The sequence below is a fragment of the Eretmochelys imbricata genome, chromosome 6, assembly GCF_965152235.1.
Source record: "Eretmochelys imbricata isolate rEreImb1 chromosome 6, rEreImb1.hap1, whole genome shotgun sequence".
NCBI lineage: Eukaryota > Metazoa > Chordata > Testudines > Cheloniidae > Eretmochelys > Eretmochelys imbricata.
The window spans coordinates 48,646,009-48,706,956 of NC_135577.1; the positions used below are offsets into that span (position 1 = coordinate 48,646,009).

Genomic DNA, 60,948 nt, shown 5'->3' on the forward strand with positions numbered 1-60,948 from the left:
CACCACCCCGCCTTACTCATAGCAGAGACCATCCCCTCCTTGCCGACATGCGAAACACCATGTAGCAGGGCGGCTAGACACTGAGAGGGGGGGCTACAAAGGTACCGGTAGGCGATCACCAAAGGGAATCAGAATGCAAAGAGCAACCCAAAGCACTCCAGGAGTCTTTCTCTGTTTCTGGGGCAGAATCCTGGAGCTGAGCGAGATGAGACAGGGATGGTGGCGTTACAGAGACAGAGAGGGGACCAAGAAATGCTTCTGGTGAAGGTTTTATAGTGGCGGCATGTTTTGCAGCAGCATCAGCAAGTGCATTACCTTTTGCCACCTCGGTGTCTGCTGCTGAGTGGCCAGTACTTAACAATTGCCAAGGCAGACGGTAGTAAAACTGCATACAGGAGGGCAGCAATGTAGGGGCCACTCTTGATAGGGGTACCAGTAGAGGTAAGAAAACCTCGAGCCTGCCAGAGGGTGCCAAAGTCATGCACAACCCCAAAGGCATACCGAGAATCAGTAAAAATAGTGGCAGAGAGCCCCTCGGCTAGAAAGCAGGCACGGGTTAGAGCAATCAGTTCAGCCACCTGGGCAGAGGTCACAGAGGGTAAGGGCGCAGCTTCTATGGTCTCAGAGAGAGAGACCACAGCGTACCCTGCAAGAAGGTGGCCTTGGTCATTTCTATAACAGGACCCATCAGTGAATAATACCAGGTCAGAGTTAGGGAGAGGTACATCTGAAAGGTCGGGGTGCAGGACAGTGATAGCGGAGACAGTTGCAAGGCAATCATGGGGTTCACCATCACTAGGTAAAGGAAGGAGGGTAGCAGGGTTTAACCGGGAGCAGCGCTTAATAGTGATATGTGAGGCTGAAAGCAGCAAAAGTTCATACCTAGTGAGGCGAGCAGAGGAGAGGTGAGCAGTGTTGCGTTGCAGAAGGAGAGTTTCCACAGAATGGGGAACCATGAGAGTGAGAGGAGAGCGGAGGACAAGGGACTCAGACATCTCGACCAGGTGTGCTGCAGCAGCTACAGCGCGTAGGCAAGGGGGTAAACCCTGGGCTACAGGGTCCAAGGTTGCAGAAAAATAAGCCACCGGGCGATTTCTGTCACCGTGCTCCTGAGTAAGAACCCCGAGGGCACAAGTAGATTGTTCGTGACAGAAAAGGGTAAAAGGCTTGTCATAGTTAGGTAACCCTAAGGCAGGGGCAGAGGCTAAATTCTGCTTAAGGGAGATGAAAGCAGCATTTGCTTCAAGTGGCCATGGCATGGGGTTAGGTACAGAGGATCGAGTGAGTTCTTAGCCAGAGAAGCATATTGGGGAATCCATTGCCTACAGAACCCTGTCATGCCTAAGAATTTTCTGACCTGGCATGGAGAGCAAGGCTGGGGAAAGCTAAGGATGGCTTGTATCCGGGCTGGATAGAGTGTACGGGAGCCCTGGGAGAGAAGGAAGCCTAGGTATGTGACAGAGGTTTGGCAGAGCTGCAATTTTGTGCGAGAAGCCTTATGACCCTTGTTTGCTAAAGCTGTGAGAAGTGTTAGTGAATCAGTTTCTGAGGCAGACAGAGAGGGGGAGCACAGGAGTAAGTCGTCCACATATTGGATCAGTGTGGATCCTGATGGGAAAACCAGATCAGCGAGATCCCTGGCTAGGGCTTGAGAAAAATAGGATGGACTCTCTGTATACCCCTGGGGAAGGGTAGTCCACGTATATTGCTGACCCTTGTAGGAGAAGGCAAAGAGATACTGGGATTCAGAGTGAACTGGGACAGAGAAGAAAGCGGAGCACAAATCTACAACAGTAAAGTGGGTTGCATTTGGAGGAATAGACGCTAGTATTGTAGCAGGGTTAGGAACCACTGGAAAAGAAGGTATGACAATACGGTTAATAGCTCGAAGGTCTTGAACAAATCGCCACGATTTGCCATCAACCTTTTGAACTGGGAGGATAGGGGTGTTACAGGGGCTGGAACAAGGGACAATAATTCCTTGTTCTTTTAATGCAGATATAACTGGAGCAATCCCAGCCTCTGCCTCAGGATTCAAAGGATACTGAGGCAGGCAAGGCAGAGGTTTGGAATTGTCTACAGTAATCTGAACTGGGTCAGTATTTAATTGGCCCACTTCAGATGGGTGAGATGGCCATAGGGAGGAAGGAACCTGAGAGGTTAGGTGCTCTAGGGACGGAGTTAAGGGACAGCAAGGGACCGGAGCGGAGAGGGAAGTTTCAGACATGAGGGAGGCTACAGAATCACATAAGGAAGACTGAGGGATTTGCAGATAGACACCATCTGGGGAGCAGTAAATAGAACAGCCAAGTTTGCATAGCAAGTCCCGTCCCAGACGGTTTGCAGGGGTGGAATCAGAGAGGAGGAATGCATGCTCCTCAGAGAGGGGACCGACCTGAACAGACAAAGGTTTTGAGAGGGGAAAAGAGGTAGGGATCCCTGTAATGCCAACAGCAGACACAGATTTTCCAGATCGGGGAACCTCAGGCAAGTCAGTGGTGCGGATTGTAGAAAGAGAAGCTCTAGTATCAACAAGGAAAGGGAGAGAGAGATCATTTACAGTCAGGACACATTCTCCAGTAGGGGACAGAGCTAATAAGGGAGCTAAAACTTTGTGAGGTTCCCCAGCATCCCGTCATTGTTGGGGTGAAAAATAGGGTTGGGAATCAGCTGGAGGAACCAGCGGGGGGTTCACTTGATTTCCCATACAATTATTAGGTCGTCTTGGACACTCTTTTTTCCAGTGTCCAGGCCGTTTACAGTAGTTACAAACCCCAGTTAATCCAGCCCCCCACCCCCTTCCACAACCCTGTCCCTGTCCCCGGTGTGGTCTGCTTAGTCCTGAATAATGCTGTATCTGCAGAGCCATTAACTTTTGGGAGGACTGTTTCTCCTTTCCTTTTAAAGTGCGGTGGCAATGCTCTGCTACTGCCAGCAATTTGTCCATGGTTTCAGTTTCCCATCCCATACTTATTCGTTTTAACATGCTGCCTGTGGCAGGACCATCAACAAATGCATGTGCCAAGGCCCCCTGCCCATTTACATTGGGCTCTTGTATTCCTGAATGTTGTAGGAAAATATCAGTTAGCCGGGACCTATAGTCGCCTGGGCTTTCTCCTTGCCCTTGCTTACAGCAACGTATTGCTGTCCAGTTTGTTTTAGGAGACCACACTTTGGGAATGGCTTGGTGCAGGCGCTTCCAAAGAGCCATACACCGGTCTCTGTATGCCGAATCTGGGTCAGTACTTTTTATGGTTGAGTGGCGTGCCTCAGCTGGCCAGTCTGCGGCAGCCAACCATTTTTCATAATAACTGGCAGGAACTAACAATTTACACAGTTGGAGGAGATCTGTCTCAGAGGGTTCATAGGTTTCACAGATTAACAGAAACTCCTCAGCAAATTTGACAGAGTTTTCCTGTGGTTTGGGAAAACTTTTAACTATAGATAAAAGTTCTGTACGAGTCCAGGGCTTATAATCCCATATGGACTCACTTTCTCCCATCTTAAGGACTCGTAAGGGTGCCACAACAGTTTGATCAGAGTCTCTCATTAACCTCCCATCAGGTTCTCTTTTCCAAGAAGAGATGTCAAGAGAATCTTTGCAGACTGCTTTGGATTTCTTCTTCATAATATTTTGCAGAGCTGCGAGGCCAATGAGGGTATCTTCTTCACTTTCATTATCTGTAGTCACTGAAGATTTTTCCTTTTCTGATTTCTTATTTGCGCAGGAGTATGGTGGGGGTCAGGTTTGATCCGGATCATTGCACAGGACTGGGCAAAGGGGAGCGCTCGGACTAGTGGTGGGAGAGACTGCATTCAATTGAACTGTTGGTTTTTTGATAGAATTTTTAAGAGAGGTGAGTTTTGACTCAGTCCATCTACGATTTGCCTCTTCCCACCACTTCATGAAGCAGTCTACTTCTCCTCTCTCCAGTTTGGTTTTTGGGAGGACGAGTTTGCTTTTTAAAGCGTCCACTCGATCCTTGTCCCAAGAACCTAACAGTGGCCACTGTAATTTGGGGTTCTCTAGAGCTAATTTGGACCACTTTTCAAGAAACCTACAAGAGTCCGGACCCCTCCTAAAATACATAAAATAAGCTGGAGTTCTACCTTAGACTTCTGATTACCCATCCAGGAGGACTTCACACAGCACTCACACAAGAAGGAAATTCGGGCTCAGCAGAGCGGTACCCGGTGCAACACACAGAAAGGAGCCCACAGGCTACTGCCTCAACTGCCCTTGCTTTCACACCAGGGGTTATACCCAAGGCGTGGTGCAGCTGCAGCTGTGCAGATTCCACTTATTCAGACCGTGGGGACGGGGACCCCTTGGTCAGCCAGTCTCCGAACAGAGATGGCTCCCAGATTCACACACACACCACGGGGAAGACAGATAGACACAAAGACAAGACAGTCCTCAAACCGGTTAAAGCACAAAAATAATAATTACCTGAGACGTCTGATTCCAGAAGCTGGATCCAAAGACCCCTACCCGAACAGAGTGGGAACCAACAAGTTCAATGGCGTAGACTGCGCTGCTGCTGTGTACCTTTCTGTCTTGTGGAGGATCGCTTGGACTAAGCGTCCAGGCGCCGGCTGCCACGATCGTCCTGCAAGGCAGTCAGGGATCACACAGCCTCAGTGAAGCCGCTTGCCATCTCGGTGGAACCTCCAAATTGTCAAAGTTTGACTCAGACTCCAATTTATCAGACCACTCTGTTTTATTAGCAAAGCTGCTCTGCTAATACATTTAGAAGTGAGCCCCCCGAGTGGGGCTTGTGTCTTTTAATTTATACAGTTTTTTGGAGAACAAGTTACAGAGAAGTTACAGACAAAAGAAGAAAAAGATTTTAGTCACCACCCTTCGAGATCCCTGAGACCAGTCACGTATCTTCAATTACCTGCCACCCTTAACAATCTCCTTTAACAGCTTCCAGTTAACTTAACTAATTGCCTTTCACACCTTCCATTCTGATGCCTGCTTCTTAGACGTGCTGGCTCTATCTTAATTGCTTCTCCATTCAAAAGCTAACTGTCCCTATGTGTGCTCCCTCAGATACTTTGTAACATGTTTTGGCATGCCCTCTCATATACAATATACAGACTTGTAAAGCAGAAGAAACGGGATCAATAATCCTGCGATTAGATTATCTTTTTTTTTTTACTGAATAATGAAGTGGTCATTTCATGACCTGTGGTTTTCTCTGGAGAGCTGCAAAAATAAAATAAATACCAACACCAGTACCCCTGCTCTCTGTGTGATCTCACCTGAAACCTGTCTTCTCTTGCCCGCTTCCTATAAAAACATCTTCCCCATAGGAGCTGTGTGCAGAGGGCAGGTGAATGTAAAGGAATGAGGACGATGCCTACTGAAATGCCTCTAGGTTGGTCATTTAAATGAAGTGTGGGGGTGTGTGTGTGTGTGTAAACGGTGACAAAGAGAGACTGTTGAGCAAGAATGTTATGACTATTGACCTGAGACAGTCTCCTGGAAATAATCTAACAACAGGGAGCAGTGAGTCCTTTTTAAAATCAGTGAAGCAAGAAAATGCTGTTGACCATGCTATTGGGAGACGTTTTTTTTTAAAAAAGGATGAAACTATCCCTTAGCACCAGAGCTAATATTCCTTTTGATTTTTTCCTCAAACATATTTTCAAGGCCATCTCTTTTATGTCTTCTCTACTGTAACTGACTTTATCTCCAAAACAGATGTGCGTTGGGTTTTTTTTGTGTGTGTGGAAGCTGGCTGGCATTCTTCAGCATATCAGCAAGGGCTTTTGTTCACAATGTACTGTGCTAGGCTGCCTTTGATTGTCCCTCCTCCATCAACTTCATAATGGCTTACAGTAGTCCTTAGAACATGGTGACTTCTCTGATCAATGCAATACAGTGCAATGCTGTACTTTGGATGAGTGACCACCTTACCTGTGCACTTATTGGTCTGAGGTTTGGGAATTCTAAGATCTTAATTTATTATTTATTGTGTAAAGCATAGAAGAAAACACAGTCCCTGCCCCAAGGATGTTACAATCCAAGCCCCCTCTTGTCTTACTCATGTGAGTAGCCCCAGGAAGCCAGGATCAGGCCCTTATACCCAGACAGTACAGTCTATATATAGGCTCCCAACTAATGCAAATCCCAAGTATCCAGCCATGTACTAGGTATCTCTGAAGAGTGGCACATAGATGTAAGTCCTTTCCCCAAGGCCAGAGACTGACTGTGGAACTGCTTCACAGGAACTACTGGAGTCCTGAGGCTTCAGTAGCCCATGTGACCCTAATCTGCAAGAGCGAAGGAGTTGAAGACCTGTGCAGCAGTGAATCCTCTAGCCCCATCCCTCCCCTGACTGCCTCTGCATGCCTGTTGTGTGCAGTCTGGGTGATGAACTCTCTGGGGGTTTTCTCATCCCCTGTGCAGTTACCTCAGATCCCCAACACCAGTTCCACTCCTGTGGAGGAGGCAGCAGAGATGTGCACAAGTCAAACACTGAATCTTCCCACATTCTGTGGATGTCTTCTCCCTTCAAAACTTGAATCTCACATGACCAGGAACTACTTTGCTACATTGTTGGGCCTGCACCCAACACAGCCATAGTTTTACTAATCGCATATGTGATTTTTTTTTTTTAGTCACTGCTGCTTAGTCCTTCAGATAACTTCAGAGCGAGCAAAAAGAATCAGGCCTGGTGTTCCTACTGGAATTTGCCACTTGCAGGGTTGCTATTTTCTTCTGTTCTTTTTGCTAATCTTCCATTCTCTTTCTGCACACACACACAATTTTCTGAATTAAATGCAGAAAAATCCTTCTGTTAACGAAACGCTCGGTGCTGCCATTTTTATACACAAAGTCAGCATGCTGAAAGTTGTGATTCTCACAGCCCCATGGCATATAAGGTCATGGAGCACTTTGTGTTTGATGGTGGGCCTGAGCCTGCAATTCCTCCACAGGTGGAACTCCCTCGGACCTCACTGAGAGTTCTTGGGAGGAAGGTTTGCTGGATCAGGCCTCATATGCTGTTAGTGCCTTGATGCAGAGAGCAATAATACTTTGGTATTCTGTAGCTCTTTTCTTTGGAGATTTAAACTGCTTCACAAACATTAATTGGTTATCCTCACAACAACCCTGTGTAAATATCATCATCCCCATTTTATAGATAAGTAAACTGAGGCAGAAAGAGGTTATGTCACTCATTCAACATCACCATTTGTCAGTGATAAACCTAGGAGTCCTGGCACCTGGTCCTGTGCTCTAGCTACTAGACACCCATTTCCTCCACCTCACATGAACATTTTCCTATGATATGGAGCCTGGAGCAAGGCCCGTCTCATCACTTAAGCTCTTCGCTAGAACTGCATAATGGCTACAAGAAGGCCTGGAGGTTCTTTTGCAGTGCTGCATACCACTGAAGGGTCTTTGCATTAGCCCTGCATAGGATGCTGCAGAGAACAACACTATGGGCAGATCAGTGGAGGGGCCAAAAGATCAATGTTTATAAGGGACCAGGATAGAGGTGGTCTGGCCTAGCAGTCACAGCTGGATAGTAGTTGGTAAACCGGGATCACAGGATCGCTAGAGCCAGGTTCAGTAAGCAAGAGTCAGGCCAGGGCTAGAGGTAGTACCAAGCTGGAGGCAAGCGTCAGAGACCAGATATCAGAAGCCAAGGTGACAGCTGGAGTCACAGCAAGACAACTTCCTGCGACACCAGCCAGGGTTAAATAGTGAGTTTGGCTAATCAGAGGGCTGCAGGGTACTGCCACTCTGGGTCCTTTAGGTGGTACTTCCTGCAGTACCTACTTTCCACAGTGCTCCCTGGATACAGTTCTCTGTGTCCTCCTGGTGGCTCTGTGGGAACATCAGCCATTCATACTACTCCACAGCTCTTTACACAATAGTCCTAACATCATTGCATGAAAACAGCACCAGAGGACCTGCAAATGCTAATCCAGATCTTGGGCTAGAGCAGTAGCCATGGAAGTGGCAAGGATGCAGTGCAATGCATGGGTTTTTCCTCCCCAACTCAATTAGCTCTCTCACATGGAGTCCAATTACTCATGTTTATATGAGCAAAGTGGATTATATTGTATAGGTGCAACAGGGCAGAGCAAACTGCAGTTGTGTGTGAACTCTAACTTTTAGTTACTTGACTGTTATATGCTTAAATTTTTAACAACATTGTTGCAATACTGGAATTTTTTGCATTTCGTTTTCTTTGTTTATTTATTTCAAAAAGTAAATAAACAACATACAACAGGCTAGTTTTCAGGGCTTATAATGATTATTTACAAATGAAATTTCTCCCAGCTTTTGTGGGGCTAATTGAAGATCAGGCCATAGCCTGTCATTTGTGAGCTATCCAAATGCAAGCAACAAAACAAAGCAAACAAACAAATCCCCTACACATCTGAAAAGTTTGTGAAATAAGGAAGAAATACACTTCTCTCCACCTCATGTTTAGAGACCTGAAGAAATAGCCAAAGAAAATGTTATACAAGTTAATCAGAAACCACCACAACACACCTTTGCAATGAAAACAGGCATGAGAAATGGGAACTCAAAGGGTAATATATTCAGAAAGCTATAAGTGCCTGAAAATAAGGGCTTAGAAAGAAAGTGCCTCCTCAACCATAACTAAAGTGTCACTAACGTAAAGCTATAATCCTTTTTTTCCCCTGTGTTCTGACTATTATCTGAGCACCAAGTGTCAGCTGGGAAGATGTAAGAGAGCAGGACTTTTCAATGAGCTGCAAATCAGTTTCATCATCCTGGTTTCTCATATGTAGAAATGTTAAAAACAAACTTCTATTTTTGTCACCGACTTTAACTGCTCCTGGGCTTATTGCTGCTGCGACAGCCTTTTAAGGAGATGGACTGTGAAATGAAGTGGTGCTTTGACACTGTGCACTGAAAGTGTCCTTTCCACTAGAAATGTCAGTTTCAGTGCTAGCACTGGGAAGGTTAGAACCTTCCCAGGTTTAGGTTACGAGAAAGAAGCAGATTAGTCAGAAAGCAGGAACTGAAGCCGGTTGATGTTTCAGCTATTTTTTGTGGTTTTAGTTAATGTGCTGGGATATAAAATGTAACTTTCTGGAGCTGAGGAGCTTTCTTGTTTACCAATATTGATTTTAGAACATCATAAATATATTGTGTTTTTTATCTGGGGATTTCAAAGTGCTTTACATATGGTGGTGTCTATTTTACAGATGAAGAAACTCAAGCACCATGAAGTAACTCACCCCAGAGGTCCCTTTAAGCCAGATTCTGCCAGTCTGTTATTGTACAGGTCCTTACTCTTTGAGAGTCTCACTGATATTAGCAGGAATGGTCAAAGAATAACATACTGTTCAAAGTAAATAAGAATAGGTAGAATATATGGTCCATAGTAAATTGGCAGCTGAGCATGAGCTCTGAATTCTTAGCCATTGGCAGCTTGATTCACATCTGGATATGCATAAGGGTTTGGCACATAACATTTGACTATGGATCTGAGTAATGATTTTGAAAATTATAAAGTTCAGGGCATTTAGATCCAGAGTTTTGGTATGCTCCATTAATCAGAAAAAGGTCATCTATGTGTGTTTGGTATGGATTCTAATTTTTTTAATTCTTCTTGTAAGTGCAGGAACTATTGGTTCGAACTGAGGAGTACCTCTTGTTTTCTTTATATCACTGTAGTGAGGCAAGACTCACACGGCAGCACCTCCTGCTGGTTGACTAGGGAATTAGCTGTTCTCCAGCTCTGGAGCACCCTCTGCTGGCTGGGGTCTCGCTTGCCTCTGGCCCCCATGTCCCTCCCCTGGACCCTGGTGCCCCTATACCTGGGGTGCTGCCCACTGGCAGTGCTCCCACACTCTGGGTTTCCCCTCCCTGGGGAACCCCCAATGCTCTATCCCCACCTTGCCTCAGTCTATGGCTACTGCCAGTTAGCAACAAGCTCCCGTTCCCTGGGGCAGACTGTAGTGTAAAAGCCTCTCATCATAGGCAAGAGGGGTTTGGACTTGTAGCCTTTACCTAACCTTGGGCTGCACCTCTGCAACCCCAGTATCTTTCTCGGCCTTTAACAAAGCCTGCAGTTTGTGCAGGCTGGAGGTCCCCAACCCTGCTCCACTCAGGCACCCTGCTCAGCTCTCAGACAGCCAGGTCATTCTCTCTCTACCACTAGAGAGAAACTGACCTAGCTCCTGCCTAGCAGCCCTTTTATAGGGCCAGCTGTGGCCTGATTGGGGCGTGGCCCCAGCTGTGGCTGCTTCCTCAATCAGCCTAGCGTATTGGCTCCCTGAGGCAGCCCTTTCCCAGGGCTGTTTTAACCCCTTCAGGGCCAGAGCGGGGGAGGACCCCGCTAAAATCACCCTTACATCATATTTAAATAAATAAATAAAAGGAGGAATATGTATTGAATTGAAGCTACAAATACCAGCTTGGGTTAGCCACCATTGCCAAATAGTGTAAACAGTTTTACCAAGCAGAACAAATAAGATACTCAAGATTAGCCACGCAATACACAAAATGGTGCTGATATGACGATTTGTAGATCAAGCAGACTACAGCATGTTCTGCTCAAATTGGTAAGTCATAAATTAAATTTGTTTGTGTCTTTCTATGTTGATTTATATCCCAGGTCCTGCAGTCATGGACTAAGATGTTCTGTAAATAGATTTCACGCACATTAGTGTAGCCTGCAGATTTCTGATATATTTCTTTTGATTATAAACATTTAATAGCTGATTACAAGTAATTGATCATCTGTAGTTCCAGCAAAGGTGAAAGCTGAAAAGTACTCATTCCACTGTCCGTCTCAAGCAAATAATCCCAAACAGGAAAAGTCTCCAAGAAGTTATCCTTTTTCTGATGCAGGGCAAATTAATTATTATTAGCCCATTTCCATATTATGGGTGATTCTGTGCACCTGTAGACCTACATCTAAACAGCTATAGCTAATAGGATTCTAGCGTGGTTGCCTTGATACCATGGACAATGTTTTTTATTTGCCAGAATCATGTTAAAAATTATATCTGAGGCCCAATCCTGTGCACAATGAAGTCAATGGCTAAACCTCCATTGCCCCAATTCTCTACTACGTTCACTCTGCTTGGACATAGTGGAGAGGTGCAGCTGCAAGGAGCTGGTGGCTGTTCCCTGGTTCAAAGCCATCCAGCCCTGCTACAAGTTAAGGTTGCCCTGGAGCAGCCCTAACACTAGCTGAGATCTACCATGTCCCCTCCTGTCCCCAATGCTGTGGGCGGGGAGCTGGCTGGTAAAGAAAGCATCTCTACCCCTCTGTCAGCTTTACACCAACAGAGAGTTCTCCTGGAAAGGGGGAATTCTCCAATGACCTTCTCTAATCACGGTGCAAATTAGCCTGGAGAATCCACCCCTGGTAAATGCCAGAATGTGAAGCACTCACATACTATGGTGATGGGGGCCATATAAATACCTTAGGGTATGTCTACACTATGAGCTGAAGGTATAAATTCCAGCTTGCGCAGACACACTCATGCTAGCTCTGATCAAGCTATTGTGCGAAAAATGGCATGTAGCTGCAGCAACACGAGCTGTGGGAGGGGCTAGCCACCCTGAGTACAGACCCGTTTGAGACAGAAGGCACGTTCTTGGGAAGCTGTGCCTGTTGCTTCTTGCACTGCCATGGCTACACTCTATTTTTGATGCACTAGCTCCATCAGACTGGTATGTCTGATCAAGCTGAAATTTGCATCTCCTGCTCGAAGTGTAGGCATACCTTAAGATACATAGATTTATTCATAGGATGCTTCTTGGAAGATATTCCTATCTGTTCTGCTTTGATTCTTATACTCTGCCCATCACCATGATATTTGAGAGTCTGGAAAATCATGCTAGACTTCTGCTAGAAATAGCCATTTAAACAGATGTGGCTAGCACAGTTTCAGCTGCAGTGTGGACAGGGCCAGACTTATTCATTGCACTGATTGACAGTCTTACACAGAATTTTTTTGCAGACAAATAAAATAAAAAAGAAGCCTGATTCCTTACCTGTTTTCATACCAAAACATTTTTGTACTGTCCATTTCCAGCGCTTCTTGGGCAAACACAAAAATTCCAGAGCATCAGCACAACAGTGATACAAAACAGCTGTGCTTCCAGACAAACTGTGGAAGTAGTGGATGACTTCATCTATCTAGGCAATAAACTGTCATCAAACAGGCACAGAGAACTGGTTTAGCAGCCTCAACCATGAAGGAGCTGCATAGGGTCTGAAGCCAAAAGAAAGTGAAACTATATACAAAAGTACAGATTTGTCAAACCTGCATACTTCCAATCCTTTTATATGGACCAGAAACATGACGCTGCTTAAACAAGACATCAGGAGACTGAAGGCATTTTGTATGCATTGCCAGCGGGGACTACAGTGAATAAGATGGCTTGATTTTATCAGTAATAGGGATGTACCATTGAGAATTGGCCTTGAGAGGACTGAAGTCATTATTGGACACTGCTGGCTGGCCCTTTTTGGTCATGTTGCCCACCTCGGAGACAAAGTCCCCACACATCGAGCCCTGAGGATCAGACTTGAGGTCAGGAGAGGACACTGCCTGGTCATGGACTGGCAGCAGTCACATGATAGCAGGATTAACCTGGCTACACCAGATCAGTAATAACCCTGTGGAGCTCTTAGACACCTGCAATAAAGCCATACAGTGTGGTCATGAACACTCGGCCATATGGACCTCTGGTGTCTAAGTGTATCGTTGTTGTTATTCCCAGTGTTAACTAAGCAATAAAATGCTTCGCTTGCCTACAAGTACTCAAACTGCAGTCATGCATCTGTGCATTATGGTATTGTCTTCAGGCTACTCAATTTCACACTTTGTTAAAAGCATGTGATTTTAGCAGGTGCATTGAACTAAATACTTACCAACACAAATGAGCCTAAGACACAGCATTGAGATCCCAGCCCGTGCCACACAGTCACTATCCTTCACAATTTTCCAAAGCCGTGTTTGCCTTGGACACCTCCTGACTCTATAGAAATTCCAAAAGATAAAAAATATACAATAATGTCTTTTATGAATATAGCACTTTATACATTCCAAGAAGTGTCATAAATCTATATATAGAGGAGCCACTACATCATTTATTATGAAGCTCACAGGTATGATAAGCATTTCACAGAGAATAAAAGAACACAACAAACAAACCAAAAGGTCCCTGTCCTAGGAAGCTTACAATCAAACAATGAAATGCAGCCACTACTAGTGTAGCAAGTCACAACAACATTGCACAATTTAAAACACCATCCAAGTCTATATGTATTATTCATACACATAGGTTAGATATTAGTTTACAATGCCTACACACACAGATGGATTCATTTCTCCTTCACATCTGTGTAAATCCTGAGTAACTCCATTGGCTTCAATGGAATCACTGTGGTGTTATTAATTCACTTTTCAGCCCATCAATTCAAAGATCATCATCTCCGTTCCCTTAGGTATTAAGGAGGTGGGAATCAACCCAAAGGATCATCTAAGGAAGTGTAGTTCTGTGTACTTGTGCTGCAGTGACCCATCAGTCTTACAGCAGCAGTTAATTGGTATGGACTTCAGCCCTGTAGCCATTTCTGACTTGAATACAGGCAGTTACAATCTGAGATGAACCACTTCTCCATTTCACCCAAGAGGGACACAGACTTTGACCAGAAGATCTCAGACCCAGTGCTTGCTTTCTGCTTAGTTAATGCTCAGGCTAAAAATTACCTATCTCCGGGTTATTTTTCCTCCCACCTCTTGGTCCAAGAAAACAATGTAATGTTGAAAAATGTTGTCTACCGCCGGAGTTCACTCCACATTTTCTATAATTATCCCTGCTGAGAAACTCATTTTAGAGGAGGATTTTTTTTCCAATAGAGAAGGGAAAACAGATTAATTCCTTAGCAACAAAATTCTAATTAATCAAAAAAGTGGTCTTATTCATTCGTACTTCCTCATCACAGTAAAACATCAGATGTTTATTCCTGAAATTATAGGATTGATTCAGTATAAAATCAGGTGGCTCTTAAAATGTAATTATAAAAATTAGAATTAGATTTATTAACTTTGAACGAATGTTTATCTTGCTTTGTGATTCACAGATTACTGGAATAAATGATTTAGGAAGAGAGGCAGGACTTTCTGTAAACACTGTAGAAACATGTTTATCTCCAAACTGATAGGCTGCCAATCATCCCACTAAACAATTCCTATTTTAGCAATGGATATTTGCCTTCGCTTTGTTCCTCCTCAGACTCATTAAAGGAAGACTTCCATTGTGAGAGGAAATAAAACTTTTTAATTTATCAGATTTACATATAAATCCATTCAATCCAATCCCAGTCTCACTAAAGTCAATGTCAAGACTCTCAATGATTTCTGCAGGAGCAAGCTCTCATTGTGTAGGTCTGATAATTACCACAGGTGTCTGAGCTAAATTTAGTTCTTTTGTGAGACTTCATTGACTCCGGGGACGAAACCTCCTTCCTATTGAAGTCAATGGCAAAATTCCCAGGATTGGGTGCATAATGTTTAAACAAGCACATGCTCCTTCCTATTTAAATGGGCCTGATCCTGAATTCCTAAAGCATACAGATCTCCCATTAAAATTCAAACTAAACTCTGTTTTCAATTAATTTACTTTTAAAAATTGGCTAAAACATGCCTATCGGTATTAGATATTTTATACTTTTTTTTTTAAAGAAAACCTAAGTATCGGACCTAGCCTAGCTGGCAGTATCTCTTTAATCAAGTTTGCATGTGAAACCTGTCCTTAAGGAGTCTGAAATTAGAAACACAAGTAGTGCATGGCTTTTCCCCTCTCCCTCACCCTCTCAAATTTGGAGGGTTGGATGAAATAGGAGACTAGTCCAAACTCAGTCTGGTTTTTGGTTTTGCAAGACAAAAGCCACCCATGGTTTTGCCTCATTTCAAGATAAAGATAATAATTTGAAAAGACTCAGAAAGTGATGGCCATGCTAACTAAATGCATTAGTGGGACATGTTCTTGGATTTCCCCGGGGTTTATGAGACAGCAGGAAGCTCAGCAATTAACATGTTATTTCAAGTCATTTCATGCTCATACAATTTGTTGGGCAATTTTTGTAAAATGTAATGAGTTATTCATAGAGATGGGTCTGAGCCAAAACCTAGCTCCTAACATCTCAGGAAGCTTAGATCTAAATTCAGATCCAGAATCTAAAATGGCTTAACCTGGAATTGTGCTCCACAGGTGGAATCCAAAAAGGTACCTAAGTCTTCTGTTTAGGCACCTAAGTCCCACTTTTGGCTTCATTGTGATCTACAAAATTCCCACCAAACTTGTAGGCATCTAATCTCACTTGGCCCCTAAATTTTCTGTGGGAAAGTTCCCTTGGCACCTATATTTCTGTTTCTGCAGAGGCGGTGCTTGCCCACTGGAGGCCTTACACAGGCATATTTCCGCTTCCGCCCCCAATAACACATGCTCAAGGTCCTAAGCAATTGCTTAGTCTGCTTATGCCTAGTGCTGGCGGTGCTTCTCTCCTGCCTAAGCCTCAGAGCAAATCATGTTTGGCCACTTATCTCCCATGTAGGACCCGATCCGGCAGGTGGCTTCTGAGCATGCCCACCAGATCTGGCTGCAGAAGAAGCCAGTAGCATCCACATTACAACTTTTAGCCCAGTGGTTACCAAACTCACCTGGGATGTGGGAGACTCAGGTTCTCTTGATTCCCCCTTTACAGTCAGGGAAGAAAGGAACTGAACAAGGGCCACCTACCTTTCAGGAATGTGCTCTAACCACTGAGCTATGAGATATTCTGATGTAGGGCTCCCTCAGTCTCTCTTGTTGAGCTATTTCCACTGTGACTAAATAATGAAAGACTGATTGGAGCAGGGAGACTGGACTGGGAGTCTCCCCCGTGAGTGCTCTAACCACTTGGCTACAGAGTCATTCCCACTCCTTTTCCCATTCTCTCTCTAGCCTAAGTATTTAATGATTTATCCATATCAACAGAAGAGACTGAGGGAGCCCCACATCAGAATATCCCATAGCTCAGGCTAGAGAACTCTCCTGAAAGGGTGGGAGAACCTGTTCAAATCTGTGCCCTCCCTCTGGCAGACATACAAGAATTGAACCTGGGTCTCCCACATCCCCTGCAAGTGCTCTAACTACTGAGCTAAAAGTTATAAAGTGAGTGTGCGTGGCAGCAGCACCTCCTCCTTCAACTGAGTTTTGTGGAGCAAGGCACACACCTAATTCATTCCTGCAAGAAACTACTTAGACACCTAAGCCGCCTGACAACTATGTGGTTGGTTCCCATTTGTGGATTGCCAAACAGAGCTAGGTGCCTATCTCTGAGAGAGGGGGGCAGGGCTTAGCATACATGCGTCTAGTCAGCATCTCCCATTGGCTAACTTAGAAACCTCCCTGCCTAGTGTGCTGGCTTTTGTGGATCACATTCTTAGGTGCCTATCTCTCCCCATTCATTGTACAGGCAGCCTAAGCACTCCACTCAGCTTAGTGGATCACAGTGTTAATACTGTGATTTTTCTAGGCACCTAAAAATGAGGTGCCAGGACACTCAGCATTCCAGCACTTAAGTCTCTTCATGCCTGGACTTAGCACCAGACTCTGTGGGTGTTGTGCAGCCTCAACTTTGCTGACATTAGTGGAAGGTCAGGAGGCCCAGGTGAGGATATTCCAGCACTTGCTCAACACCTTTCAGGATCTGACGTGTGATAAGTACCCCAGGAGTTATTTAGGAAAGTCCTCTGTGCAGCGTCCGCTTGGTGAATCCCAGTGTGAGAGGAAAGTTTTCTTGCAAATGAAAACACTCTTTGATGCTAAAAGAAAAGGAGGACTTGTGGCACCTTAGAGACTAACAAATTTATTTGCGCATAAGCTTTCGTGAGCTACAGCTCACTTTAGCGGATGCTGAAACGCTGATCCACAAAAAGAAAAACACAAACATTGCTGGAAAAGGAAGGGAGGGTATAACTTAATATTCCTGTACAGACAGCTGTAAGAGTGTCTTTTAACATTTTAAACCTGAATAACTGTTTTCCCCTCACTTCTTCTGCTCCCTCCAAGATCAATGGACTAAAATGCATTTCAAAGTGACATGTATATTGTCAACGAAGATCATATCCATGATCCTTAGTCACATTGATTGACAGCCCTATTAATCATGAACAAGGGCTGAAATGAACAACTTGCAGGAGTGTGTATAGCCTGGTAACTATTCTCTCCTGCTACAGCTGTTAATTGTGGTTGGTATCCTCATTAAATGTGGTGGAAATCAGATAAATTAGTCAGTCTCTGTGTAGTAAAAAAAATTAGCTAGCGGCATGTAGCCAAAACGTATAAGCCCATCTTTAATCAGATTATTTTACCATGGACAGAAAGCCTGTGTTATATTTTCTCCATGCCTGAGAAATTCATTATATTTGGTTTTAGCTAGCAGAAAGCAGACTTCCCTGTATGTGGATAATTTATTTGATTGAATAATTAATCCATGTAATGGCTGGAAGCTGCTTCTGTATATGCAAGTACAATTTTCCACACAATTTAGGTATGTATGCTTTCAGATTAATATTGATGATGCACAAATAGCGTTAGGAGACTTTTTAATTGCATGACTCCAAATAAGGATTCTAGGCTTTTATATAGCTTGAACATATAAAGCTGTCACATTTCCTCTCAACGTGAGGCCAAATGCACAGATTCGACTGGCAATCAGTTTGAAAGTAGCCCTTCTCTACACTAGGACTTTTTGTACTCTTTGTCTACCATAGGAACAGTTACATCAGAGTTACAAAAGGCGGACGAGCTTGCGTACACTGTAAGGAACTGTTTTCACCCCTCTGTCATGTTACCATCGGAGAAGGATTGGATGAAAAGTGGTGAAAACAGCTATAATACCATTTCCACCATTGGAGCAGTGCACAATAACTTGGGAGATCTAGGTTCTATGCCTAGTACTTCTCCTGATGTGCTGTCTGGCCTTGGGCAAGTTACTTCACTGTGCCTCTGTTTCCCTTTGTCTATTTAGATTGTAAGCTTATCAGGTCAGGGACTTGCTAACTATCCTATGTACTGGTATGGTCCACCTTAACGTAGTAATTGAGCATCTCATAATCTTTAATGTATTTAGCCTCACAACACCCTGGGAGGGAGGGTTATCCCATTTCACAGATGGGGAACAGAAGCACAGAGAGACTAAGGCTCAGATCCTCAAAATATTTAGGCTCCAAACTTCACCTGATATTTTCAGGATCTCGGCCTAAGTGACTTGGCCATGGTCACACAGCAAATGTGTGGCGAAGCAGAGGATTAAACCACAATCCAAAAGTACCAGCTAAGAAACAGAACCACTTGACCATCCTTCTTTACTTAGTAGTAGTAGTAGTACTACTAACAATAATAATAATAATAGACAAATAGGTGCAAAAAGGCAAGGTTGATGGGTGAAATTCTGCCCCTTTCTGCAGCCACTGTAGTCCTTAAATGCAGCAAAATTGCTAGATCTGCAGCAGCCCTGAGGCAGGCTGCAGAGCGGCCTTGCAGGGTTGCTGCACATCCCCTGCATTCCATGAACCAGAATCCTGCAGCAGCTTTCTATGTACAACATGGAAGGGACTTAGAGATGGGCCTGTGGATCCAGAGGTACATGCAACACCCACTGATCATGAGATAGGAGACACTAATGCTTCTAAAGCATCAAGCAGTTCCAATGGTGTTTTGTGGCTGTGCAGGGGGGAGAATACTGTCTTTCCAATCCTATTGGTGAACCCCTGCACATAGCTTGACTATTTCGGCTTTGTGCAGTGGTCCAGAATGTGACCTTGTCATTTAGACATACAACTGAACATCGTTCATATTAAAAGGGAGGATTTTCCTTTATTTGAAACAACAATGAAAAGGTGTTTCTTACTTGAAAGGACATAGTGAGCTCCCCTCAATTAAAATGGAGCTTGAAAAAGGTGCAGGCATGGCTGTTAACAGTCTATTATACTTCATATCGTGAGTGCAGCATGCTGTGTGTCTTCCCAGCCCCCTGTCATTTTAATGGACAACTCTCCGTTGTGACTAAATACTGCGTTGGTCCCTTCAGGGTGAAATGGAGCAGACTCTACAGAATTGTGTTTACCTGACTGACAGGCTGGGATCTGGAGGAAAGCCAGACATGCATTCACAGTGAAAACCTAGAGTTAATCATAATCTTCAATGGATGCAAAATTTCACTGTGCCAGGATTATGCAGGAAAAAATAAGGTTCTTGTGAAAAGACTGTGCTTTTCCGTGCATTTTCCCCTGGAAAAAAAACAAGAAAAATGGCAGAAAAATGACTATTCAAAAACATTTTAGTTTTTTTTCTTTCAATCTGAGTATGAAAATTTTCTTAGAGATCTATTGTTTCTATGAAAAACTGATGAGATTGCCAAACAAAACACACTGGGTTTTATTCTGATGGACACACATATGTTTTTGTGGGTATTATCATCCTTTGTGCCTTTTTTGGTGTATGGACTATCACAGTGTTTTGGGTATATAAGAATCCTGTAAATTGTAGATCATCTTGCTTAAGGTACTTGTAATGCAGAGATGGGGTCCTAAATGGATGTGCCTAATTACTAGTCTTTCATTAAATATTCTCTATGAACAGGAAACTGGGGAAATGTCACCATTTGGGGTGGGGAAGCATTTTATTTAATCAATACTAAAGAAATTCAAATTTTCTTACTATATTATGCTGATGATTTTAAGATTTTTTTTCCTAGTGGGTTCCAGGTTTATTCACATTTGACCCAATTAAATAGCTCAGTATTAGAGCTGGTCAAATTTTTTCCAAGGAAATCTTTTGAGGAATGGCCTTTATTTTTTTTTAAAAAGTTGCTTTTGAAAAAATTGTTACAATTATCAACAATTTTCATTTCTTTCTAAATTTTCTTTTATATTTTTAGTTGAAATCTATCATTAAATGATTCAGTAAATGAAACGTTATCATTGTTTTAGTTCTGATTTAAATAAAAGTTGATAGATAACATGAAACAAAACTAAATTTAAATAATAAATAAAAATAAATTTAAAAATAAATTGCAACTATATTTTTTTAAAATATTTTTTTGGCTAGATGTGCCTGGTATGTTTTGCCTGCAACTTACTCTGCAGTTATAGTCTAGAAACTGAAATATAGAGGGTTCAGTAGGCCACTGCAGTGGATGGGTGTGGGGTTTTAGTATATCTCTTTGAACAGCAGATTGTCCATGTTTATAACAAGAGTGATCTTGGTCATCTCTCTTTCTTTGCTGGTTTAGGGTCCCACCCTGTCTTCTGTGGGAGTCGGGAGCACTATGTGTCTCCTAGGATATACTTATTCTCTTGCACGTTCAGACTTTTAGTGGGTTGGAAGAACTGCCTTTTGATGGTTCCGAGATAGCAACAGTATTAAGTTTATGAGATTCCAAATGGGAAATATGCTTAGATAGCATCTTAGTTAGGAGACAGTGGAATAACATTTGGGATTGAAAACTATGGACCATCTTCTGTTGGCAAGAGTGGACACACTTATCTGCATCTGTCGTGCTTGCAAATAATACCTTGATAGATTTATTCAGCAAGAGATTTAGTGAGAAAGTTAAAATGAACCTTAGAGCATATTTCAGACAGAACAACTGTCAGAGAATGAGGGAAAGATAATTACTGTTGACATGTTTGATCCCTTTGTGGCAGATAAAGATAATTCATCCTGGTTAAGGAAATATATACAGTATATAGAAAAGTGTTTCAGTAGAGATGGCATTTGGAATAGAATATGACAGGTACAAGTAAAGTTTATTTCAGATCTTGTTGGCTTTGTGGGGGATTTGCTACACTAAAGTTTATCTATGTGATACTGAATAACCCCTGTTATGTACAGAAGATGTGGGGAAACTAGCTAATAGAAAGAAAAGTCTGGTTTAAAATAATCAGAACAGTATTTTATATTTACCTCTACATAGTACCTTACATGTAAGGATCTCAAAATCTTTTATTATTGTTATGTGATAATTCACATCACCTCTAAGGGACAGATTAAGTATTATTAGTCCTATTTTACCATATGCAGCATAGAAAAATTAATGGCTTGTGGTATTGAGACTATTGGCTAAGTTTAATTTCAGTAGGAATTGATATTCAGCACCTTCGAAAGTCAAGCTATCCATGACTTGCACAAATGTATACAGCAGGTAATCATTAAAATGGGGAATAGAACCCAGAAATCCTGGTACCCACTCTAGTACACTGACCACTAGATCATGAACCTAGAGCTGAGTATTATACATATTCTAGCCAGGTTTTTATTCTGTGCACATAACTATGGTCTCTGAGAGCCTGTAAGAAGGAAAGCATATTTCCTGTGGACTTGATCTATCTAAGAACAAGCTTAAAAGAAGAATCAGTGTGAAACAAATGAATTGTCAAAAGTTAGAGGAACAGAACCTATAGGGGAAGCAGATTCTGAAGATGAAAGGATGGTTGAAGCTATAAAGGAAAATACATCCAAAAAATTAAAATAAGAGATGTGAAGAACAAAGTCTAAAACTTGAAGAAGACAGCTTTCAAAATTAATGTGGTAAGAAAGCAAGAATCCAGGGAAAAGAAGAACTAGGAAGAATTTTAATACTGTACACAAAGAAAGGAGAAAGCATTTCAAGCAGAAGATATTTTGGTATTGAAAATAAAAATGTGAACATTTCATGGGCTAAATTCATTCCTGATGTAACTCCATTGAAGTTATCCCAGAGGAGATTTTGGTCCTCTATATGGAAAAAACTAAGTGACATTACTGTAATAAGATGGATGAATCCAGACTGGAATCTAGTCACATATGTTGTTAAAAAGTTTATTTGAACCAGAAGAATTAAGGGTGTCTGTGCTTTGTCACTACGGATACTTGTTTTTATTAATCCTACCATATGAAATGTGCTACATTTATTCATAGCACCACAGAAATGTAGGGCTGGAAGGGACCTTGAGAAGTCAAGTCCAGCCCCCTGCAGTGAGGCTGGACCAAGTAAACCTAGACCATCATTGACAGGTGTTTGTCCAGCCTATTTTTAAAAACCTCCAATGATGGAAATTCCACATCCTCCTTTGGAAGCCTATTCTAGAGCTTAACTACCAGTCTAGTTAGAAAGTTTTTCCTAATGTCTAACCTAAAATCTCCCTTGCTGCAGATTAAGCCCATTACTTCTTGTCCTACCTTCAGTGGACATGGAGAACAATTGATCCCAGTCCTCTTTAGAACAGCCCTTACCATATTTGAAGACTGTTACCAGGTCCCCTCTCAGGCTTCTTTTCTCAAGAGTAAACATGGCCAGTTTTTTAAAACTTTCCTCATAGGTCAGGTTTTCTAAACCTTTTATCATTTTTGTTGCTCTCCTCTCAACTCTCTCCAATTTCTCCACATCGTTCCTAAAATGTGGCCCCCAGAATTTGACACAGAACTCCTGCTGAGCCACACTGGTGCTGAGTAGTACAGGACAATTACCTCCCATGTCTTTCATATGACACTTCTGTTAATATAGCCTTTTTCACAGCTGCATTACATTGTTGACTCATATTCATTGTGATCCCCAGATCCTTTTCAGCAGAACTGCTGCTTAGCCAGTTACTTCCCATTTTGTAGTTGTGCATTTGATTTTTCCTTCCAAAGTGAAGTACTTTGCATTTGTCTTTATTGAATTTAATCTTGTTGATTTTAGACCAATTCTCCAATTTATAAAGGTTGTTTTGAATTCTAATCCTGTTCTACAAAGTGCTTGCAGCCTCTCCAAGCTTGATATCATCCGCAAATTTTATAAGCATACTCTCTATTCTATTATCCACGTCTTTATGAAAATATTGAATAGCACCGGAGCCAGAACTGACTCCTGCAGGAAACCACTAGAAACACTCTCACAGTCTGACAGTGAGCCATTGAGTAACTATTCTTTGAGTCTTACAACAAGTTGTGCATGTGCCTTATAGTAATTTCATCTAGACCACATTTCCCAAGTTTGCTTAAGAGAATGTCATATGGGACTGTGTCAAACCCCTTACTAAAATCAAGATATATATCACATCTGCTGCTTCCCCACTATCCACTAGACCAGTAACCCTGTCAAGGAAGGAATTAAATTGGTCTGGCATGATCAGTTCTTGACAAATCCATGCTGGCTATTCCTCATAACCCTATTATCCTCCAGCTGCATACAAATTAATTGTTCCAGTATCTTTCAGGGTACCAAACTTAGATTGACTGGTGTATAATTCCCCAGGTCCTCTTTGTTTCCCTTTTAAAAGAATGGTACTATGCTATTCTCCAGTCTTCTGGGAAATCACCTGTCCTCCATCTGTTCTCAAAGATAATTGATAATGGTTCTGACATTACTTCAGCTAGTTCCTTAAGTATAGAATGAATTTCATCAGGCCCCGCTGACTTGAATTCATCTTACTTATCTAAATATTCTTCAACCTGTTCTTCCCCTATTTTGGCTTTCTTTCCTTCCCTGGTGTTGTTAATATAATTTGTGTTGGGTGTCTTGGCATCATTAGCTTTTTTAGTGAAGACTGAAGCAAAATAGGCATTAAATACCTCAGCTTTCTTGATGTCATCAGTTATTAGTTCTCCTTCCCTGTTAAGTAGGGGATCTACACTTTCCTTTGTCTTTCTCTTGCTCCTGATGCATACGTGCTAGAACTAGGAGTGCGGGAGCAGGGGGTGCTGTAGCACCCCCTGGCTGGAAGTGGCTTCCATTATGTACAGGATTTACAGTTTTTTTAATGGCTCTCAGCATCCCAACTATAAAATTGTTCCAGCAACCTGACCTAATGTTTTTCAAGAATCCTTTCTTATTGCTTTTTATGTCACTTGCTAGGTGTACCTCATTTTGTGCCTTAGACTTTTTGATTTTGTCCCTACATACTTGTGCTGTTCTTTTGTATTTTTCCTTAGCAAATTTGTCCACTCTTTCACTTTTTGTAGGATTCCTTTTTGATTTTCATGTCATTAAAGATTTTCTGGACATTAGTGTGCTGTATAATGTTAATGTGACACTGCTCAGACCAAAATATTAGACCAAGGTGGAGGTGTCTATGAAAAACTTTCTTGTATTTGGGGTGATTATTAACATTTGGATAGAGAACATGTGTCTCATCCTGCAGAAAGAGGGCCCAGACACTCCTTGCTGCAAGGCTTCATTCTTGATTAAGTCATAGACAAGCTGTTTGATATCCTACTTGTAAGACTCCAGACTACATTTCACTTCAGACTTGTGGCAGAGGAAGTACAAGGTTTATGTACAACCACTTTTGTTAGACCTATCACTCAGGACCCAAAGGTCATCCAAATAACAGAATAGCCCCCTAACAAGAACAGTCAAGCGGACACTTACTCAAAAGCACATACTGTATTTTGGTGGACGAATGGCTTTTACTATATTTAATGACACTGGAAACAATTCCCAATCTTTTTTTGTTGGAGCAGCAATGTTTTGTCACCTTGTCATGTCAGTGTATGGGTACGATCTGTAGACAACAGCCAAACCTAAGAATAATTCTTAGAGAGAGACCGAGGCAGATAGAGTCAGGCAAGAAACCAGAATGTTATTGGTTATAAGCTCAACTTCTAAAAAAGAAGTGCATCACCATTTCTTCCAAGATCTACTGCCTAAGCATTAATTTAAACAGAACTTGTAACATTACCTATAATAATGCTCTCTGATGGCTCCCAATATTACAACCCTTTTTGCAATAGATTAAAATAGACTGCAACCACACACACCCCTTTCCCACAACCCCTTCCTCCATACCCTTGCACAATTGTAACTCTCTCTCTCGTGTTTGGCTATTTTTCTCTTTCCTGTTCTTTTCTGTTTCTCTCTCTCTCTCTTTCCATTCTAATCTTGTTCTGTTTTTTTCTCTGTCTTTTTTCTTCTTCTGTTCCCCTCCGTCATCAGTAAACGACAAGCTCCTCAGCAGGGGGGCAGTACTATGAGAACAGAGAAAATTAAAGCAGCTTTGGCCAGTGGACTATGCAGCTTGCATCTGCGCCCCTTTAACCCTGGTGGACCAGTAGGCCCTCTCTGTATAAGTGACAGGCTGTGGTTTGTGTCACAGCTGCAATCGTCTCTTCTCAGAATAGCTTGAAATGGTTTGGGCCTTTGGTCTCTTATCTAGCTTGAAGATCAACTTCCTTAAATCTGTTGCCCTCTAGATCCATACTCTTTTATTCCATCCTTGCCTGATCCCTGAACTTTTCTGTTTTCATTTAGTCTAGAGGAGGCTGTACAGTATACTGCTCTCCCTTAACATAATGTGTGTACTCACAGTACACATGTTAAACAGGCCCTTGTCCCACAACACACTTTTCACTGGAAATAATAAATTACACCTAACTGGGATTGATTTTCAGGCTGCTATTACAGTTTGTCTCGTGTGATGAAAGATTTTGCTGCATGCTTCACGGTGGTCTGTAAAAATCTCCATCCTTTTTCAAAACCTCATTCCTTCAAATGGCCATAAACCATACAAGCTTGACTTTTGGGGAAGATGACCACTTTAGTCTCCCGGGTTCTCACTATAGCACTTCACACAAAATGCCTTGAAATAATTTTAGATCCTTCTAAAAAACAATCCATGAAACAAACCACCAGCAACAGAAATGGAAAACACCTGAAGGAGAAACACACCATATGCCCTGTGGTGTTGAGGAACAATAAGGCACACAAGGAAAGCAGTTAAGAACGTGCCCTTTCATGCCTTGATGTTAGAAGGCAAATGGTACATTTTCTCCTTAAACCCATCTGGTGCTGGGCATACATGCACATTCCTGTGCTATTACTTTAATTCTCTGTCCACTCAAATCAACAGAACACCAGACTATACCTGCAGCAGTGAAGCTGTTAATGCTGCATTTCCTTGTTTGTGCCACCTCCTTAGCATTCTTCCAGCATAGTTTCTGGTGTATGAATTAAGTTTTCATTAACATTTCCTGAGAGAAGCAAGGATCCTATTATTAACCACTGGAGGTGTTAATTTACATAGGAATCTGAATTTCTATAAGGTATTTCCCTCTGCATCAGGAGGCTCTGACACAAATTGGTTTAATTTGATCACTTTTAAAAGATCATGTAACAATTAAAGACAAATAAATGACATTAAAATAAAATTGAATCCACCCTTTCAGTAATATGACTTCTGATTTAATTTTACCCAGTCTAATGAATAAAAAATGAGGTGTCCCTCCTCCCACACCGCATCCCATGCTTGTGTGAAACATGCCAGCATGTGGCTCTGACAGTGCCACCTGCTGGCTAATGGCCGCCCCTAGCTTTATCTATCTGCTTTTAGATTGCTACTTTGGGGATTTTAATAATTATGTATTACTATTATAAAACTGCTTAAAAATGTGCAAGTGCTGGATATGTAAAAAAGACATGGGGTAAAGTCTTCAAAAGCATCTAAATGACATAGGAGCCTATGTCCCATTTTCAAAAGCAGGCTAGGCACCTTGGAGTCTAAGTATCACTGGAAATTGAGTTTCTTGATTCTTAAGTGCCTAAACCACTCTTGAAAATGGGACTTAGTCTCCTAAATCATGTAGATGCTTTGAAAATTTTAACCATGGCCTCTGCAATGAAGAGTTTATAATTGATTTTAGGTCCAACATAATGAATGGAAGCAAACAACAGAGAAAGGATGGGGCAAAGAAAGGACAAGGGTTATAGCATTAAGTTCTTGTTATTCAGAAGAGGTAAGTCTTAAGGAAGGATTTGAAAGAGGTAGAAACTTAGGTAAATTCTGACTATTTAATTTTATTTATTTAGGATCTAATTTTGCAACCTGTACTCATGTTGAATAGTACAGTCTTATGTGTAACACTACTGAAATCAGTGGGATGACTAGCATGAATAAGCACTGCTTACTGTGAATAAAAGTCCATGACCTTGTTTGTGTCTTGATTTATAAAGGACCTGTAAAAACTCAGTGCACTGATACAAAGAGTAAAGCATATGCCCTGGTATAATATGCTTCCAGAGTTCCACCAAAGCAATCATCCACAGACTATACTATCTTATGTGTCTGAATGGTCTTAAAGTGCTGCCCTATTGGCTCCAGTTACACTCTCACACTGAGGAACCCAGGTTTAAAAATGTCAAAGCTGTGAGAACAGCAGATACTTCAACAACATCTCATATTAACCCATGTTGGAGACAATTGTCTTTTTCTTTCACTTTTTTTTTCATAGTGACAGTGTATTAAGCACTTAGCTGCCATTATTGCCACCACCAGCAGATGTGATCTTAAGAAGGTAGGGTGAGTTTCAAAAACCATGCTCTCTACAGAAAGGCGAGGCAGCCTACATTTCAGTGAGACAGTTCCCGTTTTCCAGACTTAATGCCATTCTTTAAAGGTAGCCTAAACATATTTTTTTAAACATTGGGCTATTGCCCATTCTCCCTCCCCCCTTATGATGTATATAGAAAATGAAAGGTTTTTCCTCTATACTCTATCCTGCTTGTTATGTATCTTAGAACTATGAGGAATGTCAAGTCTGATATTCCCTAGTTTTGCTGAAGGACCTTCTGGGTGTTTTTGAGCATATTTATCATGAGCTCTCACACTGTAATTGAGTCAGGTATTGAATCTTTAACAAAGACTCTCTTGCTCCAATGTGTCCATTAGGCATTAGAATTAAAATGTGACAGAAGTTAAAAAGAGGAAAACTCAGCAAATAGCAGCCAGTTGCAAAGTGTCTGCAGGTGAATGTCTCTGCCAGATTTAAAGTGCCAGGCCCAGAAAGACATGTTGGGAAAAAGTTGCTATAAGAAACTGTAGAAACCATAGGTTATTTTTTCTTTAGTGTAGACAAGACTTGAGTTTCCATTGTAAAAAACAAGCAGGGGCCCAGGGAAGGTGCGGGGGAGAGAGACAAAAACCTTTTCAGGCCCTTGATTTCCCCTCATTTATGTAAAAAAGGGCACAAGCCCAATTCCCTTCCACTTTTTGTTTCATCTTTGAAGGTTACATTTAACTGCTATTTTGTCTTGTTTTTAAATGAAAAGATTATGGGCATCATTTGATTTGTTGTATTTTTCCTGGCAGTGATGGATTTATAGTAACTGCATCTAATGTATGGAATTTCCTGATTAGAATGATCTTGGAGAAATTCCTTAAACATATTGTGTTCATTTATCTTTATGGGAACCATTAATTACAACTTAGTTTGACAAGTGCAGCACCATAATCATAAGCAAAATCCTTAAACACAAAAATTTGATCTGATTAAACTAAAAAAAATTATATAGTTGACAACATACGTTGATCTGAAAAGTATGGCTCTTCGAAGAGAGCATGCAAAAGTTGTCCAAATTAGATAAACAAAGGCTAATATTATTCTGGGATGTATTAACAGGAATGTTGTATGTAAGGCATGGGCGTAACTGTCCCACGCCACTTATTATGAGTGAGGCCTCAACTGGAGTACTGCATCCATTTCTGGGCATCACACTTTAGAAAAGATGTAGACCGGGCCACTGGAACAGCAGGGGCCAAGGGCCCATCACTTTTAAAAGGGAGGGCTATGCCATCTCACTTTTTACTGGCTGTAAGGGCGAGCAACAGAGAGCAATGAGTGGGGGGCACAGTCTTGGTGGGAAGAGGAAGCGTGGGAGTAGGCCTTGGGGGAAGAGGCAGCATGGGGGAGGGGCCTTGGGGGAAGGGGCAGTGCAAGGGCAGGGGATTGGGGAGAAGGGGTAGTGCAGGAACTGGACCTCACGGGGTATGGGTGTCAGGACCATGGTTCAGGCACCAGTGCCCTCCCCCCCGCTACGTTTAGGGAGCTTCCATTGCTCCTGATATAGACAAATTGGAGGGAGTTTAAAGGAGAGCAACAAAAATGATAAACCTGAGCTATGAGGAAGGGTTAAAAACTAGGTATGTTTAGTCCTGAGAAAAGAAGCCGGGGGGGGGGAGGGGGAAGAGAGAGAGAGAGAGAAGAGGACCCTGGTAATAGTCTTCAAATATGGTAAGGGCTGTTCTAAAGAGGACTGGGATCAATTGTTCTCCATGTCCACTGAAGGTAGGACAAGAAGTAATGGGCTTAATCTGCAGCAAGGGAGATTTTTAGGTTAGACATTAGGAAAAACTTTCTAACTAGACTGGAAGTTAAGCTCTAGAATAGGCTTCCAAAGGAGGATGTGGAATTTCCATCATTGGAGATTTTTAAGAACAGGCTGGACAAACTCCTGTCACTGATGGTCTAGGCTTACCTGGTCCTGCCTCAGTGCAGGGGGCTGGACTTGACAGCTCAAGGTCCCTTCCAGCCCTACATTTCTGTGGTTCTAAGACTGTTCAAGTGATGAAAAAAGGAAAGGTGGTACATATAAAGAAAATACAGTAACATGGTTGAAAATATTTTAATCTGCTAAACATACTAATTAAAATGTTATATTGGAGAAATCTGTACTTGTCACTGCTTGGTCATTCACTTGCACATTGTATATTTATGACTGCTAAATCCCAAATGTAGGATGCAATATGTAACAAGGACCTAAAAAGAGGGATATACAAAAGTTATTTGAGCAGGAAAATTAGAATGCTGTGAGATTCATTCCTTTAAAATTAACAATTCTTCCTGTAATCTCAGTGTCACGATTCATTTCTGACAATTTTCTGCAGTTAAAGTGAGGGGATGCCAAGCCTATGTGAAACACAGGTGACTTTGGGATTAAAATAAGCGATGTCCCTCAGAATGAAGGACACATGAGAGGTATGGTTGTATATATGTTTGTGTAAGGATCATAGGGTTACACAGAGAATAGATTCCAAAGCTCAGTGTAAATGAAAACAGCTCTGGATGAGCTTTAATTTGAAAGCCTGAATTGTTTCAGCTTTGTTTGATTCTTGAACACAAGAGCGTGTTGGCTATGAATTTAGATTACTTTGGATAATTCCATCATTCCTGGCATCACTCTCATCACAATTACCTTGTTAAAAAGCCCACCATTTCTTAAATGTTAGAATACTATTTATGTATGTTACGCATCACATCATTCAAGCAATAACCTTGTCTAGTAAAGCATGTAGGAACTGTGTCTTGCAGATCACCTTTTACCGCAAAAGCAAATATATCAGAATTATAGTCCTATATTTGTTGGCTAGAGACAAATCAAGTTAATCCTACCACAGGGATCGGGGAGGGGGCGATTCTTTGAACCCCACTGGTCCCAATTTATATCACTTCAACTTTCAGTCACTGATGTGAAGATATGCATTGAATGAGGATAGGATTATCTCTTGGCTTGGGTTATGTGGATTGCAATACTCCACAGAGTTAGTTGTTTGGGTGATCTTCACTTTGAATTTCTAGGCTTTCAAATGACTTTTTTTTAATTTAGTTTGAGCAAACATTAAAGATTTTTAAAAATCTTTAAATAATTAATGTTCACAACCCTAGCTCCAGTTTAATGAAGCATTTTGTCTGGGATATAACTTTTAAACAGAAATATCAATCAATACAGCTTGCAAACTGAAAATAATGCTGTAAGGCCTGCATTCTCAATAGTACATAATATAGTCAATCTGGATACCAGACAGACAACTCTTGCATCCTTATCTCAAGTAGCTTGAAAGAAGTCCCTTTTCCACAAAGTAAATAATTAGTAATTCATTTCCACAATAAATAGCGTAATCAGTGAGTTATTAAATTCTTTCTGTAAATGCTTTTGCTGGCAGTGGCAGCTAGAGAACCAGCTAAATAGGGCACATAAAGGAAAAAATCCCTCTTGTCTGAATCCATTTTCAAAAACAGGTTCAGCTAATACCAGTTAATCAGGTTTCTCTTGGGCAATGTTTTCTGCATTTTTTTTTTTTTTTTTTTGGGGCACGATGGATCATGATAAGCACGTCTAACCCCTATAAACTAAGTTTTGAGAAGATTTAAATTTCTCTAACTTTTTTCCTAATGTAAAGTTGGTGCCTAGAGACTGCAAGAGATCAAGGCCCTGCAAATAGATTTAGATGTTAAGATTTATAGCACAAAGAGAATAGGAAAGATGATAAATGGCATTAAAAATGTAGTTTAAAAGCTTAATCCTGCAAACCCTGTTCACAAGGAATTTAAATCAATGCAAAACCTGCATGTGGAAGAATTACAGGAGTCAGAAGCAGGCCCTGAAAGAGGAAAAATAGTCACTCAGATCCAACCAAAAACAGTGTGGAACAGTGATGTACTAGAATTGACCAGGGGAAAAGAGCAATGAAATTATTGGTAGGTAATTTAAAATAAAAAACCCAGAGAATACAGGAACTCAAACAAATGAATATAATAAACCTGCATAGACCCCAACATCCAGGTGCTACAGAATGTCACTGGCACTCAGAAAAGGAAAAACTCCACTAAAGCAAGTGCTGAGCCCTTTGCAGGTTTACCACATTAATACTCTTTTGTAGTATTCAAATCTTTGTATCCTATTGCATGTTTAAATGTTCTTCTTCTGGAAGGAAGAAAGGTAGGACAATATGAAGTAGGACCAGGTAAATTGAAAATACATATTGTCTTGCAAAACAGTATCACATGAATGAACCAGTAACATCCGCCCACACATCCAAGGGAACCGAGCTAATAAGCACAATTCGCACAAACACAAAGGAGGATTCCCATTTAAACACTCATTTAAACTTCTCCATTTACACACGCGAGGGGAGATTTTCTTCATTAGTACACCCCTTCCGTGTCCACACATAGCTGGGGTGAAAGGCAGGACTCCCCCTACATTTACACGGATACCCAGATTGGGGGAAGACATTCCCTTATTTGCACTAGCACTTAAGAGAAGAGGCTCCCACCGACTTGCACACATATTGGGGGTGTGGACGGAAGAGAAACAGGTGTTCCCCCATGATTTTCAAGCACACACACACACCCCATTTGTTGCACAGCCGCCCACTTCCCGCGCCCCACACCCGCCAAACTTCAGGTTAAGAAACTTTCCCCAGTTCGGCGGTCAGGCGTGGGCGTGGCAGAGAGGGCCGCGAGCTGTGATTGGCTGGGCGGGCAGCGGCCGAGCTGTGATTGGCTGGGCTCTGTCCCCCGCCCCCGCCTCAGGAAAGTGGGGAGCGTTCGCTGGGTAAGCAAGCGACGAAGCGTCTCTCTTACAGCGGGTTAAATTCAAATCGGCAGCGAGCGGCACCGGCAGCTAGAGCGGGGCTCGCCCTACAGCCTCCGCACGGGTAGGTGCGGACCTCGCCTCCGGTTAGGCGGTCCCTGCGAGATCCTAGCTGGGCCTCGCTCCGGAGCAGGTGGGGCGCAGCCCATCTGGACCTAGCGGGGCTGGCTCCTGGGGGCGCGGGGCGAGTGGCGCCAAACGTTTAAACCGGATCCCGGAACAGTCTCGCCCATTCCCCACCAGCCAATCAGCGCGGCGCCCTGCTGGCGGCTGCTGTGTGATTGGTGCGCGGCCGGGCGGGGGCCCGAGGTGGGGCCGGGGGAGCAGTTGGGGCTCGCAGGGCGCGGGTTAGCGGGGCGGCGGCGGGCCAAGCTGCGTGAGGCGATCCCGGAGCCCGTCCCCTCCACCGCGCGGGGCTCGCTGTGCCGGTGACGCGGGGCTCTGCCGGGGGGGCCTTGGCAGGTGCCGGGCGCCCCGCGCCGACGGGCACGTCCCGAATCTCCTGTCGGGCCGGGCTGCGCTCGGTTCTTACCGGCGGCAGGTCTCCGCCCAGCGTCGTGCCCGCGCCTGCCCGCCTCACCCGCTGGTGCGTCCTCCTCGCCAGGGCTTGTCCGTGCTGAAATGCCATCGCCGCTGCCCGGAGCCCCGCGCCTTCGATGACTTTGCGCAGCCCGGCTGGCCCAGGAGCGGTGAGCGGACCCCGAGAGCCCGAGGATGAAATGGGGACCGAAGAGAAGGTACTTCGCGAGTCTGACACCGCGCTGGCATAGCTACAGTACAAAATTAGGGTGACCTCAGTTAGGTGGGCATCCAGCTGCCACAGCCATTACATCACTTGTGTGTGTCCTCTCAAGGCTCCTGGGGCGGGTGGTGTGCGTCCCCACCAGGCGTGGTTGTACTGTCAGCGTGGGGCTGGTGGGACGGCTTCTGAAAGCCAGTAACAGGGGGTGTAAGTAAGCTAGCCCTGTCGACCTAACTACATTGACTCTAGGAGCTTGTCTGCCCTACCGGCTGGATCCGCAGGCAGCAACTGATCCAGCGGAGGTCGATTTATCGCATGTAGTATATTGACCGCTGAGCACTCTCCCGTCGACTCCGATACTCACCGAGAAGCATAAGCTGAGTCGATGGGAGACTGTACGCTGTCAACCTGATGCAGTGAAGACACCACGGTAAGTAGATCTAAGTAGGTCGACTTCAGCTACACTATTCACGTAGCTGTAGTAGTGTCTCTTAGAGTGACCCCATGTGATAGTGTAGACAAGCCCTATGCTTCTCCTGGAGGTGGAATTATTAAGTCAGGGTAGTTACTTTGGCAGGAGTGAAATTTTAGTGTAGACACTCACATACTTAGGTTGATGTAAGCTGCCTTTCCTCGACTGACTCTATAGTATAGACCAGGCCTTAGTCATGTATTAATCCTGCCAGATGTGACTGTTTAACTGCTGGGGCTCTGTTGTAAAACCCACTGTCCTAGAACGGACCTGCCCCACCTTAGTTAGTCAGGCTGACAGCGAGCCTCAATGGGGAGAGCAAACATGATTGTTCTGCTTGTGCTGAAGTTTTCCCTGGTATGATTCTACAGGTGACAAGAAAAATCCTGCAATTATGAATAAAACCTTTTTAAATCACAGATCCCAGCAAAGTGCAATAGGTGCATTGAACCCACTTTAGTTACTGTCCTTTTTTGCTAAGATTTTGCTACTGCAACTAAGTAATTGAATTTATATTGAATGTAGTCCAAGCTGTGTGTGTTAAACACCATTTAAAGTGGGTAAAACTTCACTGAATGGAGGGTTTACAGGGCTAGGCCCAAAATGGATTGTGTTGTGGGATTTTTTTTAACCAATTCCATATAGTCATGTGTTGTAAAGTAACAGCTGTCTGAATAACTTTATTTTAAAGTGTCTGGAAGAAAAGGGAAAATTGATGGCAGGTGTGATAGGTCTTTAACGTTTATAGTATTGTAGTGACAAAAAGGCCCAGTTAAAATGGAGCCCCATTTTCCGAGGTATATCAAATGCACATAGAAGAAACAATACACAGCTTGAAATGTACAGATGGAGCTATATGCATGTTACATATTATTTGCAGTTATACAAAAGTGATAAGTAAATGTCTCAAGCATTAATCCAAGAGAAACTTTCATTGGACGTCAGAGTTAGTATTTGATTTTTTTGTTTTTTGCCTGATACGAGGCATTCCATCCTGCAGCAAGAGTCAGCTCACAGTGGTGCAACAGATTTTAAATTTGCCATATGTCTCATTTCTCATAGCAAGAAGATCGGCCCTGTGCTGGAAACTCACTAGCTTTATTTATCAAAAAAGGAGGCAGCTCTTTCCTATGAAATGTTGAACATCTAAACAAGCATGCCCATTCCTTAGCATGGCCTGCTATAAGCAAAAGCAATACAAGTCACTATGTCAGTAATTCATGGCCCTTATTTTTTGTCTTTTCCTTTTACTGGTAGTTACACCCACCCTACCCCTCTTCAGTGAAAGGGATAACCGGCAGCTTGATGGGGGGCCTCAGACATTGTTCATCAACGGTAGTATTTAACATTTATCAGACAATCCTTGGCATTATTTCCCCCCAAAATGGGTAAACTAGCATTTTTGCATTGGATTCAGTCAGTCTGAGTTTTATTTTAAGTTCTTTTATTTTTTTTTGTTTTTTACTTGATGCAAGCAGGAAAAGGCTATATTGCGTGCTATAAACCCAGGGTCAACTTAGCAGACTTTATTCAGCCAAGACTTCATTGGCTTAATAGAAGTCTTAACTTCAGTAAAGACTTCAAAATTTGTCCATAGGCCTCTCTAGAGAATAAACAGATCGGTAATTGACTAGAATAAAGAACAGTATTGGAGTGTAGTCTTATATATGACATTATTCTGATTTTATGAGATACAATTTTATTTATTTATTTTACTTTCTGTGCAGGAAAATCACTCTTCTGAGCCACAAAAAAGGATACTGAAAACCCCTCTGAAACAGTCAGCTACCTCATATTCAGTATTAACGGAAATTCAGCCTGATTCTGGACCTCTGACAACACCCCCTAAATCTAAGGAAGTTCCTCATGGAGATCCATGGACACCGACTGCTAACCTTAAAATACTGATCAGCGCGGCTAGTCCTGAGATTAGAAACAGAGAACAAAAAAAGGGACTTTTTGACAGAAGTGAAATCGTAGAAGCAAAACACTGTTTACATGTATGTTGTAAAGATTTTTGTAAATTAAATTGGGGGTTGCCTATTGTCTTGATGCAAGTCTAGATTTTTTTTTTCTTTTTTAAAAGATATACTTTAATTCAAAAGGAATTATTTTGGGGAAGTTCTATGTTATACTGGAAGTCAGACTAGATGATCACAATGGTATCTTCTGGCCGAGGAATCTGTATTTGTTCAGTATTGAAAACTTTAACATATACCACGACCTTTGTTTAGATTTTAATTCTGGAATATTAGCTATTTATGATACCATTTTAATTGTTAGACCTAGCAAACACTGATAGTTTTATTATTTTGAGGCTCACCAGCTGTTGAGGATAAGGCACTTGGTATTGTTCATCAGTCCCAGATGCTGGCAGTAAATCTGTCAAACTTAACATTTTTATGTAAAACATTAAATTCCGGTTTCCTTGTTTCTGTGCAGGAGCATTTATCAGGAGATGAATATGAGAAATCTCAACCAAGCCGTAAAGAGAAAAGTCTAGGATTATTATGTCACAAATTTTTAGCTCGATATCCTAATTACCCCAGCACTGCAGAGAATAGTGATATTTGTCTTGATGAAGTAGCAGAAGAGCTTAGTAAGTCTGTTCGTGTACTAGTGTTTATGATTGGGAATATGTACTGACCTGTTCCTATGAATATGCTGGTAAAGCCAGCATCTCATTTTTGGTTTGTATTTTCACAGTTAAATGATGAAAACTTTTCAGAATGCAAACTCAAACTAATTTTAGTTTGTTTTTGGTTTTTTTTTTTTAAGAAAAGAAAGAAATCCTTCATTTTTATAACAATCCTTTTCTAAGTTTGAAATAGAAATCTGTTTCTTTAACAAAATTGTTATTCCTCTGTACATACTGTCTTATTTCAGAACATTTTAAGAAAAAGAACTTTAAATTATATATTATATAGAACATATAAATAATTACCACAACTACTGGAAATAACTTGAGTCCAATTTTTGGTTCTCCAAATTATGAGTATGATCAGTGATTGGGATGGGTGTGAAATGGGGTGGTTCTCTAGCTGCACCCACAAGTTAAGCTTGCCCAAGTGTGACATCAAAATAAGATATGATTTGGTGTAGACTATATAGATTAACAGAATATGATAGTTCCTTAAATCACCATGCTGGGTAAACCAATTTAAAGAAACATATGCTAAGAACAATACTACATGATCCAAATTTTAAGATTAATGTGTTAATATTCCTCCTCCTTATAGATGTTGAACGTAGACGCATATATGATATTGTGAACGTGCTAGAGAGCCTGCATATGGTGAGTCGCCTTGCCAAAAACAGATATGCTTGGTACGGGCGTCATAATCTCAACAGAACACTGCAGACTTTGAAAAAAGTTGGCGAAGAGAACAAATACACACAACAAATTGAGATGATCAAGAAGAGAGAGTATGAGTTTGAGTTAGATGGTGACAAAAATGAGGAGATGGCGACAAAACCTGTTGGCCCAAATGAGCATTCAGAAATGTGTTTTGTTGAACTCCCAGGGATGGAATTTCGGGCAGGTAATGATTTTTTATTAATGCCAGGAAGAGAATACATCTGTAATTAAAAATATCCAAACACAGGGAAACAAATCTCTTAAATCCTAAAGCCTGAAATGCACCAAAAGTTATGCAAAAGTGTCATTCTTTTTCAGCTCTTTTAATTAAGACCAAGATCCTTGTTGACAAACATTTTTGTTACTTAATTTCTGAAATATTTTTCAGAACTTTCATTTCAGATGGCATGTCACTTGATACATTTTAATCCTGTCTCCTTTCCGTATAGCTTCAGTAAACAGCAGGAAAGACAAGTCTTTACGAGTGATGAGTCAGAAATTTGTGATGCTGTTTCTTGTATCAACTCCTCAAATAGTGAGCCTTGAAGTTGCTGCTAAAATTTTGATTGGAGAGGACCATATAGAAGATTTAGATAAAAGCAAGTTTAAAAGTAAGTAAAATGCTGCTGGAGCTGTCTCAGTTGAGTCTGTATTTACGCAAGTTTTGTCTCTGATAATCTGTTTTTGATTTTGCTTAAATGGAATATTTCATCTGATTTACTATTACAGCTGTTGTTTCTGGGGATTCTTGCACACTGTAATCCTTAAACACAATGTTGCATATTGTGAAATGTAATGAGAATCTCTCTCTTCCAATAATATATTTCTAATTAAGTTATACAGGAACTAATTATAGCTTTAACACTAGGTGTCCCCAGGATCTATTTGTAGAGGGGCAACCAAAAGGGGGTGTGTGTGTGTGTGTGTGTGTGTGTGTGTGTGTATATATATATACATATATATATATATATATACACACACGAAGACTTGAACAAAGCCCTACCAAATTCACGGTCCACATTGGTCAATTTCACAGCCGGGGGTTTTAAATTGGTCACTTTCACATTTTCAGATGTTTACATCTGAAATTTCATGGTGTATCATGGGGGTCCTGAGCCAAAAGGAGGGTGCGGGGGGATTGCAAGGCTATTGTAGGGGAACATGGGATTGCCACCCTTACTTCTGCCCTGCTGCTGGCAGGGGTGCTGCCTTCAGAGCTGGGCAGCCAGAGAGGAAGGCAGCTGGCTGGGTCCCCAGCTGTAAATCCGCCGCCAGCCGAAGCACAGAAGTGAAGGTCGTAGGGTATGGGTTACCATATGTCCGGTTTTCTTGCAGTCTCCCTGTCAAGGTTCCTTCCCCACTCTGAACTCTAGGGTACAGGTGTGGGGACCTGCATGAAAGACCCCCCTAAACTTATTCTTACCAGTTTAGGTTAAAAACTTCCCCAACGTACAAACTTTGCCTTGTCCTTGAACCCTGTGCTGCCACCACAAAGCGTGTTAAACAAAGAACAGGGAAAGAGCCCCCTTGGAGACGTCTTCCCCCAAAATATCCTCCCAAGCCCTACATCCCCTTTCCTGGGGAAGGCTTGATAAAAATCCTCACCAATTTGTACAGGTGAACACAGACCCAAACCCTTGGATCTTAAGTACAATGACAAATCAATCAGGTTCTTAAAAGAAGAATTTTAATTAAAGAAAAGGTAAAAGAATCACCTCTGTAAAATCAGGATGGTAAATACCTTACAGGGTAATCAGATTCAAAACATAGAGAATCCCTCTAGGCAAAACCTTAAGTTACAAAAAGACACAAAAACAGGAATATACATTCCATTCAGCACAGCGTATTTTACCAGCCATTAAAGAAAAGGAAATCTAATGCATTTCTAGCTAGATTACTTACTAACTAACAGGAGTTGTAAGGCTGCATTCCTGATCAGTTCCCGGCAAAAGCATCACACAGACAGACAGGCCCTTTGTTCCCCCCCTCCTGATTTTGAAAGTGTCTTGTCTCCTCATTGGTTATTTTGGTCACATGCCAGTGAGGTTATCTTAGCTTCTTTTAACCCTTTACAGGTGAAAGGGTTTTGCCTCTGGCCAGGAGGGATTTTATAGCACTGTATACAGAAAGGTGGTTACCCTTCCCTTTATTTTTATTACACTCCTGCTGGAGTTGGGGGGCGGGGTGAGACAGCGGGAGCCACAGCCTCTCTGTGCAGGGAGGCAACAGTTGAAACTGCGGACCTTTCTGCAGCTGGGGGAGATCCTGGAGGTGGGTCTGACCTACCCTGGGAGCATCCCTGCAGGGGAAGAGAAAGTCTCATCCCTCCCATCCCCACCTGGGACTAGCAGCTGGAGCCCTCCGCAGAGGAAGAGCCCCTAGCTGCGCACCAGATTTCATGGGGAGATCAGAGGACTGTGAAGGTCCATGATGCATTTTTTCACAGCTGTGAATTTGGTAGGGCCCTAATTATGAAGTGACATCATCATGTTGCTTATTGGTAACTGTCTTTTTCATGATGAAACTTTTTTTATTTTTTGTTTCCCCCACCATCTGCCACAAAGATTTGAGTGTCCCTGCACTAGACAAGTCTTCATTTTGGTCATGTAGCTCTGTTGGTTGAAATCTAGAGAGATTTCTAGAAGTTCAGGCAGTCGTTAATCTCATTGGAGGAAGTGGAACTTAAAATGTTTTCTCTGTCAACTCTAAGTCTGTGTATACACTAATAGTTCATATCTCCTTAATTGTGATTTTATTTGTAAACCCTCCATCCTGCTATTGATTCACAGACAAAACTCGCATTGGCTTTTGTGCGAATTCTGTATGTGGAGTAATGACAGGATCAGGTCTCAGTAGTTTCAATTAGTAGTTTCCTTTCCACTGCATCATGTTAAAATTATTAGGATCTGTGTGTTTTTTCTTTCTCCCCCAGGAACTGGTGTGTCTGACAAAAAGCATTCCAAGGGCCTTGGTTATATTCAGGGAGATAGTATCTTTTTGTAAACGTAACTAATGTATTACCACACTCTTGATTAACAAGGATAGCCCTGAATTTTGTGGATGATTTGCCAGGTTTTGTATTTTTTTTTTTTTTCAGTGGGAGAAACTTGGCCTGAACGAGTTCTGGTTGAAGTCAAGCTCTTTTGTGGTAGTTCAATTGGCTTTTAAAACTTGCAGCTAGTGGTGGTATCTGAAATTATTAATCAGGATATGGTGGTGTATCGAAAGATTCTTCAGGTGAATGATGAATCCTGTGTATTTTAGGATATTTCTTTTCCTCCTCCCACCTATTTCTAGTTGCTGGCTTTCAGTGTAAGGTTTCTCCACGTCTCCACAATATAGAGGCCCAGGTATTAAAAAAAGCTTGGTTGAAGACTAAATTGTTCTTAAAGAATCCAAAACAGAGTTTCTCGTATGAGTGACTGCAGTCTGGCTCCAATAACCTCAGCCGTTGCTTTGGATTGTGTAACATAAATACAAGAGCATGTTCGGGGTTTGGGAAACATCTTTAGCCTAATGTGAAATAAGTATGACTTAAAGTGTGCTTCTATTGAACCCAGAAATGCTATACAGAATTCATTAACATATTTGTTTTATTTCAGCCAAAATTAGGAGACTGTATGACATAGCTAATGTTCTCAGTAGTCTCGAACTTATCAAGAAGGTTCATGTTACAGAAGAGAGAGGCAGAAAGCCAGCATTCAAATGGACAGGACCAGAGGTTTTACCAGGCATTCAGGGTAGGTGTACTACTTAGCTTTCTTTTTGCTGTCCCGATTGGCATGAATTGCGTTTTTTACCCTTGAAAAGCTTAGACCAAAAGACAGTTTAATTTTTCTCTAAAGGGTCTTTTTTCCAGTTTTTCAAATAATTCCTGCACTGTAATCACCAAACAAATATTAAAAGAACTGTTTTATTGTTCAGGTTATATATGATATTATTTTACATTTTCTGTTTTAGATACAAAACCTGTAACTACTACCACTTCCTTGATTCCATCTAATTCTGCAAAATCTAAATCTCCCAAAGAGCAGTGTTCAAAAAATCTCTTCCCTTTAAGAGGCAAGCAGAGCTTCACTCGGCATCCATCTCTAATAAAGCTAGTAAAAACTATAGAAAGTGACCGGAGGAAGATCCATTCTGCTCCAAGCAGCCCCAGCAAGACAAGCACAAGTATGTAGTTGAAAAGCAAACTATTGTCTCTTACTCTGGATAGGCTATTAGACAGACAAGGTGGGTGAGAGAGAGAGTTCAGATAGTTCAATCTTAGTTCTGCCATGAGTGTAGGGGAAGAGACTAGATGACCTCTTGAGGTCCCTTCCAGGCTTATGATATTGTATTTAACGTGCCTCTCTGAGTACCTTCCTCAGGTCTGGGAAAGAGCTCTGTGTAGCTCGAAAGCTTGTCTCTCTCACCAAAAGAAGTTGGTCCAATAGAAAATATTACCTCACCTACCTTGTTTTTCTAATATCCTGAGACTAACACAGCTACAACAACAGTGCATACAACAATGGATATGCTATTAACATATTGTATAGGATCTCTTGTTAAATAGATATTGATATTTAACCTCTTCAGGCATGCTTGAAATACAAACACAAGTTCTGGTTGACTGATACAGTCAAAAACAGGCATAATGGGGGCTAACAGAGAAGTTTGGCACTTAGTAATATATGTACAGTGCTTTACATCTGAGGTCTGAGAAGATGGATAATGAGGACAGATTCCAAGTGCTTTGTCTTCTGAAGTTAATCCATATAACAAAATATAGGAAGCCGTTCACTCTTTGATGGATCAAATCTTGACCTGGTGTCAGTAGGTGTAACAATAGAGTTGCAGGCATTTTATTCCAGGTCCAAATTTGGCTCACAATTTGTAATTGCCTGCTTCTGTTACTAGGAGTTACATAGCTTGTGTGCTTTCACAAGTATTTTTTTATTAAAGAAGAAAATGAATTAATTTTTTCATGTTTCATTTTGACTTTTTATAGTGTTGTGTTTAATAGCCTTAAGTATTCTGTTAGGAATATGTTCTATGAATATACATACTAGACCTTTCTCTGCACTGTGGCTAGGTTTGGCATAATTAGATTTTTATACTTTTATAACTTCAACTGATAATATTGATCATTTTTAAGCAGCCTTAAAACACATATTGTCAACATCACGTGCCAAAATATACAAAGTAAATGTCCTTAAATCAAATTCTAAGTTCTCAAGTGGCATTTTTCTTTCTTTGCCTATCTGTACATTTCAATTATGGATGGAAATATTTTTTGTCAGCGAAACTAACGTTTCTTGACATTTACTGATAAAAATCCAATCCTGTCAAGCCTAACTATGGTGCAGCCCTTCTGAAAGGGCCACATTTAAAGTTGAGATGACCATTTATTCTTCATGTAAATGCAGTTCTTGGGCTCAGAGTCTGCCAGCCAAAGTATTAATTAGTGCCTCATGTTGTCTTTTGTGGATTGTTCTCTACAAAGAACTGAACTGAGGCCGCCAACTTAAGCCACTATCCAACTGACATATCCAGCCTGAACTGTAACTGAATGGCAACATGGAGATGAAAGGTCCTGTTACTAAACACTTAAACCATGCAAACTGTATAAATAGGTATTCTTAAAAGTGAATCCAACTTCTATTTATGGCTTTTTTTTCCCCCCGAAGCAGATAATGATCAAAATTCATCATCCTTGCCGAGTAAAATGGCTCAGCTTGCAGCAATTTGTAAACAGCAGTTAGAAGGACAATCAAGGTATGTTCACACTAGTGTTATAGCGGGAAGCTTATTTCATCATTGGGCCAACAAGCTTGAAGTGTATTTAGTCAGCTATTGTGAACTAGAGTCAGCCAGTCGGTAACTGTTAAACTCAATAATTTTCAGTAGCATCATTTTCACTTTATTTAATGGATGGAGTAGTGAAAATTGCATCGAGTTACTCCTATTATTCTGTGTCATGACATATAATGATGAGGGCACTTCTGAATGTATTTAAGTGTGTATTTCTTGTTTTTTCCTTTTTAGAGAATTAAAGATGAAATTGACAAGATCTACCTTAGAATGTAAATTGACCTCTAGTGATGAATCTCTTCTAAAATGTGAACCTAATACTACATCATCCTGTCAAACTCCATCTCTTGTTCAGCCATTGGGGGTCCTGCCTCTTATCCACAATGCAGTTTCTCCTCTAATGCTACCTCAAACCCATTCTGGTATTTCATATGCAATATATTTACATCCTTCCCAAGCCCAGACTGTGACTACCTACAGCCCAAGTTTTACATTACAGTCTGTACCCTGTACCAATGTGACTGGAACTAAAAGTGTTTTCAATGCTAATTCAAAAATACTACTTAATCAAATGACCACTGAAGAGGGCGACAGTAATACAGGTGAAGGTGATGCTGGGAACCTGATGGCTAAAGAGAGACAAGTTACAAAAATTGAGTTTATACCAGAGAAGTGCCTTAAAAGATCTCAAGCATTACAGGAGAACAGTTCCATTAAAAAATGTAGAAGTGATGAGAAAAGTCTTGAAGATGTTTATACAGTAAGTAATATAAGAAAAGGTATAGTTTTTTATTTTAATATTGTAGTGTGTACAAAGTGCTTGGGATCCTAGTAGAAGCCATAAATAAATTCATTGTATAGAACATGGTTTCAGGAGCAATCATGGAAACTCTTAATCCTTTGATTGAGTTTTGTACAAATGTTCTTAAACCTTGATGGAAGTACATTGTTCTACAGGCCCATCAGTGGTTGGCTGCACAAAGGGATATCATACCAGTCTTACTGAGTGAGTGCTGCTTCTTGTTTGAAGGTGGTGGGGAGAGAGATAGGTGGAAAGATTGAACTGAGTTAAGGGGCTGCTCAAATTCATGTAATTCCGATTTATGCAAATGTTAAGTGTTTGTAATAATTGTGAATAGACTTGCACTTAAGGGTGAATCTTGAACTTGCCTTTTTTGAGAGTGAATGTCCATCAGTCCTTTGCTCATAGTTTGCCTGGTGCTTGGAATACATTCAGATATAATATATAGTTCTATCAATCAAAGCATATCTTTGCAAGGCTGAACCTTGAATCAGGTTGTCTCTTTAAAAAATAAAGTTTGATTCAGAAAAATAAGAACCTACCTAGAAGTGTTTACAGAGCATTTTAAAAGCATAACCAAAAACTAAATCTGGTAACTTGATTTGCTGTCTGCCAGGGGATGTGATTCAGTCTTTCGGGAGTAGTTTAAGCACTTCTCAGCTCACATAGTGGCAGGCATTCAGTGCTGGCTTTATGGATGATGAGAGGGAAAGTGGGGATATAAAATTTTATCTCTTGCAGGGGTAGACAAACTACGGCCCGCGGGCCACATCTGACCCGTCAGACCTTTTAATCCGGCCCTTGATCTTCTGCCGGGAAGCAGGGCGCCGCATGGCTCCCTGGAAGCAGCCAACATGTCCTCCCTCCGGCTCCTATGCGTTGGCGCAGTCAGGCACACTGCCCCAAGCCCCGCCCACTGTGGCCAATGGGAGCTGTGGGGGCGGCATTTGTGGATGAGGCAGCACGCAGAACCGCCTGGCTGCACCTCCGCATAGGAGCCAGAGTGGGGGACATGGCGCTGCTTCCAGGAGCTGCTAGAGGTAAGCGCCACCCAGAGCCTGTATGCCTGAGCCCCCCCGCACCCCAACCCCCTGCCCCAGCCCTGATTCCCCTCCTGCCCTCCAAACCCCTTGATCCCAGACCAGAGCCCGCTCCTGTACCCCAAACCCCTCATCCACGGCCCCACACCAGAGGCCATATTATCAGCCGGAGGGGCACCCCAACTCACTGCCCTAGCCTGGAGCCCCCCCCACACACTCTGAACTCCTCATTTCTGGCCCTACCCCAGAGCCCACAACCCCAGTTGGAGCCCTCACCCCCTGTCTCACCCCTACGCCCAATTTCATGAACATTCATGGTCCATCATTCAATTTCCATACCCAGATGTGGCCCTCGGGCCAAAAAGTTTACTCACCCCTTATCTAGTGTTCTTAATTCCCAACACCCTATATAATGGGCTATGGCTATACCATGAACCAAAATATTAAGAGAATAAGAAGCTGAAACTTCTTGTGCCAGATCTCTAGGTATATGTGAGCTGCGCTGGTGCTCTTGGGGACTGGGGACATGGATGTCTTTCTGACCCTTGTTTCTCAATCCTGGAGACCAGTTGATGACCAGTTTGGCCTCCTAATGCACATTAGCAGTCCTTAGGCTGTTCTCTAAGTTGTGCTTGCTAGAACAGATCTAGATCATCAGTGCAATGTGTTCTGATCATGCCCCTTCCCAACCATGGAACATCTAGTATGCTGGTGGGGGCAAAAGTGGGTAATGTAGAGCCTGCTGTGCTGGTACTTTAGGTTCCTGCAGTGCAGAGTGATAGGGTGGGGTTTGATGCTATGGCTTCTTAATAGGGGGCTTTTTCCAGTAGTATCCACAAAAGATTAATGAATGAAATCAGTTTTTGAGACATAAAATTAAAATACCTAATATAATGAAAGTAAATACGTTATTAAAAATATATACTTCTTAATTACACCTACTGTAGATATCTAAAACCCATCTTTAAAATGTCTTTGTTTTTTTGTCTGTATGTACTACATAATTTTTCAGGGAGATTCTCTTAAGGGTGAAAGACCATCTTCTAGAGCTGTGCACTTGGAGCCTGAAATAAATAATTTCCAAGAGGGAAGCCAGAACAAATCTGAGAAACTAGATCAAAATGTGGAATGTTGCTTTGATCATGAAAGGAGAGAAGGTCTTTCAGAAGATAAAAGCAGAGCCAGTACTACACAAGAGATGCCTGTTGCATTTGCTGTTCCTGCTCATGAGGTATATTTTCCACTGATTGGAGAAGTACAACTTCCCAAAGATTTATTACTTTCAGAAGCAGAAATCTATCAGTCAAAGCATACATACAGGAAACCTCTGTGATGCATTTGGTTTTCAGTCTACTCTTAAGCTCTTGTTTCTCATAGGACTCTACTGTATTAGGCAGACAAACAGGGGAGGTAGAAAAGACTCATCAGCAATATTTGTAATGGAGGTGGCTTATGAGGAAAGGTAAATAGAAAGGAGCATAAATACTGTCAAATTAAATGTAAAAATGTAATATGAAAAGCCAAAAAGGAGTTTGAAGAACAGCTAAGCAAAAGCTCAGAAGGTAATAACAAAATATTTTTTAAGTAAATCGGAAGCAGGAAGCCTGTTAAACAATCAGTGGGGCCCCTGGACGATCGAGATATAAAAGGAGCACTTAAAGATGATAAAGTCATCGCAGAGAAACTGAATGAATTCTTTGCTTCAGTCTTCACGGCTGAGGATGTTAGGGAGATTCCCAAACCTGAGCCATATTTGTAGGTGACAAATCTGAGGAATTGTCAAAGATTGAAGTATCACTAGAGGAGGTTTTGGAATTAATTGAGAAACTTGACAGTAACAAGTCACCGGGACCAGATGGCATTCACCCAAGAGTTCTGAAAGAACTCAAATGTGAAATTGTGAAACTATTAACTATGGTTTGTAACCTGTCCTTTAAATCAGCTACTGTACCCAATGACTGGAAGATAGATAATGTAACGCCAATATTTAAGAAGGGCTCTAGAGGTGGTCCTGGCAATTAAGTCTAACGTTAGTACCGGGCAAATTAGTTGAAACAATAGTAAAGAATAAAATTGTCAGACACGTAGAAGAACATAAATTGTTGCACAAAAGTCAACATGGTTTCTGTAAAGGGAAATCATGTCTTACTAATCTATTAGAATTCTTTGAAGCGGTCAACAAACATGTGGACGAGGGGGATCCAGTGGACATAGTGTACTTAGATTTCCAGAAAGACTTTGACAGGGTTCCTCACCCAAGGCTCTTATGTAAATTAAGTTGTCATGGGATAAGAGGGAAGATCCTTTCATGGATTGAGAACTGGTTAAAAGACAGGGAACGAAGGATAGGAATAAATAGTAAATTTTCAGAATGGAGAGGGGTAATGAGTGGTGTTCCCCAAGGGTCAGTCCTAGGACCAGTCCTATTCAACTTATTCATAAATGATCTGGAGAAAGGGGTAAACAGTGAGGTGGCAAAGTTTGCAGATAATACTAAACTGCTCGAGATAGTTAAGACCAAAGCAGACTGTGTGATTGGACAACAAAATGGCAAATGAAATTTAATGTGGAGTAATGCACATTGGAAAAAATAACCCCAACTACACATACAATAACATGGAGGCTAATTTAGCTACAACTAATCAGGAGAAAGATCTTGGAGTCATCATGGATAGTTCTCTGAAGATGTCCACGCAGTGTGCAGCGGCAGTCAAAAAAGCAAACGGGATGTTAGGAATCATTAAAAAAGGGATAGAGAATAAGATGGAGAATATCTTATTGCCCTTATATAAATCCATGGTATGCCCACATCTTGAATACTGCGTACAGTTGTGGTCCCCTCATCTCAAAAAAGATATACTGGCATTGGAAAAGGTTCAGAAAAGGGCAACTAAAATAATTCGGGGTTTGGAATGGGTCCCATATGAGGAGAGATTAAAGAGGCTAGGACTTTTCAGCTTGGAAAAGAGGAGACTAAGGGGGGTTATGATAGAGGTATATAAAATCATGAGTGGTATGGAGAAAGTGAATGAGGAAAAGGTATTTACTTGTTCCCATAATATAAGAACATGGGGCCACCAAATGAAATTAATGGGCAGCAGGTTTAAAACAAATAGAAGGAAGTTCTTCTTCACTCAGCGCACAATCAAGCTGTGGAACTCCTTGCCTGAGGAGGTTGTGAAGGCTAGGACTATAACAGGGTTTTAAAAGAGAACTGGATAAATTCATGGAGGTTAAGTCCATTAATGGCTATTAGCCAGGATGGATAAGGAATGGTGTCCCTAGCCTCTGTTTGTCAGAGGGTGGAGATTGATGGCAGGAGAGAGATCACTTGATCATTACCTGTTAGGTTCACTCCCTCTGAGGCACCTGGCATTGGCCACTGTTGGAAGACAGGATACTGGGCTGGATGGACCTTTGGTCTGACCCAGAATGGCCATTCTTATGTTCTAATGTTCTTATCTGATAAGTTGACTTCATTAGAAATTCTGCTGGAGAGTGTCTTTAATTTTCCTCTTGTACTTAATTTCAAAGGTTTATTTGGTTTAGAGTAAAAGCATGTGAATTCTCACATGACTAATCCAACAACTTCTTATAGTTCTTAACTTGTAAAATTTTTGATCAGCATAGGACAATGTTCAAATTTAATGGCATTGCCATATAGTGAGATCTTGTAATTCTAAAACCTGGTTCCTTTTTTAAAAACAGTTATATATATTTCTTAATAGAATATGAAATATCTATAAACCCCCTGTCAAAATAAATGAGCAATCTACTTTTGTTTGTTTGCTTTTTCCAGCACTCCACAGTGGGTCTCATCATTAATGTGTCTGTCTGTGTCTGGATGAGATGTGAGTTCTCTTGGCACAAACAGATTTTTATATCAAAAAGGTATTTTACTCATGTTGGACTCTTGCATCAAAAGTCTCATCTGACTTGAGAATGGAATGATGTTGCCATCTGAGTCCAGACTTTGGTTTGTCAAATTGTGCATTCAAAAAAATGGTCAAAGTTTGCTTTAAAAACATGTCTGGCCTAATAGGAGGTTAACAAAAATGCAGCACACTCTCTACTTCTTGAGGAAAGGGGGGCTTTGAATGACATAATGGAGACTGCCACCAACTAAAGATCAAGGTCTTGTCCAAGCCTCTGGCAGAAGTCAATCAACAGAAAAGGATGCAGCATAGGACCTAGAGAGAATGAAAAATAAGGACTTCCTCAGGAATAAAAATTATCCCTGCAGAAATACATCATGAATATGTTTCTTATTGCACCTGTACGAAAAGATTATCCTTTCTTTCTCAGACCTTGTTTCCTTCAGGGTATATTATTCCTCTTGCTCAGTGCGCGCAACATGGCAACGAGGCCATTTTTTCTAATGAGGAAAAGTCTGGGATATGTTCGCTGCCACACGTGACCTACAGTTCACCCATTGCAGGTGTGTATATCTACAATATATAATTATTTATATACATTTAAGTTCTCTGGTTTTGAGCATTGTGGACCAATTTCACACAACAGAAGTCAGTGAAACTATACCAGGGATGGATTTCACCCTATAGGAGTTTCAGGGTGTATCTACAGTGCAATAAAAAACCCACAGCAGTGAGTCTCAGTGCCCAGGTCAACTGATTCAGTCTTGCAGGGCCCAGGCTGCCAGGCAAAAAAACTAGCAGTGTAGACAGTTGGGCTTGGGCCTCTGAAACCCTCCCTCCTCATAGGGTTTTGGAGCCTGGGCTACAGCTCAAGCTGGGATGTCTACACTGCTATTTTTAGCCCCCCCAGCCTGAATCAATTGACCTGGACTCTGAGACTCGTTGCCATGGGTCTTTTACTGCAGTGAAGACAAACCTTCATCTGTTAAAGGTTGATTTTTGATTTCCACCTCCATTTTTCTTTTATAGGTGTCATTCCAGTGACTGCTTCTGAATTTACAGCAGTTAATATTCCTGCTTTTCATGTCACACCCTTGAAGTTAATGGTATCACCGTCTTCTATAGCAGCTGCACCTGTAGTAAACAGCTCATATCTTAATTCAAGCCATAGTAATCCTGTCCAAAACCCAAGCTCTTCAGTTCTGAACTTTACACTACAACACTTAGGACTCATACCTGCTGGTGTGCAAGTTTCTTCAAATCCTATGCTTCAGCCAGTGCCAATCTCTCCAAAACTGGAGCATGTTAGTCCTGTTTCACAGAATGTGAGCTTGCAACAAGAAAAAGTGTTTAAAAATGAATCACAGATAACTGGGTGTGACTTAAATGGAAAATCAGTTGCAGTAATTCCTTTACAGCAGGTAAGATAACTATCAAATACAAGTTTTCCATCTTATTTTAAGTGTTAGATATTATTTATAGTATAGTAGTGCCCAAAAGAATCACGGAAAATTTGAGTAATGCACAATACAGATTGGTATTATTGCTAGCAGGGTGGATTGGTTTAAATCAAAGCAATTTAAATCACCTGTTTTAATCATGGCTTAAATCAGCAATCAGGAAAGTTTTACTTAAATAATAGATTTTAATCTTATTTTGCATTTGTTGCAAGATTGATTCTCATTAGTTAAAACTTGTTGATTTGCAACTAAATATAGCCTTTACATGAAGTTTGGTGTTTGTTTTTTTGCTACCCATCAGGATACACAATATCTATACATATTAAAGCTATATTATATAGCTTAACTTACCTTTATTCAGACTCTTAATTTTTACATTTTATTTGTTAAGAAATGGGGAATGAGGTATTTCTTATTTACTAGGTCATTCATTTTTGTAATTGCGATTAGTGTCAAACTATTGGAAATTTTAGAAGTAAATTAAAAAGCACAAAAGAGCACTTTAAGTTGTTTTAAGGTAGTTTTATTTAACCAACAACAATGTGTTGGAAACATAAGTAAAAAAAGTTTATCAAAGTTTATTAAAACATGTTTTGCTATTTAAAACTAACTGATCCATTAAACAAAGTATCTGTAGTTAGAGAATTGAACTGATTTTCTAATTAGTAGATCTCATCCTCTTATATCTAATATTTATTCATAGATTGACGAAACGGGCTTTTCTGCTTTTTCAACTCCTAATTGGTTTCTTAATTTTGAATGAGCCAATCATTGAACTAATTTAGTTCAGTAAACTGAAATGAAGAAAATGTTCTCTCTGCACCTACAAAAGCTGGCATAGCGTTTCAATAAACTCTAGGTCCACGTGCTTAGGGGTGACTTCCAGCAGTTGAGTGGTTTGACTTCCTTTGAAACTTGGAAGCATACATAACTTTTTAAATTAATTTAAATGATTTTAATATATGATTTATTTTTAAAAATAATTAAATTTGTATTATAACTTTAATAAAAAGAATCCTATTTAAATAAACTGTTTTTAATTTTTAATAGACTTTTATCCTCCCCGATTGCTAGAATAGATGGAGGGGTTAACTCGATACCTTGGTAGGTAGGGTGGGACTAAGCCATGAGGAGTCTTCAAGGGACAGACAAGGAACTTGTTGTAGAGAACAGGGAGCCAGTTGGGGGAATGTAAAGAGTGAGGTTTAGCAAGGATCCAAGACATCTTAGCAATAGCATTTTTGAATGAACTTGAGAGGACAAGATGGCATTTATCAAGGCCAAAAGAAGGAAATTTTCTATTTTACTTTCTATTTCTTTCTCCTTGAACTCTTATTCCGCTCATGTTATTGTTTATGTACTTAATGTTAAGTGTCAGCTCCTGGTTCTACCTCAGATATGCACTAATCCAGGGGTCAGCAACCTTTCAGAAGTGGTGTGCCGAGTCTTCATTTATTCACTCTAATTTAAGGTTTTGAATGCCAGTAATACATTTTAATGTTTTTAGAAGGTATCTTTCTATAAGTCCATAATATATAACTAAACTATTATTGTATGTAAAGTAAATAAGGTTTTTGAACTGTTTAAGAAACTTCTTTTAAAATTAAATTAAAATGCAGAGCCCCCTGGACCGGTGGCCAGGACCCAGGCAGTGTGTGTGCCGCTGAAAATCAGTTTGTGTGCTGCCTCCGGCACGCGTGCCATAGGTTGCCTACTCCTGATTAATCCATGGAGTAGGATATTATGCATAGTTAATCTGAGGGCAGAATTAGTCTGCATGTTTTGCAGGACGTCGTGTTGCCTAAGGGATGTTCATAAATCTTTGCTCTATAAATAATACATGGGATTAGAAGGGACAAATGACAGTCATAAAACAGGTATAAATACACGCTTTCCAATATACCGAGAGTGTCAGAATAGACTAGTCAGATTCTTTTTATAAAGTCTTAACAAGGTTTTTGAAAATTCTAGCTTTAAGTTTCTATCTAGTTTTAAGTGTCTCTAATGAAACAAATGTTCTTTTCCTTTCCAATCAGACTACTATTCCAGTGAAACCTGAAGAGCAACAGGCAGTGACTGAAAATTTTTTCCATACGCCTGGAGGGCCAAATGCAATTTCTAGTTTTGCTTCGTCTCCTGCAGCTTCAGATGGTGCTGATAGAATTTCACGAGGAAACTTGTTTGCCCCACAAAGAAAACTTGAAGTGTCAGGGGACCAACTTTGACTGGGATGTCTGGCTGTTAAACTTGTTTTGTGGATATATTCGCCAGTACAACATGTTGCATGCATCTTAGCATTATGATTTGGAGGATGTATACCCTGGAAATGAATTGTAAATGCATTAAGAAGTCCTCAATACTGGAAAACCCTTATTTAGTGCTTAGGAGTAAAATTGGCTGTTTTTTATAAAAGCAAACTAATGTCCATTAATTTCTGCAAATGACTTGTTTAAAGCATTACAACCAACTATGTACCTATTGTCTGTTTTACTCTGAATAACAGTACAGAGCAAAGTAAGCTCTTGGTTATAATTTGTTGTGTACAGAAACTGAGTAAATACAAAACCTCACAGTATCAGTACATGTTTTGCACAATGAAAGTACTGTGAGCATGTAATATATTGTATTTTTAAATAGAAAAGGCTATAGTTAAATATTTTCTACTTCTTTTTACTCCTACGTTCTTTCAATAATGATCTTGTAAAGTTAGTAAAAAAAAAAAAAGTAATCAAGTATGTAAATTAAGAATTATTTATAATGTATTTTTAATCAATTTGTTCACATTAAATTTAAGGCTAAACTTTCCAATTTTAAGTGATAAGGGTATTGTTTAATCGAATGAAATAACCACAGTAACTTACACATTGTATGTCAAGTAAGATCTTTTTTATGTTGTTCTGTGGTAAGAGCTTCTCGCTATAATTTGCATTATCGGAAGAGGAAAATAGTATCTTTAGCAGAAGGCTGATATCTTATAGATATGAGACAGACTTTTTGAAATTGCCCTCATCGTTTTGCATCTGCAAATAACTAGGTGTAAATAACGGTGCCCTTTTAAGTTTTGAATTCACATTAACTATTGAACTCAAAGGAAAACAGTCAAAACTGTAGAGTTTTGTATGGTTTCAGGTTCAAGCTAGGTAAACCCCTCACTAGAGCTGGTTGAAAATTTTTCATTGGGATGAATTTTCCAACAAAACACAGCTATTTTGCAAAACTGAAATTTTATGAGAGAATTTTGGTTTTGCTAACAATTTTTTATTCGAATTTTCCAGATGGTGTGTGGAGAAAAAAAGACAGTTCCCTGGCTCTTAGAGCTGGAGTGTGTTAGTGGAGAGGCAGAACTCCTGGGCTCTCTGCCTCTCTAGGAGGATGGGGCTCTTGTCATTGAAATTTCACAAGTGGAAAAGAAGCTGGGAAGCCAAAAAAACAAAACACCTTTTCTGTAATACCCTGGGGAGAGAATAAATACAAATTTGAGGTTTTGACACCTCATCCTGCTTCAGGACAGAACCCTCTTCCGCGTGAACCTGAAGAACTTTTTGTGGACCAAACTGAAACTCTGTGGCCAACAACCTACTTTCTTCCTCCACTGACCTCTGAGAAGTTTGCGACTGGAGCCAAACTACAAACGGGCAATCTCCAAATTCCATAATCCACTATAAATCAGCATATCTTCTCTTGCTATTGCGCAGATTTGAGAACCTGGCACAACTTTCACATAATCTGGCCTGCATTTTGTGTGTGTAACGATCCAAAATTTATTTTTTATAATACAGTGCTGTGTCTATAGCTACTGTAGCTTCTTTCACCATAGCAAATGTTTTCTTAAACACTGGGTTATAGAAACGTTGAGAGTCAAATTCTGCCTTGATTTACAGCCCACGGAGTTCCCGTTGACGTCTGTGTAAAGGAAGAATGTGGCCCTAAATAAATGATCCACAAGAACCAAAATTCAGATCCAAATCTGAACTCTTCCAAAACATAAGGATGCCTGCATCAGTTTTCTGTTTTAGCCCATCAGACAGCTCAGCTGGATCGGAAAGTAGATGGCATTTGGGCCCATCTCTCTCAAAAATAACTTTAACCCTTATTGATGTGAAATGAAAAATCTTACACGATGGAAGTTTACTGGTGGTGTGGACCTGTTTGAAAGTTTTCTCTTGAAACATATTTGTACGGTAAAGGAACTGCCCCCCGTTTAAAAATATACCTTGCTTAAATTCCCTTAGGATTCTGTTCACTGATACCAAAATTATTTCCCCTCCCTCACTTTGACATAGAATTTCTAGGAGAAGGCTTTAGGTCAAAACATTCCTAACTCATTTTCTGTTTTCAGCATCTTTTGAATTAATATTTAAAATTTTCAATTTAAGCAAATCTACCCCCTATATGTGCAGCCCCCCTTGCACCTGTTTGTATTATTTCAGAGCAAGTAACCTTTCTCCATATTTAAGAACCCACTGAGGCAGGAAATAAAGAGCTTAAGCTGAATCCTCTGGTTTGGAGGAGAGGGGGGAGTTTTTGTGTGGTTTCCCTCCCCCCACCACTTCTGCTTTAAGAATTATAAAGAAGGAAAGGATTCTTTCCTGCCTGTTTTTTATATGAGAAATTCAGGTCTGGTCTAACTTGGAAGAACAGGATAATGAGAATACTGAAATGGTAACATCACAAGATGCAAGAGAGTGAAAGCTGAGCGTAGGGATGTAAATAGTGTTTTTAAAAAGTAAATGTTTATTAAAATTGTATCGGTTAAACATTTAACCATTAGGCTGCATTGCCGCCCCGTGTGCCCGGGATCCCAGCTGCTGGCTGCGCGCTTGGATACTCTGCTCCTTGCCAGCCATGCCTGCACCTGGGGTCCCGGCTGCCGGCAACTGGGACCCCATGGCATGGGTCTGGCAGCCAGGATCCTATAGCATAGGGCCGGCAGCTGGGACCCCCGGTGTTGGGCCAGCAGTGGAGTCCTGCAGCAGACTTTAAACAACCAGAACACCTTACTGATTACATTCATGCTTATAGGTTAACCGGTTAACATTTTACATCCCTAGCTGAGTGGGAAAAGCATTTTTACTCAAAGCATTTAAAACTTTAGAAACAAATTTAACATCTATGCCTAACACTTTAGAGAAAGGATGTCTTTGTCAAAGATTCAACACCTTCAAACTCCTCCCCACTCCCTAGCCTTTCCTTCTGCTAGGAAAAAGCAGAAATGACTCATACCTGTAAGGTTAAAAAAATCAAGTTTATATTACAAAGGGGAAAACAAATCATTTTAAACTTTTTTGTATATGTTATCAGAGTGGGTAGGAGTATATCATAAACCACATGAATGGTCAATGCTAGCTATTAGGGTGTTGCCTTTAAGTTCTGCCTATCCAAGCTATGAAAGTTTGTATATGTTTTCTGACGTCAAGTCACTCTTGTGACTCTTGGTTGTTGTCAAAATTCAGTTAGTCAGTTTTGTGGGTTCCAGCACTTTGCTTTGTTCGTTTTGCAGACTGAAGACTAGAGTTCTACTCAAAGTGAGACATTCCTGCATTCTTCTGAAGATCTGAATTTCATTTGCTGCTCAGCTGAGCTCACTGCTCCTTCCACCTGTGTAACCTATTCATAGACATGGCCTGACTACCTGATTCATTCTCCTGCAACTACTAGCAAACTTCCTTTGATCTCCTGGCTGCCATCACTTTGTTTGATATGCTGCTTTCAAGCATGAGAAGTGCTTTTAGTCCCTACACGTTTGAATTGTCGCATTCTTTCCCAAAGAATTGCATCTCACATCACCACTGAATTAGAAAAATTAAAGCACTTGCTCACTGATTGTACACTCCAAGTCTCCATTTCCAAATCAGTGTTCTGGCCAGAGACTGTATCTGCTGTGAACATAAAAAGCCCAATTCTTCTTTTCGCCCAAGCGCTTATACTTGCACTCTGAAAAAATTAGAAGCCGTATCCTTTGCTTCATCGAGAAAATTGCTGGACCCATCCTCTCAAAGGGAGCATTAGTCAGTACCTCTGAAGTTTACTGGGCTTTCTGTACCTATGTCGATTTTCCTATGAGTGGTTATGAGACGAATCCTCCTGAATATTGTGGAAAATGACATCCCATTTAAGCCATTCCTCCCTTGTGAGGCCCCTGCAATCCCAGGCTGAAATTTACATATGCCTGGCCTGGCCTGACCTAGCCTTGCTGCTGACAAAAGTGATGAGCAGCTGGTTTGTTCATGTTTCTAGATTCCAAGGTAGAGCCATACCATTAATTGACCAATAATAAGAATAAAAGTACCTGGTGGTCATAAGCCTAGGAGACTCCTCCATGTATTCTAATCATGAACTCAGCAGTGCCTTTAATTCCCCTGCTCCATAATCTTAGAAGAAATGTTCAAACCAGATACAATTGCTGCAGTTGCCTCTGCACTTGGCCTCACCGTCTCTTTTCCAAAACTTTAATGCAATACATCACAAAGTCATTCCAGCGTCTTCCTTTAAATCCCTTCAGCCTGGTAGATGACAGTAGTTCTGCCCTAAAATAGAGACACAGGTATTCACAGGGAGACCTTTGGTGCCTAGCTCCCACTTTAGGTACCTATGTCCAACATTTAGATGCTGCTGGCATTCACAAAACCCCAGCTCAGCTGCTGCCTAAATTCCTTAAGACACTTACATTTCTGCTGTTAATGTACCCAAGGTGCCTTTATTTTGGCAGCAGGGCATAGAATCATAGAACTGGAAGGGACTTCGAGAGGTCATCTAGCCCACTCCCTTGCACTCATGGCAGGATTAATTAACTAAACCATTCCTGACAGGTGTTTGTCTAACCTGCTCTTAAAAATCTCCAATGATGGAGATTCCACAACCTCCCTAGGCAATTTATTCCAGTGCTTAACCACCCTGACAGTTAGGAATTTTTTCCTAATGTCCAACTTAAACCTCCCTTGCTGCAATTTAAGCCCATTGCTTCTTGTCCTATCCTCAGAGGTTAAGAAGAACAATTTTTCTTCCTCCCCCTTGCAACAACCTCTTACATACTTGAAAACTGTTATCATGTCCTCTCTCAGTCTTCTCTTCTCCAGACTAAACAAACCCAAGATTTTTTCAATCTTCCCTCATAGGTCATGTTTTTAGTCATTTTTGTTGCTCTTCTCCGATTTGTCCACATCCTTCCTGAAATATGATGCCCAGACCTGGACACAATACTCCTGCTGAGGCCTAATCAGCGGCAATTAGAGCAGAAAAATTACTTCTTGTGTCTTGCTTACAACACTCCTGCTAATACATCCCAGAATGATGTTTGCTATTTTTGCAACAGCGTTATACTGTTGACTCACATTTAGCTTTTGGTCCACTATGACCCCAGATCCCTTTTTGCAGTACTTCCTAAATGGAGTACTTTGCATTTGTCTTTATCAAATTTCATCCTATTTACTTCAGACCATTTCTCCAGTTTGTCCAGATCATTTTGAATTTTAATCCACTTGCAACCTCCCCTGGTCTTGGTATCGTCTGCAAACTTTATAAGTGTACTCTGTATGCCATTATCTAGATAATTTATGAAGATATTGAATAGAACCAGACCCAGAACTAATCCCTGTGGGACCCCACTCGTTATGCCCTTCCAGCATGACTGTGAACCACTGATAACTACTTTCTGGGAATGGTTTTCCAACCAGTTTTGCACCCACTTTTTAATAGCTCTGTCTAGGTTGCATTTCCCAAGTTGGTTTATGAGAAGGTCATGTGAGACAGTATCAAAAACTTTACTAAAGTCAAGATATACCACACCTACCGCTTCCCCCATATCCACAAGGCTTGTTACCCTGTCAAAGAAAGCTATCAGGTTGGTTTGACATGATTTGTTTTTGACAAATCCATGCTGACTGTTACTTATCACATTATTATCTTCTAGGTGTCTGCAAATTGATTGCTTAATTATTTGCATCATTATCTTTCCAGGTACAGAATTTAAGCTGACTGGTCTGTAATTTCCTTGGTTGTCCTTTTTATAGATGGGCACTATATTTGCCCTTTTCCAGTCTTCTAGAATCTCTCCCGTCTTCCATGACTTCTCAAAGATAATTGCTAAAGGCTCAGATATCTCCTCAGTCAGCTCCTTGAGTATTCTAAGATGCATTTCATCAGGTCCTAGTGACTTGAAGATATCTAATTTGTCCAAGTAATATTTAACTTGTTCTTTCCCTATTTTAGCCTCTTCTGTTCCTACCTCATTTTCATTGGCATTCACTACATTAGACCATAGGCACCGACTTCCCCTCTTTCCCATGTGTGCTCAACCCCCCTCTGCCCTGACCCCGCCCCTACTCCACCCCTTCCATGAGCCCCCGCCCCTGCCCTGCCTCTTTCCACCCCTTCCCCAAAGTCCCAGCCCCAACTCTGCCCCCTCCCTGCCAATATTCCAACTCCTTCCCCAAATCCCCACCCCGGCCCCGCCTCTTCCGCACCTCCTCCCCTGAGTGCGCCACATTCCCGCTCCTCCTCACCCTCCCGGAGCCTGCTAACACTGCCAAACAGCTGTTTGGCAGCAGCCAGGCGAGAAACGCTGGGAGGTAGGCAGAGGAGCAGGGACACGGCATGCCCAGGGGAGGAGGAGGGTGGGGGGTGAGGGGAGCTCGGCTGCCGGTGGGTGCAAATCACCCACTAATTTTTCCCCATTGGTGCTCCAGCTCTGGAGCACCCACGGAGTTGGCGCCTATGCATTAGACATGCAATCACCACCAACCTTCTTGGTGAAAACTGAAACGAAGTCATTAAGCACCTCTGCCATTTCAACATTTTCTGTTATTATTCTTCCCCCCTCGTTGAGTAAGGGTCTACCCTTTCCTGGGTCTTCCTCTTGCTTCTGATGTATTTGTAGAATGTTTTCTTGTTACCCTTTATGTCTCTGACTAGTTTGATCTCATTTTGTGCCTTGGTTTTTCTAATTTTGTCCCTACATACCTGTGTTATTTGTTTATATTCATCCTTTGTAATTTGAAGATCATTGAAGATCATTGAAGATCTCCTGGTTAAGCCAGGGTGGTCTTTTGCCATACTTCCTATCTTTCCTACACAGTGCCCTTAATAATGTCTCTTTGAAAAACTGCCAACCATCTTCTATTGCTTTTACCCTTAGACTTGCTTCCAATGGGATCTCACCTACCAACTCCCTGAGTTTGCTGAAGTCTGCCTTCTTGAAATCCATTTTCTTTATTTTGCTGTTCTCCCTCCTACCGTTCCTTAGAATCATGAACTCTATCATTTCATGATTACTTTCACCCAAGTTGCCTTCCACTTTCAAATTTTCAACCAGTTCCTCCCTATTTGTCAAAATCAAATCTAGAACAGCCTCTCCCCTTGTAGCGGTCTCCACCTTCTGAAAGAATTTTTTTCCCCAGTACATTCCAAGAATTTATTGAATAATCTGTGTCCTGCTGTGTTATTTTCCCAACAGATGTCTGGGTAGTTGAAGTCCCCCATCACCATGAAGTCCTGTGCTTTGGATGATTTTGTTAGCTGTTTAAAAAAAGTCTCATCCACCTCTTGTTCCTGGTTAGGTGGTCTGTAGAAGACCCCTACTATATACCCTTGTTTTTTACCCCTTTTATCCTTACCCCTTTCAACAAGTCTGTCTCCTATTTCCATCTCAATCTCAGTCCAAGTGTATACATTTTTAATATATAGAAGGCAACACCTCCTCCCTTTTTTCCCTGCCGGTCTTTCCTGAGCAAGCTGTATCCTTCTATACCGATATTCCAGTCATACGTATTATCCTACCAGGTCTCTGTGATGCCAACTATGTCATAGTTGTGTTCATTTACTATCATGTGCACAGCTGCCTAACTCCTTACACTGCCCAGCCGCTCAATACGTAATTCATACTTAAGCCTCAGTGGGATTCAGGCACTAGGTGATCCACTACATCTTTTGACTGTGGGGCCTTATCTCATAGATGTGCTCTGAACATGTCTACACCCACACAAAACAGCCAGAGGAGGAAGCTACACTTACTTACAATCTTTAGCTTCAAGGTAAGAACATTTCCCCACGCTGTGAAAGACCTGTGTTCCTAGCAGAGTGTTCTGGGGTGGATGGCTCAGTCTCCTGGTGAAGCTGTTCCACTACGTATAAATATTAATCATTGGAACACTGACTTGAACTTGGGTTTCCTGATTCTTAGGGGAGGGCCCTGACCACTGGGCTAGACCAGTGGCTCTCAACTTTTTGAGACTACTGTCCCCCTTTCAGGAGTCTGATTTTGTGCCTTGGTTTTTCTAATTTTGTCCCTACATACCTGTGTTATTTGTTTATATTCATCCTTTGTAATTTGACCTAGTTTCCATTTTTTGTAGGACTCCTTTTTAAATATTTAGATCATTGAAGATCATTGAAGATCTCCTGATTACCCCCAAGTTTCACCTCACTTAAAAACTACTTGCTTACACAATCAGACATAAAAATACAAAAGTGGCACAGCACACTATAGCTGAAAAATTGTTTACTTCCTTATTTATGCCATATAATTATAAAATAAATCAATTGGAATATAATCTTGTACTTACATTTCAGTGTATATGGAGCAGCATAAGCAAGTCATTGTATGAAATTTTAGTTTGTACTGACTTTGTTGGTGCTTTTTCTGTAAGTTTTTTTTTTAAACAAGGCAAATATCTAGATGAGCTGATGGACCCCCCTGGAAGTACCCCAGGGGCACATGTACCCCGGGTTGATAACTACTGGGTTAGACAGTCAGTCTCTCTTTTTCTGGTCCCATGACTATATATACAAAGTGGTATAGCCTGTAACAGTTGTAAGAGGAAGGGTTTTTCTTGAAAAAAGACTCACTAGAATTAACTGCATAACTCCAGGAGAGGAAGGTTCATGGTTGCGAATCTCAAGTGGAGATAGGCAGCCTCTTTAGCCTCAAGCCAAAATGCCTAATTTTCCTCAGCATTGCCTACTGGCTAGCTTAGGCAGCTCCTGGCTCAGCATGTTGATTTTTGTGAACCCCATTCTGAGACACCTCCCCAGGCACTGTACTGGAGCCTGGTTACCTAACTTATGCATTGTGGGATTTACAAACGCACAGAAAGCAGTTAGGTGCCTATCTCCCACTGAGGGTCAAGCAGGTTAGGTGCCTAACTCCCATTATGCACTCAAGTCCCTCTAGTGTTCTACCTACCTCTTTAGGCACCTAAATACCTAAAGATGGAAATCTGGCCCTCAGGC

General features: G+C 41.4%; 1 protein-coding gene across 2 annotated transcripts; it reads left to right on the forward strand.

Annotated features, from left to right (window-relative positions):
- Nucleotides 1–32,671: 32,671 nt before the first annotated feature.
- Nucleotides 32,672–52,402, forward strand: E2F8 (E2F transcription factor 8). 2 transcript variants are annotated; one of them, XM_077820145.1, is made up of 13 exons: nt 32,672–32,917; nt 35,122–35,394; nt 35,837–35,993; nt 36,634–36,936; nt 37,202–37,363; nt 40,355–40,492; nt 40,713–40,925; nt 42,422–42,509; nt 42,780–43,305; nt 45,400–45,618; nt 48,693–48,825; nt 49,292–49,683; nt 51,759–52,402. In XM_077820145.1, exons 1-13 carry the CDS (start codon nt 32,837–32,839, stop codon nt 51,945–51,947), a joined length of 2,874 nt encoding a protein of 957 aa, XP_077676271.1. In that variant the 5' UTR covers nt 32,672–32,836; the 3' UTR covers nt 51,948–52,402. The 2 variants fall into 2 exon arrangements, with proteins under 2 accessions (XP_077676271.1, XP_077676272.1); XM_077820146.1 differs by having other exon boundaries at nt 42,425–42,509.
- The last annotated feature ends 8,546 nt before the right edge of the window (nt 52,403–60,948 follow it).

Excerpts from the sequence above, each read along its gene's own strand:
- E2F8 (XM_077820145.1), top strand. The coding sequence starts at position 32,837 with ATGACTTTGCGCAGCCCGGCTGGCCCAGGAGCGGTGAGCGGACCCCGA. Across the intron at positions 36,937-37,201 it reads AGGGATGGAATTTCGGGCAG|CTTCAGTAAACAGCAGGAAA; the intron begins GTAATGATTTTT and ends CTTTCCGTATAG. Across the intron at positions 45,619-48,692 it reads TTGCTGTTCCTGCTCATGAG|ACCTTGTTTCCTTCAGGGTA; the intron begins GTATATTTTCCA and ends TTTCTTTCTCAG.